At 64.1% G+C, this 60505-nt stretch overlaps 10 protein-coding genes across 20 annotated transcripts; all 10 read left to right on the forward strand.

Moving 5' to 3' along the window:
• The first annotated feature begins 188 nt into the window (after positions 1-188).
• EML3 (EMAP like 3) lies at positions 189-7871 on the forward strand. The gene is given in 25 exon segments (XM_080609178.1): positions 189-351; positions 843-1002; positions 1226-1242; positions 1245-1388; positions 1390-1508; positions 1851-1958; positions 2270-2298; positions 2393-2419; positions 2539-2662; positions 3266-3415; positions 3497-3566; positions 3695-3805; positions 4325-4420; positions 4494-4628; positions 4743-4872; positions 4974-5125; positions 5358-5483; positions 5579-5710; positions 5810-5877; positions 5997-6085; positions 6201-6298; positions 6394-6481; positions 6579-6677; positions 6763-6893; positions 7600-7871. Coding segments are annotated over 25 exon segments (2697 nt in total). The 5' UTR covers positions 189-243; the 3' UTR covers positions 7786-7871.
• A 581-nt stretch (positions 7872-8452) lies between these two features.
• On the forward strand, positions 8453-15177 carry MTA2 (metastasis associated 1 family member 2). 2 transcript variants are annotated; one of them, XM_080609181.1, is made up of 18 exons: positions 8453-8626; positions 9743-9810; positions 9925-10018; positions 10455-10572; positions 10692-10755; positions 10914-10992; positions 11083-11185; positions 11305-11404; positions 11521-11709; positions 11821-11895; positions 12004-12062; positions 12172-12269; positions 12481-12620; positions 12710-12938; positions 13028-13117; positions 14044-14189; positions 14549-14697; positions 14798-15177. In XM_080609181.1, exons 1-18 carry the CDS (start codon positions 8599-8601, stop codon positions 14964-14966), a joined length of 1998 nt encoding a protein of 665 aa, XP_080465307.1. In that variant the 5' UTR covers positions 8453-8598; the 3' UTR covers positions 14967-15177. The 2 variants fall into 2 exon arrangements, with proteins under 2 accessions (XP_080465307.1, XP_080465306.1); XM_080609180.1 differs by having other exon boundaries at positions 8454-8626; positions 10875-10992.
• Positions 15178-15312: 135 nt separating this feature from the next.
• TUT1 (terminal uridylyl transferase 1, U6 snRNA-specific) lies at positions 15313-18628 on the forward strand. The gene is made up of 9 exons (XM_080609179.1): positions 15313-15567; positions 15659-15849; positions 15928-16131; positions 16308-16422; positions 16504-16849; positions 16942-17051; positions 17136-17258; positions 17326-17418; positions 17503-18628. Exons 1-9 carry the CDS (start codon positions 15417-15419, stop codon positions 18561-18563), a joined length of 2394 nt encoding a protein of 797 aa, XP_080465305.1. The 5' UTR covers positions 15313-15416; the 3' UTR covers positions 18564-18628.
• A 423-nt stretch (positions 18629-19051) lies between these two features.
• TAF6L (TATA-box binding protein associated factor 6 like) lies at positions 19052-21893 on the forward strand. Its single transcript, XM_080609182.1, has 10 exons — positions 19052-19283; positions 19391-19477; positions 19584-19734; positions 19832-19882; positions 19976-20070; positions 20162-20236; positions 20319-20539; positions 20633-20765; positions 20856-20984; positions 21071-21893. Exons 1-10 carry the CDS (start codon positions 19137-19139, stop codon positions 21782-21784), a joined length of 1803 nt encoding a protein of 600 aa, XP_080465308.1. The 5' UTR covers positions 19052-19136; the 3' UTR covers positions 21785-21893.
• A 238-nt stretch (positions 21894-22131) lies between these two features.
• Positions 22132-23711, forward strand: TMEM179B (transmembrane protein 179B). Of its 2 annotated transcripts, none has more exons than XM_080609184.1 (5): positions 22132-22286; positions 22628-22806; positions 22878-23012; positions 23127-23210; positions 23318-23711. In XM_080609184.1, the coding sequence occupies exons 1-5, from the start codon at positions 22191-22193 to the stop codon at positions 23355-23357; spliced, it is 534 nt and encodes a 177-aa protein (XP_080465310.1). In that variant the 5' UTR covers positions 22132-22190; the 3' UTR covers positions 23358-23711. The 2 variants fall into 2 exon arrangements, with proteins under 2 accessions (XP_080465310.1, XP_080465309.1); XM_080609183.1 differs by having other exon boundaries at positions 22139-22286; positions 23127-23202.
• A 704-nt stretch (positions 23712-24415) lies between these two features.
• LOC308187033 (uncharacterized protein) lies at positions 24416-27302 on the forward strand. 4 transcript variants are annotated; one of them, XM_080609186.1, is made up of 10 exons: positions 24537-24587; positions 25045-25078; positions 25422-25464; positions 25836-25877; positions 26006-26040; positions 26223-26249; positions 26482-26522; positions 26719-26778; positions 26969-27003; positions 27182-27302. In XM_080609186.1, exons 1-10 carry the CDS (start codon positions 24552-24554, stop codon positions 27210-27212), a joined length of 384 nt encoding a protein of 127 aa, XP_080465312.1. In that variant the 5' UTR covers positions 24537-24551; the 3' UTR covers positions 27213-27302. The 4 variants fall into 4 exon arrangements, 3 of the variants coding, with proteins under 3 accessions (XP_080465312.1, XP_080465313.1, XP_080465311.1); XM_080609187.1 differs by having other exon boundaries at positions 25839-25877; XR_013944421.1 differs by lacking the exon at positions 25836-25877 and having other exon boundaries at positions 24416-24587; positions 25928-26040; positions 26134-26249.
• Positions 27303-27596: 294 nt separating this feature from the next.
• Positions 27597-30354, forward strand: WDR74 (WD repeat domain 74). Its single transcript, XM_080609177.1, has 11 exons — positions 27597-27755; positions 28085-28191; positions 28279-28400; positions 28487-28550; positions 28642-28785; positions 28880-28981; positions 29057-29157; positions 29256-29311; positions 29719-29861; positions 29936-29992; positions 30083-30354. The coding sequence occupies exons 1-11, from the start codon at positions 27695-27697 to the stop codon at positions 30233-30235; spliced, it is 1110 nt and encodes a 369-aa protein (XP_080465303.1). The 5' UTR covers positions 27597-27694; the 3' UTR covers positions 30236-30354.
• Positions 30355-30949: 595 nt separating this feature from the next.
• On the forward strand, positions 30950-34853 carry STX5 (syntaxin 5). Of its 5 annotated transcripts, none has more exons than XM_080609190.1 (11): positions 30950-31052; positions 31263-31504; positions 32834-32907; positions 33022-33077; positions 33182-33252; positions 33330-33446; positions 33548-33604; positions 33707-33788; positions 33889-33989; positions 34099-34220; positions 34306-34853. In XM_080609190.1, the coding sequence occupies exons 2-11, from the start codon at positions 31274-31276 to the stop codon at positions 34463-34465; spliced, it is 1071 nt and encodes a 356-aa protein (XP_080465316.1). In that variant the 5' UTR covers positions 30950-31052; positions 31263-31273; the 3' UTR covers positions 34466-34853. The 5 variants fall into 5 exon arrangements, with proteins under 5 accessions (XP_080465316.1, XP_080465319.1, XP_080465315.1 ...); XM_080609193.1 differs by having other exon boundaries at positions 31263-31471; positions 32837-32907; XM_080609189.1 differs by having other exon boundaries at positions 30965-31052; positions 31257-31504.
• Positions 34854-34924: 71 nt separating this feature from the next.
• Positions 34925-40382, forward strand: NXF1 (nuclear RNA export factor 1). Its single transcript, XM_080609188.1, has 21 exons — positions 34925-35051; positions 35217-35412; positions 35505-35649; positions 35974-36057; positions 36180-36284; positions 36395-36475; positions 36559-36628; positions 36740-36828; positions 36904-37011; positions 37088-37197; positions 38477-38513; positions 38634-38702; positions 38797-38852; positions 38937-39044; positions 39135-39193; positions 39281-39396; positions 39472-39514; positions 39598-39670; positions 39756-39938; positions 40032-40092; positions 40231-40382. The coding sequence occupies exons 1-21, from the start codon at positions 35021-35023 to the stop codon at positions 40267-40269; spliced, it is 1863 nt and encodes a 620-aa protein (XP_080465314.1). The 5' UTR covers positions 34925-35020; the 3' UTR covers positions 40270-40382.
• A 26-nt stretch (positions 40383-40408) lies between these two features.
• On the forward strand, positions 40409-43771 carry TMEM223 (transmembrane protein 223). Of its 2 annotated transcripts, XM_080609195.1 has the most exons (4): positions 40410-40784; positions 41500-41787; positions 41891-42033; positions 42657-42778. In XM_080609195.1, the coding sequence occupies exons 1-4, from the start codon at positions 40448-40450 to the stop codon at positions 42657-42659; spliced, it is 771 nt and encodes a 256-aa protein (XP_080465321.1). In that variant the 5' UTR covers positions 40410-40447; the 3' UTR covers positions 42660-42778. The 2 variants fall into 2 exon arrangements, with proteins under 2 accessions (XP_080465320.1, XP_080465321.1); XM_080609194.1 differs by having other exon boundaries at positions 40409-40784; positions 41891-43771.
• The last annotated feature ends 16734 nt before the right edge of the window (positions 43772-60505 follow it).

The raw sequence follows: 60505 nt of genomic DNA on the forward strand, positions 1-60505 counted from the left end.
GGGGGGGCACCCTGTGCTAACACCACCATTCCCCCCCCCGAAAAAAAAAAAAACACCCCAAAAAGATGAGGGGGGGGGGGGGGCACACGGGGGTCTTCAGCCCCGCGTCGGGGCGGCTCCGGGGGATCGGGGATTTTGGGGCTGGGGGGGGGGGGAAAAGTGGGGTGTGCCCCCCCCCCCCGCCGCCGCCCACAAGGTTTTTTTTGGGGGGGGGCAGGATCAGGCCCCAGCGGCGGAGGGGAAATGACTCGGCGCCGCCACGGCGCTTCCTGGGCCGGCGGAGGAGCCGCAGGCCGCGGCCGAGGCCTGGCGTGGGCCCGGCGGCCGCCATGGAGCCCGAGCCGGAGCGTGGTGAGGGGGGGGGGGGCGGTGGGAAAGGGGGGGGGGGGGGCACTCTGTGGGGGGGGGGGCACCAGCACAGGGCCCAGGAAAGGGCCCCCCCCCCCGCATAAAATGTGTCAGCCGCCCTCGTTAGCGCTGCTGCTAATGAGCCGCGGGGGCTCGGCTGGGCCTGGGGCCCTAAGGGAGGCGCGGGGAGGGGGGGGGGGCACACCTGAGGGGGGGGGCACTATGGGGGGGGGGGCACTATTGGGAGGGGGCACACCTGAGGGGGGGGGGCACTATGGGGGGGGGGGCACACCTGGGGGGGGGGGGGGGGGCGCATATTTAGGGAGCACCCAGGTACCTGGGGGGGGGGGGGGGCACGCTGCGCACCTAGGGGTGCTGCCACACCTGGGCCCATAGGATACCACGGTGGGGGGGGGAGGAAGGAAGGAAGCCCCCCCCCCCCCCCCAAATTTTGGGTGCTGTCTCACCCCGTGTCCCCGTCCCCCCCCCCCCAGGTGACCCGGCCCCCCCCCGGCCCCCCCGGCCCCCTGGAGCCCCGGCTGCGGCGGCTCGAGGAGGAGCTGGCGCTGGTGAAGGCGGCGCTGGGGGACGCGCTGCGGCGCCTCGGCCTCTACGAGCAGCACCTGCCCCGCCTGCTGCGGCACCTGCCCCACGGTGAGACCCCCCCCCGGGACCCCCCCGGCACCCGGGACCCCCCCCCCGGTACACAGTACACCCCCAGCACTTGGGTATGACCCCCCCCCCCCCCCCCCGCCCCCCCCGCAGCACCCACGTCCCCCTCTGGACCCCCTGGGGGTCTGCGGGGGGCTGCGTGGTGGAGGGGGGGGGGGGTCCCAAACTCTGACCCCTTTCCCCCCCCCCCTCCTCGACCCCACAGCCAACGGTGCCATTCCCGGAGCCCTTCGTGCCGCCGGCCGCCGCCGGGCCCCCCCCGGCCCCCCCTTGCCGCCCCCCATGGCGTCAGCGTGGGGACGCAGACGGACGAGGGGTCCCCCGTGGCGCCTGGAGGCGGCGGGGACCGGGGGGGACCCCAAGAGCCGCCCCCCCCCGGGGTCCCCCCCTTGCCCCCCGGCGCCGTCCCCGGCCTCCCCGGAGCCACCGGCCCCCGAATCCCCCCCGGCAGCCCCCAGCCCGGCCCCCCAGGGTGCCCGCAAAGAGCTGTGAGGATGGGGGGGCCGGAGGGGGCTGCGGGGAGGGGGCTCAGGGCTGCGGGGGGGGGGAGGGGGGAAGGCCTGGGGTCTGGGGGGGGGGCATCGGGGCTGGAATTCAGGGGTTGAGGGGGGGGGGATTTGGGGAGGGGGAGGAAATTGGGGGTTCGACCCCTCGCTGATGGTGTGTCCCCCCTTCCCCTTGCCCCCCCCCCTCTGTCCTGTGTCCCCCCGCATCCCTGTGTCACCCGACATCCCCGTTTCCCCCCCCCGTGTCCCCATTTTCCCCCGTGTCGTCCCGTGTCCCCCCCCACCCCCCCCCCACCCCACGTCCCCCCCCACCCCGGACCCCAGCCTGCGCAGGCACAGCTCCTCCTCCGGCAGCTCCAGCCCCCGGCGCCGCCTGAGTAGGAAAGCGGCCTCGTCCGCCAACCTCTTGCTGCCCGTGGGGAGCCCCGAGAGGTGGGGGGCCCCCCTGCACCCCGACCCCCCCCCTCCACCCTCTCACCCCCCCCCCCGCGCCTTCACATCCCTCCCCACGCCCCCATTTCCCCCCTGAGCCCCCCCCGCACACCCAGAACCCCGCACTGCGCCCCCCCCCGCACCCCTAAACCCGTGCACCTCCCACATCCCCTCCTGCAGCTCCCCCCCCCATATCCCCAACCCCCCCCCGCACCTCTAAACTTCCCCCGCACCCCCTCCTCCACCCCACACCTCCACGCCCCCCCCCACCCCCCAAACCCCCCCCCGTTGACGCTGCCTCTCCCTCGCAGCCGCCCCAAGGAGCCCGTCATGAGCCCAGGTGGGTGCTGGGGGGGGGGGGAACAGACACAAAATTTGGGGGTTTTGGGGTTTTTATTTTGGGGCCGTAACCCTTTTCCCCCCCCCCCCCCCAGGGTCACGCCGTGCGAACTACAACCTGGGTGAGGCCGGGGGGCATCCATCCGTGCCCCCCCCCCCTCCTGCCAGCTGTGGGGCAGGGCTGGGGGACGCGGTGGGGGTGGGCCGGGGGGGGGCTGACCCCCGGCGTCCTGCCCCACAGAGGGGGTGTCGGTGAAGATGTTCCTGCGGGGCCGCCCCATCACCATGTACGTGCCCTCGGGGCTGGGCCCCTACGTGGGGCTGCGCGCCGAGCTGCCCCCCGAGCGCCTGCAGCTCGACTGGGTGTATCCTACCTGGGGAGGGGCACCCCGCTGGGGGGGTCCCCGACCCCGCACAGGGGGTCCCCGACCCCACCTGGGGGTCCCCAACCCTACCTGGGGGTCCCCGACCCTACCCGGGGGTCCCTGTCCGCGTCCCTGTCTCCCTCTCCAGGTCTCCGTCCTCCTCCTCCGGGTCCCCGTGCCTGGCTGGAGGTCCCTGACCCCACCTGGGGACCCCCACCCCGTCCCCATTCCTTTCTGGGGGTCCCTGTCCCCATCCCGTCCTTGTCCCCAACCCCTTCTGGTCGTCCCTGTGCCTCCCTGGGCGTCCCCATCCCCACTCTGCCCATCCCCAACCCCACCTCGTTGTCCCCGTGCCCTTTTGGGGGGGGGTCCCCGTCCCCATCCCGTCCCCGTCCCGTCCCCGTCCCCATCCTGTCCCCGTCCCCATCCCGTCCCCGTCCCCATCCCGTCCTTGTCCCCAACCCCTTCTGCTTGTCCCCATCCCCTTTCGGGGTCCTCCATTCCCTCCCCGTCCCCATCCCGTCCCCACCTGAGGGTCCCCCTCTGGGGGGGCAGTGTGTGGGGGGGTCCCATCCCCGTCGCCCCCCCTTAACTCGGCTCCAGCTACGGGTACCGGGGCCGGGACAGCCGCTCCAACCTCCACGTGCTGGCGTCGGGCGAGCTGGTTTACTTCATCGCCTGCGTCGTCGTCCTGCTGCACGTCCCCCACCGCCGCCAGCGCCACTACCTGCGCCACAGCGACTGCGTGCGCTGGTGAAGCCCCGGGCGCGGGGGGGGGCGGGGGTCCCCATCCCCTTAATTCCCCCCCCCCCTCACCGCCCCGCTTCCCCGCAGCCTGGCCGTGCACCCCGACCGCCTCCGCGTCGCCACGGGGCAGGCGGCCGGCGTCGACAAGGACGGCAAGGTAACGGGGCTGGGGCTACGCGTGTCCCCAGCCCCGGGACCCCGTGCCCGTCCCCGTTTCCTTCTCCCCCCCCCCCCCATTTTTATCCCCCCCCCCCCGCCCCCACAACCGTGCCCTGGTCCCCGCAGCCGCTGCAGCCCGTGGTGCACATCTGGGACTCGGCCACGCTGCTGACGCTGCAGCAGATCGGCCTCGGCAGCTTCGAGCGCGGCGTGGGCTCCCTCGCCTTCTCCACGGCCGTGAGTGCGCAGCCCCCTGGCCCCCCGTCCTTCTGTCCCCGTCCTTCTGTCCCCCTTTCCCCCCGTCCTTCTGTCCCCGTCCTTCTGTCCCCCCGTCCCCTCATCCCCCTGTCTTTCTGTCCCTCAATCCCGCTGCCTCCCAGTCCTTGCCCCTTCGGTCCCCGTACTGCCCCCTTGTCCTTCTGTCCCCCCATCCTCGTCCCCCTGTCCCTCCCACCTCCCTGTCCCTCTGTCCTTCCATTCCCCCGTCCCCCCGTCCCTCATCCCCCCCATCCTCATCCCCCTGTCCCCCCAGCCCTTCAACCCTTGTCCTCGTCTCCCTGTCCCTCCATTCCCCCATCCCCCTGTCCCCTTGTCCCTCCATCCCTCCGTCCCTCCATCCCCCCGTCCCCCCATCCTTCCACCCCCCAGTCCCCCCCGTCCCCCGTCCTCCCGTCCCCGTCTCCCCATCCCCCCGTCCCCCCCCCTCCGTCCCCCCGTCCCCCCGTCCCCCCCCGACCCCTCGCGTCGCCCCCCCAGGACCAGGGCGCCCACCTCTGCGTGGTGGACGACTCCAACGAGCACATGATGTCGGTGTGGGACTGCGCCCGCGGCACCAAGCTGGCAGAAGTCAAGGTGAGGAGGGGGGGCCGGGGGGGGGGTCAGGACATAAAGGGGCACCCTCACAGCCCCCCCCCAAACCCCGCAGAGCACCAACGAGTCGGTGCTGTCGGTGGAGTTCAACCCGCAGGACAGCGGCAGCATCATCACCAGCGGCAAGTCCCACGTCTACTTTTGGACCTGGAGCGGGGCCGCGCTCACCAAGAAGCAGGGCATTTTTGGGGTGAGGGGGGCACCCGGGGGGGGCTGGGGGGCTGGGGGGGGGGGGGGGCAGGCTCGCACCCCCCCCCACCGTCTGCTCCCTTTTGTCCCCTTTTTCCGCCCCCCCCCCCCCCAGAAATACAAGAAGCCCAAATTCATCCAGTGCTTCGTCTTCGACGCCGCCGGCGACGTGCTGACCGGCGACTCCGAGGGCAACATCCTGACCTGGACCCGCGCCGCCGGGCCGGCGGGGAAAGGAGGCAAAGGTTTGGGGTCGGGGAGGACACGGGGGGGGCATGGGGGAGCTGTGTGTGTGTCTGGGGGGGCTCCACGAGGCTGACCCCCCCCCACGCCCCCCCCCCAGCAGAGACGTACCAGATCGGGCAGCAGACGCGGGCGCACGAGGGCAGCGTCTTCGCCCTGTGCCGCCGGCGGGACGGGACGGTGCTGAGCGGCGGCGGCAAGGACCGGCGGGTGCTGAGCTGGAGCCCCGCGCTCGCCCTGCTGCAGGAGGCCGAGGTTGGGGGGGGGGCTCGGGACCCTCGGGACCCTCGGGACCCGGAAACCTGCCCCGGGACCCCGCGACGCGCCCCCCCCCCAGACCCCGGAGCGGTTCGGGACTGGGAAGGGGGGCTCGGGGTGACGCCCTCACACCCCCCCCCCCCCGTCCCACCCCGTCCCCTCCTGTCCTCGCCATCCCATCCCGGTCCCTCCTGACCTCCCCGCTGTCCCCCCCCCGTCCCCCCCCCAGCTCCCCGAGCGGTTCGGCGCCGTGCGCACCATCGCCGAGGGCCCGGGCGAGGAGCTGCTGGTGGGGACCACGCGCAATGCGCTGCTGCGGGGCACGCTGGCCGACGGCTTCACCCCCATCGTGCAGGTGGGCCCGGGGGGGTAGGGCAGGAGCCGGGGGGGGGTCTCCCTTCTTCTGGAAGCTCTCACGGTGACCCCCCCCCGCGTTGTTCCCCCCCCCAGGGGCACACGGACGAGGTTTGGGGCCTCGCCACCCACCCCTCGCGCTGCCTCTTCCTCACCTGCGGCCACGACCGGCAGCTCTGCCTGTGGGACGGGCACGAGCACGCCCTGGCCTGGAGCCTGGCCTTGGAGGTAAATTTTTGGGGCGGGGGGGGGGGGTTAAATAGGGGCTGGGGGGGGGGCCACAAAGGGCCCTGATGTCCTGTGTGTCCCCCCCCCCCCCCCCCCCAGGACACGGGGCTCTGCGCCGACTTCCACCCCGGGGGCCAGGTGGTGGCCGTGGGGCTGCTGACGGGGCGGTGAGTGACGGGGATTTTTTTGGGGGGGGGGGGGGCGGGAACGGGACGAGGCACGGGGAGCCCCCCCCGACCCCGTGTGTCCCCCCCCCCGCCCGTGGTGTCCCCCCCCCCCCCCGCAGGTGGCTGGTGCTGGACACGGAGACGCAGCAGCCGCTGGCCGGGGGCTCGGACGGCAACGAGCAGCTCTCGGTGGTGCGCTTCTCCCCCGGTGAGCCCCGGCCCCATCCCCTCGGGGGGGGGGGGGGTCACCCTGTGTGTCCCCCCCCCCCAGCCCTAAACGCCCCCCCCCCAGCCCTAAAAAACCCCCGTTGGGGTCCCCGCAGACGGCTCCTTCCTGGCCATCGGCTCCCACGACAACGTCATCTACATCTACAGCGTCGCCGAGGGCGGCCGCAAGTACACCCGCTTCGGGCGCTGCACGGTGAGGGGGGGGGGGCTTTTTTTTACGTGGGGGGGGTGGGAAACGGACTCCCCCCCCCTTTGCTGTCCTCAACGCCCCCTCCTGCCCCCCCCCAGGGGCACTCCAGCTTCATCACCCACTTGGACTGGTCCAAGGACGGCCACTTCGTCATGTCCAACTCGGGGGACTACGAGATCCTCTACTGTAAGCAGGCAACGGGGTGGGGGGGGGGCAAAAAATTGGAGGGGGGGCACGAGGGGGGGGGTCTCGCTCAACCCTATCCCCCCCCCCCCCCCCGCAGGGGACGTCGCCGGGGGCTGCAAACTCCTCCGGAACCGCTTCGAGAGCCGGGACCGCGAGTGGGCGTCCTACACCTGCGTCCTGGGCTTCCACGTCTTCGGTGAGGGGATTTCGGGGGGGGGTCCGGGGATTTTGGGGGGGCGGGGGGGCTCACCTAGCTGTCTCCCCCCCCCCCCCCCCCCAAGGTGTCTGGCCCGACGGCTCGGACGGCACCGACATCAACTCCCTGTGCCGCTCGCACCACGAGCGCGTGGTGGCCGTGGCCGACGACTTCTGCAAGGTGCACCTCTTCCAGTACCCCTGCGCCCGGCCCAAGGTGGGGGGGGGTGTGTGTGTGTGTGAGTGCGCGTGCAACGCGTGTGCAAGGGCGGGGGGGCGGGGTGTGCACGTGGAGGGGCGGCGGGGAAGGGGTGGGTTTGGGGGCAGGGTGGTGCTGGGGGTGTGCTTAGGACGGGGACGCGCGCGTGCGCCCCAGGGAGCGGGCCGGTCGCGTGGCGCGCGCACACGCGTGTGCCGGGCTGTGCACGTGCACCCACGTGTGTGTGCACGCACGCTCATAGACACCTACGCGTGCTCATACGTGTGCGCGCACGCGTATGTAGGCGTCCCCCTCTGCGTGTGCACGCTCACGCGCATGCGCGCGCTCCTACGTGCAGCTACACGCTCAGCCACGCATGTACACGCATGCACGCGCTCCTGCGTGTGTGTGCACGCTCCTACATCCACGTGCACGCTCCCACATACGTGTGCATGCTCGTGCATGTGCGTGCATGCTCGTACGTCCCTGCACACGCTCCCACACGTGTGTTCGTGCTCCCGCATCTGTGTGCATGCTCCCACGCGCGTGCGCATGCTCCCACGCGCGTGTGCACGCTCCTATGCGCGTGTGCATGCTCCCACGCGCACGTGCACGCTTCCACACGTTCTCACATGCGTGTGCACGCTCCCACGTGCTCCTACGTGCACGCGCACGCCCCCGCACACGTGTGCACGCTCCCACACGCCCCCCTCCCGGCCCACAGGCACCGAGCCACGTCTACGGGGGCCACGGCAGCCACGTCACCAACGTGCGCTTCACCCACGACGACGGGCACCTGGTGTCGCTGGGGGGCAAGGACACCAGCGTCTTCCAGTGGCGGGTGCTGGGGGGGCCCCCGGTGCCCGCCCGCTGCCCCGAGCCCCCCGGGGGGGCCGCGGAGCCCCGCTGAGCCGGGCCCGGGGCCGCCCCCGTTACCCCCCGACGCGGGACCAGGGGGGGCCCCGCCCCCCCCCTCAAATAAAGCCTTGGAGCAGGCGCCCGGCTCCCCGCCTGCTTCCTGCCGCCGTTACCGGGCCCCGCTTCCGGTCCATGCCCGGAAGCGGCCGCCCGTTTCCCGGAAGCGGCGGGAGATGGAACGGCTCCGTGCCGGAAGCGCTCGGGGGGCGGGGGGGGGGGGGTCGGTTCCGGAAAGGCCCGAAGGCGGCCCGAAGGTGTTCCGGAGATACCCGAACCGCGGTCCGGAAGCGCTCGGGGCTCCGGCGGAACTTACCGAGGCCCTTCCGGAAGAACCCGAAGGCGAGCCGAGACCGCTCCGGAGGCTCCCGAACTCTTCCCGAGCTCCCTCCGAAGATTTCCGAGGCCTCTCCGAAAGCTCCCGAGGCGGCCGCGGAGCCGTTCCGAAAAGAGCCGAGTGTGTCCGGAAACTCCCGAGGCCGTAGCGAGGCCGTGCCGAAAACAGCCGAGCCTTTCCGAAAGCTCCCGAGGCTGTAGCGAAGCGGTTCCGGAAGCAGCCGAGCGTCTCCGGAAGCTCCCGAGGCCGTAGCGAGGCCGTGCCGAAAACAGCCGAGCCTCTCCGCGAGCTCCCGAAGCCTCTCCGGAAGCAGCCGAGCCTCTCCGGAAACCCCCGAAGGCCTTCCGGAAAGAGCCGAGCGGCTCCGGAGGCGCCCGAAGGGCTCGTGCCGGTGCGGAGGCGGCGGGAGCGGGAGGCGATGAAGCGCGGCCGGGGCCCGGCCCGGGGGTAGCGCGGCCGAGCCGAGCGGCCATGGCGGCCAACATGTACCGCGTCGGCGGTGAGCGGCGGGGCCGGGCCGGGGGGGCGGCGGGGGGGGGCCGGGGCCGGGGCCGGGGGGAGGGGGGGAGGGGAGCGGAGGGGGAGGGGGAGGGGAGGGGAGGGGGTGGGGGGGGTAAAAAGGGGAGGGGGCAACAGCGGGGGGGGGGCAGAAAGGGGAGGGGGGGGCTCTGAGAAAGGGGGGGGGGGGGCTCCGAGAAAGGGGGGGACACCCCAAAATGGAGGGGGGGGGGTCCCCGGGAAGGGGTGTCCCCAAAAAGGGGAGGGGGGGCCGAAAAGGGGAGGGGGGGGGAAAGGGGGGGGGGGTCCTCGGGGAGGGGGGGGCTCCGTGAAAGGGGGGGGGGGACCCCGAAAACGAGAGGGGGAGGTCCCCAAGAAGGGGGGGGGGGCACGAAGGGAGGGGGGGGGCAAAAAGGAGAAGGGGGGGGCCGAAGGAGGGGGGGGTCCTAAGAAGGAGGGGGGTCCCAAAAAGGAGGGGGGGGGGTCCTCGGGGAGGGGAGATCCCCAAAAAGGGGGGCCCCTTATAGGGGAGGGGGGGGGGCCAAGAGGGAGGGGGGTCCCAAAAAAAGGAGGGGGGGGCAAAAGGGGGGAGCCCCCAAGAAGGAGAGGGGTCCTGGAAAAGGGGGGGGGGGGCTTAAGAAGGAGAAGAGGGGTCCCCAGGAAGGGGAGGAGGGGTCCCCAAAATGGGGGGGGTCCCCAAAATGGGGGGGGGTCCCCAAAAACGGATGGGGTCCCAAATAGGGAGGGGTCCCCGGGAAGGGGGGGGGCGGGGGGTCCCCAAAACTGGGGGGGCCTCAAGAAGGGAAGGGGGGGGGCCCTAAAAAAGGGGGGGGTCCCAAAAAGGGGACGGGGGGGGCCTGTTTTTTTTTTGAGGGGGGGCAAAGGGGATTTTGGGGGGGGGGTGTCCTGGGGGAGGGCACGGCTGGGGGGGCACCCAGGAGCTCCCCCCCCGTGCCCCCGAGCAGCGAAGGGGCTGCAAAGGGACCCCCCCCCCCTTGTGTGCGAGGGGGAAAAAAAAGGGGGGGTGCTTAAAAGGTGTGGGGGGGGCACTTAGAACAAAGAGGGGGGGGCTCCTCGCGCCCCCCCCCCCTCACCGCCCCCCCGTTCCCCCCCCCAGACTACGTCTACTTCGAGAACTCCTCCAGCAACCCCTACCTCGTCCGCCGCATTGAGGAGCTCAACAAGGCGAGCAGCAGCCCCCCCAGCGCCCCCCCCCCCCCGTACTTCTTTTTTCGGGGTGGGGGGGGGGGTCCCTAAATTAATTTTGTGCGCCCCCCCCCCCCTTTTTTCCCCCCCCAGACTGCCAACGGCAATGTGGAGGCCAAGGTGGTGTGCCTCTTCCGCCGCCGCGACATCTCCAGCAGCCTCAACAGCTTGGCCGACAGCAACGCCCGTGAGTTTTTTTTTGGGGGGGGGGGGGTCACGGGGAGGGGGGAGGCCGTGGTTCTGCCCCCCCCCCTTTTTTTTTTTTGCCCCCCCCTGGGGCTGGGGGGCGGCGGGGGCAGAGCCTGGCTCGCTGCTCCCCCTGGGGGCTGCTCTTGGCTCCCCGTCCCAGAGCCCTGATGGTGGGGGGGGGGGGGGGGGGGTCTCCAACCCTCCTGGGGGGGCTGCCGGGGGATCTGTGCCCCCCCCCGGGGGTTTTGCTGCGTGAAACGAGCTGGGCTGTGCCCCCCCCCCCCTTTTTTTTTTATTCCCCCTCCGGGACCCTGAGGCTGCCAAAATCCGAGGGAGGGGGCACCGGGAGAACAATGCTTTGCCTGGGGGGGGGGCGGGTTGGCACTGGGGGGGGGGGCTCTGACCTCCCCCATCCCTTTTTTCCCCCCCCCGAGGCGAGTTCGAGGAGGAGTCGAAGCAGCCCCCCATGACGGAGCAGCAGCGGCACCAGCTGAAGCACCGCGAGCTCTTCCTCTCCCGGCAGTTCGAGTCGCTGCCGGCCACCCACATACGGTGCGGGGCTGCCGGGGGGGGCTCCTGGGGTGGGGGGGGGCCCTTTGCTCTGCCTGGGGGGTCGTGCCCCCCCCCCCACCTTTTTAACTCCTCCTTCTTTTTGTGCCGCCCCCCCCCAGGGGGAAGTGCAGCGTGACGCTGCTCAACGAGACCGACATCCTGGGCCAGTACCTGGAGAAGGAGGTGAGCCCTTCGCGGTCCCTGGGGGAGGGGGTGGGGATTAAAACCGTGCCCCCAGCACGCAGCTGAGCTCCCTGCCTTTTTTTTCACCCCCCTCCGCCCCCCCCACGCCCCCCCCCCAGGACTGTTTTTTCTACTCGCTGGTTTTCGACCCCGTCCAGAAAACCCTCCTGGCCGACCAGGGCGAGATCCGGGTGGGCTGCAAGTACCAAGCGGAGATCCCCGACCGGCTGGCCGAAGGTGGGGGGGCTCCACGCCCTGGGGGGGGGCTTCTCTGCCCGCCCGGCCCCCCCCCGAAAAAAAAACCACACCTTCCCGCCCTTCCCCAAGGCGAGTCGGACAACAGGAACCAGCAGAAGATGGAGATGAAGGTGTGGGACCCCGACAACCCCCTGACGGACCGGCAGATCGACCAGTTCCTGGTGGTGGCGCGGTGAGCGGGGCCGCGACGGGGGAAAGGGGGGGGGCACAGGGAGATGGGGGGGGCACAGGGAGATGGGGGGGCACGGGGGGGTCCCCGCTGACCCCCCCCATTTCCCCCCCCCCCTCCAGGGCCGTCGGGACCTTCGCCCGTGCCCTGGACTGCAGCAGCTCCATCCGGCAGCCCAGCCTGCACATGAGCGCGGCCGCGGCCTCGCGGGACATCACGCTGGTGAGGCGCGGGGAGGGGGGGTCCCACGTTCCCCCCCCCCCCGGCTCCGGGGGATCCCCTTGAGATTTTTGGGGGGGCTCCCCGGTGATTTCTCGTGCCCCTTCCCCCCCCCCCAGTTCCACGCCATGGACACGCTGCAGCGCAACGGCTACGACCTGGCCAAGGCCATGTCGACGCTGGTGCCGCAGGGGGGGCCGGTGCTGTGCCGCGACGAGATGGAGGAGTGGTCGGCCTCCGAGGCCATGCTCTTCGAGGAGGCGCTCGAGAAGTACGGCAAGGACTTCAACGACATCCGGCAGGACTTCGTGAGCCGCGGGAGGGCCCCCCGGGGCGGTTTGGGGGGGGCGGATTTAGGGCCGGGAGCTTCCCCCCGCCCCCCTCAGGCACGAAACCCCGCTCCGTTCCTCTCCCCGCAGCTGCCGTGGAAATCCTTGGCCAGCATCGTGCAGTTCTACTACATGTGGAAGACCACCGACCGCTACATCCAGCAGGTGAGGACGTGCCCCCCCCCGCCCCCCCCAGCCTCTGGGGTTTTGGGGGGGGCGACTGCACCTCCCCGTCCCCCCACCCCCCGGTTTTAATTCTTTATCTGTTCGCAGAAGAGGCTGAAGGCGGCGGAGGCGGACAGCAAACTGAAGCAAGTGTACATCCCCACCTAGTGAGTTGGGGGGGGGGCGGCAGGGGCCTTTCTGAAGGCATGAGGAAGAGGAGAGGCCCCCCTGGCACCCCCTGACCCCCCCCTTTTCACCTCCCACCCCCCCCCCCAGCACGAAGCCGAACCCCAACCAGATCATCTCGGTGGGCTCCAAACCCGGCATGAACGGGGCCGGCTTCCAGAAGGGGCTGACCTGCGAGAGCTGCCACAGTCAGTTTGGGCCTGGGGGGGGGGGGGATTTCGGGGGGGTCGGAAGGGTTCGGAGGGGGGATTGGAGCGGGTGTTGGGGCTGGGGGGGGCAGCAGGGGGGCTGTGGGGCAGGGCTTGGGGGGCTGGGGGTGGTTTGGGGCCAGCAGCAGAGCTTGAGGGGGGGGTCCTGCTGCCCGAGGGGGTTTCTTCATGCTTTTTTCCCCCCCCCCAGCCACCCAGTCGGCCCAGTGGTACGCCTGGGGCCCCCCCAACATGCAGTGCCGCCTCTGCGCCTCGTGCTGGATCTACTGGAAGAAGTACGGGGGGCTGAAGACCCCGACGCAGCTGGAGGGGGCGGCGCGCAGCGCCTCGGTGAGCCCCGGCGGGGGGTACCCGGCGCTGGGGGGGGGATTCCCGCCGCGCCCCCCCCCCCCCAACCCCGTTTGTCCCCCCTCCCCCAGGAGCCTCACTCCCGCGGGCACCTGTCTCGCCCCGAGGCGCAGAGCCTCTCGCCCTACACCACGAGCGCCAGCCGGGCCAAGCTGCTGGCCAAGAACCGGCAGACGTTCCTGCTGCAGACCACCCGCCTCACCCGCCTGGCGCGCCGCCTCTGCCGCGACGTCCTGCAGCCGCGCCGCGCCGCCCGCCGCCCCTACGCCCCCATCAACGCCAACGCCATCAAGGCCGAGTGTAGGCTTCGGGGGGGGGTTGTGGGGTTGTTTCGGGGCGGGGGGCGCCCCGTCTTTGGGGTTCACGCCCCTCCCCGTGCCTCCCCCCAGGCTCCATCCGGCTCCCCAAGGCCGCCAAGGCGCCCCTCAAGATCCACCCGCTGGCGCGGCTGCCCCTCGCCGCCATCGTCAAGGAGCTGGGTGAGCGGCTGGGGGGGGCGCGGGGGCCCCCTTCTGTGCCCCAAGGGATTTTTGGGGCCCCCTTCTGTGCCCCGAGGGGTTTTTGGGGCCCCCTTCTGTGCCCCGAGGAGGGTTTGGGGGCCCCCTTCTGTCCCCCGAGGGATTTTTGGGGGCCCCTTCTGTGTCCCGAGGGGGGTTTGGGGGTCCCCTTCTGTGCCCCGAGGGATTTTTGGGGGCCCCTTCTGTCCCCCGAGGGGGGTTTGGGGGCCCCCTTCTGTCCCCCGAGGGATTTTTGGGGGCCCCTTCTGTCCCCCGAGGGGGGTTTGGGGGTCCCCTTCTGTCCCCCGAGGGATTTTTGGGGGCCCCTTCTGTCCCCCGAGGGGGGTTTGGGGGTCCCCTTCGGTGTCCTGAGGGGTTGGAGGGGTTTGGGGTCCCCTTTCTGTGCCGCAAGGGGGGTTTTTGGGGCCCCCTTCTGTCCCCTGAGGGGCTTGGAGAGGGTTTGGGGCCCTCTTCCGTGTCCTGAGAGATTTTTGGGGGCCCCCTTCTGTGCCCCAAGGAGGCTGGGGGGCCCCCTTCTGCCCCCCATGGGATTTTTGGGGCCCCCTTCTGTGCTTTTAGGGGGTTAGAGGAGTTTGGGGGCCCCCTTCTGTGCCCCGAGGGGGGGCTTGGGGCGTCCCCTTCTACGCCCCATGGGGTTTGGAGGGGGTTTGGGGGCCCCCTTTTGTGCCCCGAGCGGGATTTGGGGGCCCCCTTCTGCCCCCCAAGGGATTAGGGGCTTGGCCCGGAGGCCCTGGGGACTTACAGAAGGATTTGGGGGGGCTGTAGGGCAGGGGGCTGGCTGCGTCCTGCGGGGCTGGGACCTTGGGGGGGGGGTCCGTACCTTGTGTTGGGGGGGGGGGCAGCACCCCCTGACCCCCCCCCACCCCCCCCTTCCCTTCTCCCCCCAGCGGCGCAGGCCCCCCTGAAGCCGAAGACGCCGCGGGGCACCAAGACCCCCATCAACCGCAACCAGCTGAGCCAGAGCCGGGGGCTGGCGGGGCTCGTGGGCAAGCGGGGCTACGAGGGGGCCGCCGAGGGCCACCGCCCCCCCCGGGTACAAGGGGCGGGGCCTGAGGGGGGCGGGGCCTGAGGGGGGGCGGGGCCTGAGGGGGGGCGGGGCCTGGGTGTGATTGACAGGGGTGGGGCTACGGGAACCGGGCTGGGGGGCGGGGCTTGGGGTAATTGGCAGGGGGCGGGGCCTGTGGGAAGGGGATGGGGCATGATGGGGGGTGTTCGGGAGTAGGCGTGGCCTGCGGGTGATTGACACGTGGGAGTGATTGACAGGTCCTGGAGTTGATTGATGTTCTGCAGGTGGGCAGGCCGGGAGAGGGAGGGCGGCTCGCGATTGGCGGAGGCCAAAGCGGGTGGGCAGGGCCTGATGGGAGCTCCACCCCCCTCTCCCCCCCCCCGCAGGTAGGGGCCTCGGGGGTCCCCTTCTCGGCCAATGGGCGGCCCCTGGCGGGGGGGCTGCGGGCTGGGCCCCCCCCCGCCAGCAAGCGCCAGAAGCTGAACCCCGCCGACGCCCCGAACCCCGTCGTCTTCGTGGCCACCAAGGACACCAGGTAGGGCCGGGGGGGGGGGCGCGGAGGAGCATGGGGGGGCTCCCCCCCCCCAAGACACAAAAACACACTTTCTCACCCCATTTCCCCCCCCCGCCCCCAGGGCCCTGCGGAAGGCGCTGACCCACCTGGAGCTGCGCCGTGCCGCCCGCCGCCCCAACCTGCCCCTCAAGGTGAAGCCGGGGCTGCCCCTGCGGCCCGGGGGGGCCCTGGCGCCTCCCGCGCCCCCCCACCCCGCCAGCACCTCGGAGCCGATCGTCCTCGAGGACTGACCCCCCCCTCCTCCCTCGCCGCGTCCCTTTTGTATTTTTTTTATTTCCATAGAAACCGCGCGGTTTTGGGGCGGGGGGGGGAACGCTGCCCTCCCCCCCCCCTCCTCCTCCCCGCGGGACCCTTTTGTACGTGGAGCGACGCCCCCGGTTTTGTATCTCGGGCTGTCCCGGTTCTGTAGCGACAGGAAATAAACCGACGGCTTTTCTTCAATGCGCCTGGCCCCCCCTTCCCCCCCCCCGTCCCCCCTCCCCGTCCTCCCTCGCCGCCGGTACCGGGAGGGGCAGAACCTCCGGGGCGGAACCTTTGTGCTGGGGGGGGAGGGGTCTGGTTTCCGGGGGAGATGAAGGCGGACGGACCGCTGCAGGGGGGATTCCGGCGGTGCGGACCGGAAGTGCCCTGGAAACCGACCGGAAGTGCCTTTGGGGGAAGCCGCGGGCTGTCTCTCCGCCATGGACGGGGGCAGCGGCCCGGGCCCGGAGCCGGTAACGGCGGCGGGGCCCAGCCCGGCCCCGGAGCTGCCCCCGGAGGCGGACCCGGACGTGGAGCCGCTGCCGCGGGGCGGGTTCCGCTGCCGCTTGTGCCAGGTGGCGGCGGCCAACCGTGAGTGAGGGGGCACCGGGGGGGGGGGGGGGGGGGCAGCGGACGTACGGGGCCGCACCGGGGCCGCACCGGGTTAACGGCACCGCGCCAGGGCCGAGCCTGGCCGAGCACCTCCGGGGGAAGAAGCACCAGCGGCTGCGGAGCCTCCGGGCCGAGCGGCGGGCGCAGGAGCAGCGGAGCCTCTTCGTCAGCGGCTTCGCCCGGGGCACGGCGGCCGAGGAGCTCGCCGCCTACTTCGGGGCCTTTGGGGAGGTGGCGGCCGTGGTGATGGACAAGGAGAAGGTACCGGGAACCGGAGGGGGCACCGGGAACCGGGAGGGAGCCCCGGGGGGGGGCTGACGGTTCTCCCCCCCCCCGTAGGGCGCCTACGCCATCGTGGAGCTGCGGGAGGCGGCGAGCCGGGAGCGGGCGTTGGCGCAGCCCCAGCACGCTTTGGCCGGTCGGAGCCTCCGCGTCCGGCCCCGGGAGCAAAAAGATTTCGCCCGCCCTTCGCCGGGACGCGGCGCCCGCCGGGAGCCCCTCGGTGCTGGGCAGCTGGAGCAGGCGTTGTGCCAGGCCGCAGATGTGAGCGGGGCCGGGGGCGCTCGGGATCCTTCGTGGGAGGTCCCCGCAGGGGATTTGGGGTCCCTCAAGGAGCGAGGGGGGTCCCTTGGGGAACGGGGAGGGATGTCCGAGGGCCAGCGGGGTTTTTTGGGGCGTGCGGGGTCTCCGCGGGCCGGTGACGAGGCTTTTCCCCGCAGGTGGACGCCCAGATGGAGCAGCTGGTGGGGCTGCTGGAGCTGAGCGAGGGCGAGCGTCGCCTGCGGCACCTCCTGGTCACGCTCTTCCAGGAGGTTTTCTCCGAATTCTTCCCCGGTGAGTCCCCGTTTCCTGCCCGGCGTGCGAGCGCGTGGTGCGGCCGTCGTGCGACCACGGGCACCGTCTCCTCCTGCCCAGGCTGCGCCGTGCTGCCCTTCGGCTCCTCCGTCAATGGCTTCGATGCCCACGGCTGCGACCTGGACCTGCTCCTCGACTTGGAGCCCACCAAATCCCTCCAGACGTCAGCGCGGGGAGCCCCCGGGGCCGGATCCTCCGGCGATCCCGGGGCAGAGGAATCCATCCTGAGCGACATCGACCTGGCGTCGGCCTCGCCGCCGGAGGTGCTGGAGCTGGTGGCGGCCGTGCTGCGCCGCTGCGTGCCAGGCGTGCGCCGCGTCCGGGCCGTCCCCACCGCCCGCCGCCCCGTCGTTAAATTCAGCCACAAGCAGTCGGGTTTGGCGGGTGACATCTCCATCGACAACAGGTTTTGGGGGCGCGCGGGGGTGGCGGAGGCTCCGTCGTTCCCCTCCCGGGGACGCGCCTGGCCCCCATTTTGTGACACCCCCGTCCCCACAGGCTGGCGCTGCACAACACGCAGTTCCTGCGGCTCTGTGGCGAGGCGGACAAGCGCGTGCGGCCGCTGGTCTACGCGGTGCGGCTGTGGGCCAAGCAGCAGGGCCTGGCGGGTGAGCGTGGCCGGGGGCTCAGCAGGGACTTTGGCAGGTGGGGGGCACGCGTGGGGCTGCTCTGACGCTGTCCCCCCCCCTCAGGAAACCCTGCCGGGGGCGGCCCCCTTCTCACCAACTACGCGCTGACGCTGCTGGTGCTGTTCTTCCTGCAGACGCGCAGCCCCCTGGTGCTGCCCACGGTCGCTCGGCTGCGTGAGCTGGCAGGTAAGGCTCTCCATCTGTCCGTCTGTCCGTCCGGCAGGGCTGTTTTTTTAGGACTGCTTTGATTTAGGGGACGAGGACCGCGTCGTGGTGGCCGGCTGGGACTGCAGCTTCCCCCGGGATGCGGCGTTGCTGGAACCCAGCGCCAACAGCGAGAGCCCCAGTGAGCTTTCGGGAACGGGGCCGGGGGAAGGCGGTGGGGCTGAGGACCCAGGCGCTGCCCTCACTGCTTGCCTCCCTCCCCCAGGCTCGCTGCTGGCCGAATTCTTCCGCGTCTTCGGGGACTTCGACTTCTCAGGGCAAGTGGTGTCGCTGCGGGAGGGCCGGGCGCTGCCCCTGCCGGAGGTTGGTGAGCCCTTCAAGCTGGGGTCCCTCAACCTGCAGGACCCTTTCGAGCTGAGCCACAACGTGGCGGCCAACGTCAACGAGAAGACGGCGTCGCGCTTGGGGCGCTGCTGCCGCGCCGCCGCCAAGTACTGCCGCAGCCTGCAGTACTGCCGCAAGTCCACCAAGGGCCGGGGCTGGGGCCTGGCGCGGCTCTTCCAGCCGGGCGCCGTGGAGCCGGGGGCAGGCGCCGGTTCTTTCCTCATCTCCATCCCTCTGGCTGCCACCCGTCCCCCTGAGCAGCTCTGCGAGGAGCCCGGCGGCTGCGGGTTCAAGGAGATCTGCGCCGCCATCGCCTTCGTGCTGCGCGACGTCCTCCAGTGCGGCTGCGCCCCGGGGAAGCCGCAGAAGCAGGTGGGAGGCTCTGGAGCGGAGCAAAGCCTCCCCGAGGACCCCGCGCTGGGTGAGGAGCCACGCGGCGATGCCGCGGGACTGGAGGAGGAACCCCTGCAGCCGCCGGTGGGCTCCAAGCGGCCCCAGCCTGACGGGACGGACAGCGCTGCGCTGCCCGGCGCCAAGAGGCCGCGGGTGAACGGCCCTGAGGAGGAGGAGGTGGCGGCGAGCTGGAGCTGCGCCGTCTGGCACCGCGTGTGGACGGGCCGCCGCCGGCTGCGCCGGCAGCTGCTGCACGGGGCCAGCCCCGAGGAGCCCGACGGGGACCCGCTGGAGCTGGAGCAGAAGGTGTCGGAGGCCATCGTGCAGCACGAGGGAGCCGCGCGGCCGCCCGAGCCGCTGCTCCGCTTCGAGGCCAGCGCCCGGCTGGCGGGAGGGACGCAGCGGGAGCCGCGGGTGCTGCTTCGCCTCGCCCCGAGCCCGGCCCCGGGGCCGCTCTTCAGGGACTTCTTCCATTTCCTGCAGGCCTTCCTGCCCTCTGCCCTGCGGCGGCACCTGGGCTGGGGGCCGGGCGCAGCCCCCCAGAGCTGAGGGGCGCGGATTTCTTAGGTTATTTTTTTTACGCTTTGTACAATAAAGGCCCCCTTTGGAGCAGCGATGGTGATGAAGCGAGAGCGTGTGAGTGGGATCTGGGCAGCTCCGGTAATATTTTAATGACGTCGCCAGCACCGAAGCGACCCCCGAGTAACAGCAGGGACACCGGAAAGGGTTATAGTTCCCCGGCACGGCCTCATCGCGTACCCCCACTGCTGCACTCACGACGAGGCCGCCTGGCCTGTTCAGCCCATGCCTTCCCCGTGTTCTCCGCCCCTTGCACCGTGTCCCAACGCCTCCGTTTCCCGGTCTCCCTCCGTTCCCGCCCCGCCGAGCCCCGTTTCCCTGGCGGCGGGGCTCCCGTCAGCCCCTTTCGAGAAGGGCGCGCGTCCTTAATTAACATAACCCCGCCCCCTTTCCCCCGGCCGCCGCCGTCTATTTGCATATCCCGCCCCATTGGCTCGCCCGCCTCCGGACGCCCCCGCCCCCTTGGGGGCCCGCCCTCGGCTCTCATTTGCATAGCCCCGCCCCGCGGTGGGCGGGGCCAGGCGGGGCGGGCGCGCCGGCGCCATGGCGGAGCGGGAGGAGCGGCGCTTCGTGGAGCTGCCCCGGGAGTCGGTGCGGCTGATGGCGGAGAGCGCCGGCGTGGAGCTCAGCGACGAGGTGGCGGCGCTGCTGGCCGAGGACGTCTGCTACCGGCTGCGGGAGGCCACGCAGGTACGGCCGGGCCCTTCCCCTGCCGCTGGAACCGGTGTCGGTGCTGGCGCCGTTACCGTTACCGGAGCCGGTACCGGGCACGCTGACAGATCGCCCCCCCTCTGCAGAACAGCTCGCAGTTCATGAAGCACACGAGGCGGCGCAAGCTCACCGTGGAGGATTTCAACCGGGCGCTGCGCTGGAGCAACGTGGAGGTGTGGGTGCTGCGGGTCCCGCTCGGCCCCCCGGGGGGGGGGTCCCGTTACCGGGCCCGTTACCGGAGGGGGGATCTCGTTGCCCCACCACCGCCTGTCCCCGCAGGCCGTGTGTGGCTACGGCTCCCAGGACGCGCTGCCTTTCCGGGCCATCAAGGAGGGCGAGCTGTACTTCCAGGAGGACCGGGAGGTCAACCTGGTGGAGCTGGCCCTGGCCACCAACATCCCCAAGGGCTGCGCCGAGACGGCTGTGCGAGGTGAGGGCCCCCCCCCGGTGCCCCTCCCGGTGCTCCCCCTGGCTCCGCTGCCTGGCGTGGGCTGAGCGCTCGGGGCCGCCGCCACGCTCCTTTGCAGTGCACGTGTCCTACCTGGATGGCAAAGGCAACCTGGAGCCGCAGGGAGCCGGTAAGGAGCAGGGGGGAGGCGGGGGGGCTCGTGGCCCCCCACGGCACCGGGGGGCGGACGGGCCCCCCCCCCCGTGACGCCGTTCCCCGGCAGTGCCCAGCGCCGTCTCCACGCTGACCGACGACTTGCTCAAGTACTACCAGCACGTCACACGGGCTGTGCTGGGGGATGAGCCCCAGCTAATGAAGGTGAGCTTTGAGGGGGGGGGTGGGGTAGGGGGTCTCCAGAGGGTGCCCCCCACCCGCCGGGAGCAGGGCTGACCCCTCGGCTTCCTTGCAGGTGGCCCTGCAGGACCTCCAGAGCAACTCCAAGATCGCTGCCCTTCTGCCCTACTTTGTCTACGTGGTCAGCGGGGTGAGCGCGTCGGGACAGGATTCTTATTTGGGGGGGGGTGCAGCTGCACGCTGAGCCCCCCCACGCCCCCCCCTTCCCCCAGGTGAAGTCGGTGAGCCACGACCTGGAGCAGCTGAACCGGCTGCTGCACATCGCCCGCAGCCTGATCCAGAACCCCTACCTCTGCCTGGGCTCCTACGTCCGCAGCCTCATCAGCAGCGTCATGTACTGCACCCTGGAGCCCCTGGCCGCCTCCATCAACCCCCTCAACGACCACTGGACGCTGCGCGACTACGCCGCCATGCTGCTCAGCCGCATTTTCTGGTGAGGGGGGTGCCCTCGCCGGGTCCCCCAGGGGGCTGGCGCCGTCCCCAGGGGCGACTGGGGACTGGAGCGGGTCCGCCCTGTCACCCGCAGGACCCACGGCGATCTGGTGAGCGGCCTCTACCACCAGATTCTCCTCTCCCTCCAGAAAGTGCTGGCCGACCCCGTGCGCCCTCTCTGCTCCCACTACGGCGCCGTGGTGGGGCTGCACGCCCTGGGCTGGAAGGTGAGCGGGGTCCGGGGGGGGGGGCGCAGCGCTGCCCCTCCGTGGCCCCTGCCCCTCGAACGCACCCCCCGACTGCCCCTGTCCCTGCAGGCAGTGGAGCGTGTCCTCTACCCGCACCTCTCCACCTACTGGGCCAACCTGCAGGCCGTGCTGGATGATTACTCGGTCTCCAACGCCCAGGTGAAGGCGGACGGGCACAAAGTTTACGGTGCCATCTTGGTGAGTGGCCCGGGGGCACTCGGGAACCGCCCTTCGGTGACAAGGGGGTTCCCCCCTCGTGCACGCGGCGCTGCTTCCCTCCCCAGGTGGCTGTCGAGCGGCTGCTGAAGATGAAGGCCCAGCAGGCGGCCGGCCAGCAGCTGGAGGGCTCCCCGCGGCACAGCCCCAGGCCGGACCCCCCGGCCGAGGCGGGTTTGGGCCTGGGCCGGCCCCTGCTGCAGCTGGGGGGCGGCGGTGGCCCCTCGGCGGCCCTCACGCCGCCAGCCCTCTCTTTGCACGACATGTACCGCGAGCTCTACGACTTCTTCGGCGACAGCCTGGCTGCCCGCTTCGGCACGGGGCTGCGGCCCCCCGCCCCACTGCCACCGCCCCCCGGCACCCCCGAGAAGGAGCCGCTGGCGTTTGGGGGCGAGGGGGCGGCCCGAAAGATGCCGCAGCTGACGGCCAGCGCCGCCGCCAGCCCGCCTGAGGAGGAGAGCCCCCGGCCGGCGCTGCACCGCTCCACCAGCCTGCCCCGTGCCCGCGGCACGGCACGGCAGCCCGGCCACCGGCCAGGGGCCCGCGACGTCTTCCAGAAATGCCGTTTCGCCCCCCGCGGTGCCCCCCGCTTCAGCTTCGTCATTGCGGGGCGCCAGGCGGGTCGGCGCTGCCGGGGCCGCCTCTTCCAGACCAGCTTCCCCCAGCACCACGGCCCGGGCCACGTCTCCCGCTACGCCCAGAAGCTGCCCATGATCGGCCGCACCGCCCGGCCAGCGCGGCGCTGGGCTCGCGCCGAGTACTCCCTCCATCTCCTCCTCTGAGACGAGCCCGCGGTGGGTGCCCTGGGCGCTGCGGGGATGCTGCAGGACGCGGCCGGTCGCTGCGGTGCCAGCCGGGCAGTTAATAAAGCAGCGGGTGCTCTTCAGCGTGGAGGGTTTGTGGCCTTGGTGGGGTGATGGGGTGCTGCCGCCCCCTGTCCCGGTGAAATCGGTCGCTCTTTGGTGTCCCGTGGCCGGACGCTGCTCCGTCGCCCACCCCACGTGTGCATTTACCCCATCGCTGCGCTGCGGACGGCGGGTGGGTGTTCTGCCTTCACCCCTGGGCGAAGTCCCGCAAACAGGCTGGGAGCTGCCGGAGCCCCGCGGCACTGGGGAGCCGCCAAAGCCCGGCCCCGAGCCGGCAGAGCAGGGGTGGGGCGGAGGAGGCAGGGCTGAGCGGGCTGGGAAGATGGCGGTGTCTGTCCCGTGGCTGCTGGGGCTGGCCCTCCATGGGGCCGTGTTCCTCTGCGGCATCGTCTGCGCTTCGGCTCTCACCGTGGCGCAGGTACCGGGGGGGGTGGGACGGGGCTCAATGCCCCCTGGGGAGCTGTGGGGCTGCCGTGGGGGGGGCTCCGTCCCTGCCCCGTCTCAGCCGGGTCCCGTAGGGAGCTGTTTGTGGTTGCAGTGCAGGGGCGTGGGGGGAAGCTGGGACGTGTGGGGATGCTGAGCACCCCCAGCCCTTCCTGTTCCTTCCATATGTCACACAAGTATGAGACCGAACGGGCGGTTTGGGCGTCCTTCCTTCCTCCCTCCTCCTCCTCCTCCTCGCTGCTCTGTGCCGCTGGGTCCCCGCAGCCCCCAGGGTCACCGCGAGGCACCCCCCCCCCAACACCCTCCCATCCGCAGGGAGAGTTCGGGGGCCAGTGCCTACTCTACGGCGCCGTGAGCTGGAACGGGACTGCGCTGGTGCCCAGGTCCTTCAGCCGCGTCTCCCTCTGCTACTTCGTCTCGGCTGTCTCCGTCGTGGTAGCCCTGTGCTGCTTCGCGGTGCTCCTCTACAGCTGCTGCGCAGATGAGCCTCATCGGTGAGCGGGGCGTGGGGCTGGGGCACCCCACAGTGTCCCTGCCCCGCTGACGCTGCTCCCAAATCCTGCAGGAGCCGTGCGTGCCGCACCTTCACCCTGGTCATGGCTGCTGTCATCCTCCTCTTCCTCCTCGTCTCAGCCTGCATCCTCCGCGCAGGAATGGACGTTCTCTGTGCCTCCATCGTGCACACCAAGCAGCTGGCCAGGTAGGGGCAGCTCTGCCCGGGGAAACCCCTGCAGGATCGGGCTGGGGGTGGTGTTGCAGCTGCCCCCGTGCGTCCCCCCCCCCCCTTTCTCATGCCTGCTCTCGATTCCTGCAGCTGTCAGGAGGCTGAGCACAAGCCATGGGTGTCCTACAGCCCAAGCCGCTTCTACAGCAACCTCTACAGTGCGCAGGTGAGCAGGTACGATGGGGTGGGCAGCCACCGAAGCCCTCCCTGCCGCGGGAAGCCAAGGAGTCAGTGTGGGGGGGGCATGTTGCGCATCTCCCCCCCCGTGCCTCATCCCACAGGCATCAGCCTGGGTCAACGTGTTCCTCTGGTGCCTGCTGACGGCCTGGCTGGTCATCCAGCAGCGGAGGGAAGCCCCCATCCCGCTGCTGCGCCGCCAGGACCCCGAGTGGAGTGCTGAGACAGAAGCCATCCTAGGGGGGCATCCGAGACGGAGCTGAAGGAAGGGTCAGCGCGCCTGGCGCACCACGAGCAGGGTGGGAGGAGGCACAGGTGGCGTCGGCCCAGACACCTCATTAGCCCTGCAGGCGGCCATGAGGCCGGCGGTACAAAAGGACGCAGCCTTACGCCCCGTGCTGGCGTAGGGGCGTTGTGTGGCACGAAGCCCACAGCCCTCAGTCACGGGGCTCTTTTGGGCACCGAGCTTCGTTATTAAAGACGAAGGTTTTCAGCGGAGGAGCGTGTGCGTGCGTGCAGCAGGGCGGTTGTGCGCCGCGGGGGCGGCGGTGCCGTCACAGGCCGGAGCACAGCGGCTGCTGCCGCACGGGGCTGCTCCGCGGGGCAGGGACGGAGGCTCTGGGCGGCGAGCAGGGGCAATTGTAACAACCAGAAGAGGGGAAAATGAGGCAGGAGCCCTTTCACCACGCACGGCTGAACAGACCGACCACAAAAGAACCACCGGGTCCCCCCCCCCCCCCGCACGCCGTATGACGTAACTACGTCACTACTATTCTTTAACCAGCCCCTGTTGAAAGGGGCAAACCTTTCATGGCCTTTTCCAGCAGAACGCCATCACGACCCCCACACATCGATATCACGGTGGAATTTCACTATCCCCTTTATCTCTCTCTCCTCTTTTTTCCCACTATATCGATCCACTTCTTTGAGTTTTTAATGCGTTTTCGAGACGAAGTTCCGAAATATTACAGCGAAGCTCTCCCGGCAGCCCATTCGGCTGCGTAGAATCTTTATTAGCATATCCCCGCCCCTCCTCCTCCCCAGACGCTGCCCCGCCCCGCTTCCCATGAGCCTCCTGTCCATCTCTGCGCGCTGATTGGATTTCTTCCTCCTTCTATTTGCATGAGCACCGCCCCCTTGCCTCTCCGCCCCTCCCACCGGCCTGATTTACATACACCATGGCAACGCCCACCTCATTGGTCAGAGTCCCGCCCAGGCGGCCCCTCCCACCGCCTCTCCCCCTCAGCGCTGTGCGCATGCGCTGTCCCTTTCCCGCCCTTTTCCCAGGGCCGGGGGGCCGCAGTGCGCAGGCTCGATCTCTTGGCGCGCGCTCCCAGCATGACCCGCGGCCTATTTAAGCGCGCGAGGGGGGTCACGACGGCCATTTTGTTGGCGGCGGCGGCGGAGCGGGAGGGGGTTGAGGTGCGCGCTCCGATTTTATTTCCGCCAGGGTGGCTCGGGGCATTTTCTTCAGGAGCTGGACGGTTTCTGATACCGCGTCCTTAATTTACGTACCCGTGGGCAGCTTCTGGCTCGCTGGGCAGCGAGAGCTCCGCCCGGGGGCCGCCATTTCGTGGCGCCGCGCTGGCAGGCCCCGTTACCGGGGGCGGGCACGAGGCAGGGCCGCGGCGCGGGGCCCGCTCTGTGATGAACTCGTTCACAGACCTGAGCTGACCGCGGTGTGAAGGCTTAGAGCACCTCTGAGGAGAGCGGGCGCGCCCTGCCCTGGCTCCTTACCCTGGGGGGAGGCCGTGGTATTCCCCGCTCTTTGCTAAAGGCCTTTTGTTTGTCTTAATTGTTCCTAATATCGCGGTTTTTTCTCTTTTTTTAAAGGTTCAGCCGTCCATATGGCTTTGCTGAAAGAGGTGAGTTTGCCTTTAACGCTGAGCCTGAATGCTTTGCTCTGTTAAAAAGACCGCGAATTAAACGTGTGCTCGCTGCTCAGCGGCGCTGTGTTAGAGCACGGCTGTGCTCCGCTTTGTGGTGGGGGCGAAGTGCTGCAAAGATGAGATTCCTGAACTCTCTCTTTCTGATGGTGAAGTGGAGAAGCTTTTCACAAGGTTCTGAGTGGCACTGGTGTGTCCCGGCGCGTGTCTTTGTTGCACCGTGGACGTGAAATGTTCTTCATGTGCCCTTGGATGGGGGCGTTTGATGTCTTACTCCTGTTGTGCATGCAGTACGGCTTAGTGTCCCTTTTATTTTTTTAAGGTGTGGAATTCATCAGCCATGTGCGCACGTGGTCCCTTTTCAGGTGAGCTATGTTTGCTTTGTTTTTTTTTTTTTGTAAGAGATTTTTCAAGGGTAGGGGTGTGGAATTTTTCCCTTGGGAGGGCAGAGGCAGTGTAACTTCAGCCTGAGGCAGAGGAGCAGATCCAGCCTGCTCCGGGGGAGTTTTCTCTGCCCCTTTGTTGGGCCGCGTGGGTGCCCCTGGGGTCTGGGTGCTGGTGGGCAGCCAGGGATCGCTGCTCCTGCCCTGTTCGGTGACGAACCACAGGACAAGCATATGGCTGAGTGTCCCTGATGCCAGATCGGTGCTGAGAACTGTGGGGCAGGAGGGGCCCTGTGGGGAAGGGGCTGTGTGGGGCTGTGCAGAACTGTTACTAATTAATTTACCTATTCCAGCAGCACCTCTCGTGCCTCCAGAAGCGGGATCTCCTCCTGCAGGTGCGTACAGGCGATAGGCTGTGCCTCACCTCAGGCATTTGAATTCTCAGGAATTCAGTGGAATTCCAGTTCCAGCGGTGGCAGCATCCCTCCTGCCGGCTGCCTCATGGCTGCTTTCCTTCCCGCAGGCTGAGCTCTCGGGAGCGGGGACGCCCCGGCCCAGGTAAGCGTGTGCCTCCCCTGCTGCGCGCGGGCCTGGCTGGTGCCAGTCCGAAGGGATGACACGCTGAGCTGGACGACACGAGTCTCATGGCAGATCCGAGTTACCAAAGCCCTGATCGGACGGCAGCGGGCAGCCCGGGCTGCGCTGCTGCCTTCAGCGCTGACCCCTCCTTCCCTCCACAGCCGCCTGGCCCGGACTGAGGGCCAATGGTGAGTTTCCAGCTCTTTTTATGATCAAATTCTGCTCTTTGTCCCCGATGAGGAAAACCTCACGCGTCTTACTGCCCGTCTGGCGCCAGAACCTGCAAAGGTTGAACCCACTGGTGCCGGCGGCCGGAGAGGAGGACGGCTCGTTCTGTGGGAACGGTCTGAGGGGATGCGGGGCTGGGGTGCTGGGGGTGACCGTGGTGTGGTGCTGAGCTAACGGGGGCGTTTCTTCCAGGATTGGAGCTGAGCTGGAGCTGCCCTGGTGCTGCTGTGCAGGTGAGGGGCCGGGGGGGTGCAGGGACCCCGCAGCCCGTCCCTGCTGCCGTGATGAATTCCTCAGGAATCTCGTTCGGCTGAACGCTGCTGTTGAGGACTCGGACTCTGATCCCTGCTGGGACGGGCACGGGGGGGGGGGAATGCTGGGTGTCTGGGCCAGGGGGTGATCCCGACTCGTCCCTTTCTGTCCCCGCAGGGTGACAGCAGGGGGCTGAGGAGCCCCCAGATGCGGTGCGGGGGGAGCTCGGGGGTTGAGGTGAGTGTTTGGGGGGTGCTGCTGTGGGGCTGGGATTGCTCCCCACGGTTTTAATGATGAGCCCACCTAGCTCACTTTGAACCCCCCCTGAAAAAAATCCTACAAACACCTGAAAAACTGCGGGGCTGTCACAGCCCCGGGGGTCCTGCAGGGCTGGTGAGACCCTGACCCCCCCCCCCTGCTTTTCCAGGCCCCCCACCCGAGGATCTCCAAGGCTGTGTCCTGGTGAGTGGGGTTCTAGGGGGGGCACAGGATGCTTGTGGGTGGGTCCTGCTGCCGAGGATGAGACGATACCGCCCCAGGCTGATCCCCCTGATTGAGTGGTTCCCCCTGAGGCAGTTTTGGGGGGATTTTGGGGAATTTTGGGGGTGCTTCCACGCTGCTCACTGCACCCTCCCCCCAGCTCCAGGACGTGGCCACCCGTCAGCCTGTGAAGAAGACGACGGCGCCCTGAAGCTCGCTTGGTGCTGATGGTTTCTGAAATAATCAATAAAGACAAATAACTTTTGAGCAAAAACCCCAAATCTGTTGAATTTTGAGTCTGTTTAAATTCATGGAGGTGGGGGGTGGGGGGTGTTGCTGGCCCCACCCGCGGCCCTGCTTGGAATCTGGGGGATTTCGTCCCCTTGTGGTGGCCACGGGGAGGGGGGGTTGGGGTGGGCAGGGGCATGGGAGGGGGGGACACCGGGGGTGGGGGGCACCGGTGCTACGGGGACCCGCTGTGGGCCCGCCCGAGGGGCGGAACGTTTGTGCGCGGCTCGGGGGGGGAGGGGGAGCGCGTTCAGTGCTGCGCTTCCTGCTGGTGCGCAGCGCTCAGGGGTCCGGTGCTGGGGGGGGGAACCTTAACGTCCCCGGAACCAAAGAGCGCGGGCGGCGGTTCCGCGGGGCAGCGGAGCCGGGGACGGACCGCGGCAGGATGGCGGCCCCCGCGCGGTGGAGCCACGTGTGGGTGGGGGCCGAGACCGGAGCGCTTAAAGGTGGTGGGGGGAGGGAACCGGGGGGGGCTCCGGGGTTGGGGTGAGGAGACGGGGGGGGGGGAGTCCCCAGTACCGGGGGGGGCTCCACGGGGGCGTCCCCGGGACCGGAGGGGCTCCGGGATGGGGGAGAGGAGCAGGGGGGCCGTGGGGGGAGTCCCCAATACCGGGGGGGCCCCATGGGGGCGTCCCCGGGACCGGAGGGGCTCCGGGATGGGGGAGAGGAGCAGGGGGGTCGTGGGGGGAGTCCCCGGGACCGGGGGACGCTCCGGGAAGGGGTCCCCGGTACCGGGGGGCCCCTTTAACACCTCCCCCCCGGCGGCTCCCCCCAGGCGTGAACCTGCAGAAGAAGCAGGCCACCAACTACACCGGCGGCGGGGCGCTGAGCCGCGGGGAGGGCGTCTGCGCCCTTTGCTGGGGGGACGCCGCCGAGACCGAGGTGAGCTGGGGGGTGTCCCGGAGGGGTGTCGGGGGGGGTCGGGGGGGGTCGGCGGCACCCCCACGGCCCTGCGGTTCCCTCTCCCAGGTCCTGGTGGGGTGCCTGGACCGCTCGGTGAAGCTGTTCAGCACTGAGAAGGGGAAGTTCACCGAGACCCGGCTGTGCCCCGGCGGGGACGGCGCCTTCTGCGGCCTGGCGGCTCATGGCAGGTAGGGGGTCACGGTGAGGGGGGGGGGGGGGGTGTCCCAAAGCCCCCCCCCCTCGAACCCCCTTTGTGATAACAGCACTTCCTCAGCACCCTGATCACCTGCGTCGAGTCGGGGCTCCTCAAGGTGTGGCGTGACGACGCGGCGGAGAATGTGAGTGTTTTGGGGCGCGAGGGCGGGGAGCGCCGTGCTCGGTGTGCGTCCCACCCCCCCCCCCCATGGTGACCCCCCCCCCCCGTGCCAGCTGGAGCTGCAGGCGGGCGCGGGGCTGTGCCGCATGCGCCAGGATCCGGCCCGGCCTCACCGCGTGGGCACCGGCGGGAAGGAGAACGCCCTCAAAGTCTGGGACCTGCATCGCCCGGAGGAGCCCGTCTTCCGTGCCAAGAACGTGGGTGGCCCCCCACGCGTCCCCCCCCCCACCCCGCCGTGTCCCTTCTGCGCCCTGTTTTGTCTCACCCCCCCGCCCCGTTTCCCCGCCGCAGGTCAGGAATGACTGGCTCGACCTCCGCGTCCCCGTCTGGGACCGCGACCTCCAGTTCCTGCCGGGATCCGACAAGGTGGTTACGTGCACCGCGCACCGCCAGGTGGGACCCTGGGGCTTTGAGGGGGGGGGGACACGGGGGGGCACTGGCTGTGCCATCACCGCCTGGCGTCCCCAGGTGCGGCTCTACGACCCCAGCACCCCACAGCGGCGTCCGGTGCTGGAGACCACCTTCAGCGAGTCCCCGCTTACCGCGCTCTCCCTCGCACCTGGAGCCACGTGAGTGCGGCCTGGGGCTGGGGGGGGGGGGGGGGGGAGCGCTTGGGGTGTCCCCGGGGTGAAGGAGCCAAATTCTTCCTTCCTTTTACTCCCCCCAGCTCCGTCGTGGTGGGCAGCGCTCGTGGGGAGGTGGCTGTCATTGATCTGCGCCAAGGTGAGCTTCAGGCATCTCGGGGGGGAAGGCAGTGGAGCTGCCCCCCCCCCCCCCCCCGCCGCTCCTTTTAAGAAAAAAATGCGTGTTTTTGGAGCAAAATGTGGTTTTGCAGCAGAAAATTTTACTTGCATATTTGAAAGTGATTGTGCGGGCAGAGCAGCGGGGAGGATGTTAAGCAGATAAGGGGATGGTCTTCCTGTCCCAATATAAGGAGAAAAATGGGATGAAATCAGTAAAAACAAAAGTTACAGGTCCTGTACTCATGAGAGAAATTTAAAAAAAAAGAAGGAAAAGGGGAAATTAATGGTTGGTCAAATAAAATTGGACATAAATGGTACAGTAATAACTACGAGTTTGTGACCCTCGATGATTTTCTCAGCTCCCCCTCAGCTGTTTTTGTCCCCCAGGGCGGGTGCTGAAGTGCCTGAAGGGCTTCGCGGGCAGCGTGCGGGGGCTGCAGTGCCACCCGTCCCTCCCCCTCGTGGCCTCCTGCGGCCTCGACCGTTTCCTTCGTGTCCATGACCTGGACGACAAGCAGCTGCGCCACAAGGTGAGGTGGGGGCTCCCCGGGACCCTGCTGTCCCCCCCCCCCCGGCCCCCTTCCGAGCCGTGTCGTCCCTCCAGGTCTATCTGAAATCCCGCCTGAACTGCCTGCTGCTGAGCAGCCACCAGGACTGGGAGGTGAGAGCCTTTGGGGCTGCTTTTGGGGTGCGGGTTTGCTTTTTTCCTGCTCATACAATTCCTGTTCCCCCCCCCTCGACCCCCTGGCAGGCCCAGGAAGCGCCGGCCGCGCCAGCTGAAGTGAAGGAGGAAGAGGAGGGCGACGCGCTCTGGGATTCGATGGAGACCGTCCCCACGCAGCCGCCGGACCCCGAGGCCGGCCGGGGCAAACGTGCCAAGAAGCGGAAGAGCTCTGGGCCGTGACCCCCCCAAAACCTGACCCCAAACGGGACTGTGCCCCCTCGCTGAGGGGCGAGGAGGGGCTGCCCCCGCCTCGGCTGTGGGTTTGCTGCTGTGCAGCACATAAAGACGCGCTCGCCGCACGGCTTCGCTCCCGTCTTGTCGTTTTTGGGGGGGGGGTTTGAGCCATTTTGGGGGGGCGCTGTGCTGCCCGGGGGGGGCGGCTTCAACCCCAACGAGGCCCCCAGATGAGGCTGTGGGGGCTGAAGTGCCCTTGGAGGGGGGGTGTGGGGCGGTGAAGCAGCTGGGGGAGGGCTCGGGGGGGGCCTTTGGGGGGCTCTGAGGGGTCTTTGGGGGGGTTTGGGGAGCTCAGAGGTGTCTTTGGGGGGTTTCAGGAGGCTTGGGGGGGGGTTGGGGAGGTTTTTGGGGCTTTGGGGTCTCGGAGGGGGCTTTGGAGGGGTTTGGGGGGGGTCTCGGAGGGGGCTTGGGGGGGGCTGGGGGACCTTTGGGTGGGTTTGGGGGGCTTTGGGGGACTCAGAGGGGTCTTTGAGGGGGTTTTGGGGGGCTCTGGAGGGTGTGGGGGGGCTTTGAGGGGTTTGGGGGCGTTTTTGGGGGGGTTTGGGGGCGTTTCGGGGGGGGTTTGGGGTGCCGGGGGGGGGTCGTTCCGCGGCTCCTCCCCGCCGCCAGGGGGCGCTGCCGCATCCGGGCCTCCTCGGGATGGGCGGGGCGGGGCTCGGAGGCGCGCCGCGTGACGTCACGGGAAGGGGGGACGTGGCAGTGACGTCAGCGCGTCGCCGGGGGGCCGCGGAGCCGAGCGGCGCCGAACCGAGCGCGAGGCCCGGTGAGCGCGGGAGGGGGCGGGGCTTCCGCTTGGCCACGCCCCCTGCCCCCCCTCACGCTCCCCCCTCCCCTCCGGGCCCGAGCTGGGGGGGGGGGGGAGGAGGATTTTGGGGTCTCCCTGGGCTTTTTGGGTGGAATCCCCTGGATTTTGGGTACCTCCCGGTATTGGGGGGGGGGTCCCGGGCCGGTGCTGACCCCCCCGCAGCCGCAGGTGATGCCCCGATGAACGCGCGGCGCCGCCACGGCTCGAGGAACACGGAGCAGGGCGTTTACCTGGGGCCCCCCCAGACGCAGGCCGTGCCCCCCCCGCCGCCGCCGCTCCGGGCCGCCCCCTCCCCCCCCCCAGGCGCCGACGTCATGTCGTGTCGCGACAGGACCCAGGAGTTTCTGTCCGCCTGCAAGTCGCTGCAGGGCCGGCAGGTGGAGATGGGGGGTGCTGGGGGGGACTGGGAGGTACTGGGAGCTGCTGGGAGTACTGGTGGGGGTGTTGGGGGGGGACTGGGAGGTGCTGGGAGTACTGGTGGGGGTGCTGGGGGGGACTGGGAGGTACTGGGAGGTGCTGGGAGTACTGGTGGGAGTGCTGGGGGGGGACTGGGAGGTGCTGGGAGTGCTGGTGGGGGTGCTGGGGGGGACTGGGAGGTGCTGGGAGTACTGGTGGGGGTGCTGGGGGGGGACTGGGAGGTGCTGGGAGTACCGGTGGGGGTGCTGGGGGGGACTGGGAGGTACTGGGAGGTGCTGGGAGTACTGGTGGGAGTGCTGGGGGGGGACTGGGAAGTGCTGGGAGTACCGGTGGGGGTGCTGGGGGGGGACTGGAAGGTGCTGGGAGTGCCGGTGGGGGTGGTGGTGGGGACTGGGAGGTGCTGGGAGTACTGGTGGGGGTGCTGGGGGGGACTGGGAGGTGCTGGGAGTGCTGGTGGGGGTGCTGGGGGGGACTGGGAGGTGCTGGGAATACTGGTGGGGGTGCTGGGGGGGACCGGGAGGTGCTGGGAATACTGGTGGGGGTGCTGGGGGGGACTGGGAGGTGCTGGGAATACTGGTGGGGGTGCTGGGGGGGGACTGGGAGGTGCTGGGAATACTGGTGGGGGTGCTGGGGGGGACTGGGAGGTGCTGGGAGTGCTGGTGGGGGTGCTGGTGGGGACTGGGAGGTGCTGGGAGAACCGGTGGGGGTGCTGGGGGGGACTGGGAGGTGCTGGGAGTGCTGGTGAGGGTGCTGGGGGGGACTGGGAGGTGCTGGGAGTACTGGTGGGGGTGCTGGGGGGGACTGGGAGGTGCTGGGAGTGCTGGTGGGGGTGGTGGTGGGGACTGGGAGGTGCTGGGAGTGCTGGTGGGGGTGGTGGTGGGGACTGGGAGGTGCTGGGAGTGCTGGTGGGGGTGCTGGGAGTACCGGTGGGGGTGGTGGTGGGGACTGGGAGGTGCTGGGAGTACTGGTGGGGGTGCTGGGGGGGACTGGGAGGTGCTGGGAGTGCTGGTGGGGGTGCTGGGGGGGACTGGGGGGCTGCTGGTGGGGACTGGGAGGTGCTGGTGGGGTGCTGGGATCGACTGGTGGAGCGCTGGGAGGTGCTGGGGGGCTACTGGGGGGTGCTGGTGGGGTGCTGGGAGGTACTGGGGTGGTGGTGGTGGGGACTGGGGAGTGCTAGGAGCACTGGGGGACTGCTGGTGGGGACTGGGAGGTGCTGGGGGGGACCGGGGGGTGCCGGGAGGTGCTGGGGGGCGCTGAAGGGTGCAGGGGGTGCTGGGGGGGTGCTCTCAGCGCCCTGACCCCCCCCCCCGTGCCCCCCCCAGCAGAACGGGCTGCAGCCCAGCAGAGCGGCCGCAGGAGCCGCCCGGCAGCGCAGCGAGTTCAGCCTCATGGCCAAGTGAGTGGGGCCCCCCGCTTGGGGTTTTTTTTTTGGGGGGGGGGACACACGCGAAGGGTGCCCCGGCTGCGATGCAACCCCTTGTCCCCCCTCCTTTTTACCCCCCCCCAACAGGCGCATCGGGAAGGATCTCAGCAACACCTTCGCCAAGCTGGAGAAGCTGACCATCTGTGAGTGGGGGGGGGCTGCCCCTGAGGGGGGGGGGCTCAGATTTTTGGAGGGGGGGGGGAGCGAGGGTCCTGAGCCCGGCTCTGTGTCCCCCCCACGCTGGCAGTGGCCAAGAGGAAATCCCTCTTTGACGACAAGGCGGTGGAGATCGAGGAGCTCACCTACATCATCAAGCAGGTACGGGGGGTGCCGTGGGGCTGGGGGGGGGGCTGTATTTTTTGGGCCCCCCCCCACCCCGTCGTCCCCTCCTGCAGGACATCAACAGCCTGAACAAGCAGATCGCGCAGCTGCAGGACGTGGTGCGGGCGCGGGGCAGCCAGAGCGGGCGCCACGTCCAGACGCACTCCAACACCGTCGTCGTGTCCCTGCAGGTGGGACGGGGCCGCAGCTTGGGGGGGGGGGGGAAAGGACGCGCACAAACAGCCCCCCCCCCACGCAGCAGCGGCTGATCTCCCCCCTTTTCCCTTCCCAGTCCAAGCTGGCCTCCATGTCCAACGACTTCAAATCGGTGCTGGAGGTGCGGACGGAGGTGAGCGTTGGCCGCCGGCCCCCCCCCGTCCCGGTGCCCCCTCGCCCCGCCATTTTCCACCGCCGCCGTTTTCCGCCCCCATTTCACCCCCCCCCCCCGCAGAACCTGAAGCAGCAGCGAAGCCGCCGCGAGCACTTCTCCCGTGCCCCCGTCTCCGCCTTGCCCCTGGCCGCTGGCAATTTGGGTGAGCGTTGGGATTGAGGGGGGGTGGTTTGTTTTTTTTTTTTTGGGGGGGGGGGAAGGGGGGGGTTGTCCCCTCTGCTCAGGCCCTGCTGCGCCCGCAGGCGGCTCGGCAATGCTGCAGGACGAGCCACAGCGCGCCGGGGACGTCGCCATTGAGATGGACGCGCGGACGAGCCAGCAGCTGCAGCTGATCGATGAGCAGGTAGGGGGTGGGAGCCCGAGGGGGGGCCCCGAAAGCCTTTGGGGTGCCGGTGTTGGGGGCGGGAGCCCGACGGCGCCTGCCCCGCTCCACCTCCCCTCTCGCCCCGCAGGATTCGTACATCCAGAGCCGGGCGGACACGATGCAGAACATCGAGTCCACCATCGTGGAGCTGGGCTCCATCTTCCAGCAGCTGGCGCACATGGTGAAGGAGCAGGAGGAGACGATCCAGAGGTACCGCTGCCCTGCTCCCCCCCCCCCCACCTTGTCCGTGTGTCCGTCCGCCCCCTGAGCGTGTGTGTCCCCCCCCGCCCCGCAGGATCGACGCCAGCGTGGAGGACGCGCAGCTGAACGTGGAGGCAGCGCACGGGGAGATCCTCAAGTACTTCCAGTCGGTCACCTCCAACCGCTGGCTGATGGTCAAGATCTTCCTCATCCTCATCGTCTTCTTCATCGTCTTCGTCGTCTTCCTGGCCTGAGCATCCCCCGCTCTGGCCCCCCCCTTTGTCCCTCCGGCCGGGACAGACGGACACGGCCGTGCTGTGACCGCGGGGCTCTGATGGACAGCGGGGGACGGGGTTAGGGATACGCCGGGGACTGGCGGTGCCGGTGGCGGACCTCGGGCAGCCTCGGAGCCCCCCCCGCCCCCCGGGGAGCAGCGCGCCGGGCCCCCCCTTCGCCACGGCTCCCGCAGCCTACGCCGAGGCCGGTCCCGGGGGGCCGCCTGGTCATGGTGGCTGTGACCTCCTGCGGTCTGCCGGCCCGCAGCCCCCTGCCAGGGCCCGCTGCGGGCCTCGTTAAGGCCGTGGGGACCCCCTGAGGCCCGCGGAGGCGGGCCGGGGGCTGCATTAAAATGACGGGACCTCCTCTCGCTTCTTCTTCCCGGGCCGGGATTCGAACCCGCGGCGCTGCGCGCGGCCTCCGGGGCGCCAGGGGGCGCTAGAGGGAGCGCGGTGGTGGGGGGGCGGAAGTGACGTCAGGAGGGGGCGCGGCGTGCGGCGGCGGTGCCGCGGTCGGTACCGGGAGCGGCGGAGATGGCGGAGGAGGGCAAGGGGGGGTACAGCGGTGAGTGGGGGCGGCGCTGGGGGCGGCGGGGCCGGGGGCGGCGGGGAACCGGGCCCGGGACCCGGCGGGGCCTGGCGGGGGGCCGCGCGGCCGCAGGCCCCGCCGGTAAGCGGGGCCCCGCGGGTGCTGCCCGGTGCTGACGGGCGGCGCTGCCCCCGGGGGCAGAGCACGATGACCGCGTGGGCGGCAGAGGCTTCTCGGGCCGCAGGAAGAAAGGCCGGGGCCCGTTCCGGGGGAAGATGTACAGCGAGGTGAACCACCGCTCCCGCAACCGGGGCGGCCCCGGGCTCCGGGCGCGGCTGGACGAGGACGACGGCGACGTCCCCATGAGCGAGGCCCACGACGGGCCCCGGAACCGATAGTGAGTGCGTGGGCGGGCGGCCCCGCCGCGGGGCGGGGGGGGGTCGGCCGGGCCGGCTTCCCCTCGTTCTCCTCCCCCTTCTCGCCTTCCAGCTTACCCTACGGGCCCAGGCCCAACCGCACGGCCAACATCCACATCACGGTGCGGCGCGACCTCCCCGCCCCGGAGCGCGGCGGCGGCGGCGGCAGCGGCGGCGGGAGCCGAGACGGCGGCCGTAGGAACTGGTTCAAGATCACCGTGAGTGGGGCGGGAGCTGTGGGGACGGGGCGTCACGGCCGCCGGCAACCCCTTGTTTGGGGGGCTGCAGCTACCCTCAGGACGTTCGTGGTGCTGGGAACGGGGGGGGGGGGCAGCTCCCCTCTTCCTGTGCTGTGGCGTGGCCGTTGTCACCTTCGTCCCCCTGGGGCAGATGCAGAAGGCGGCTGTGTCCTGCCGGGATGCACCATGCCTGACCCAGGCGCGGCGTTGGTGACTCCCCGTGCCCCCTAAAGCAGCCGCGCGCCGTTGCCGCCCTCGCTTGCATCCTGATTGCGCAGTAGCGCTGCCCGAATTTCCTCCTAGATCCCGTATGGGAAGAAGTATGACAAGACGTGGCTGCTGAGCTCCATCCAGAACCTCTGCAGCGTTCCCTTCACTCCTGTTGAGGTGAGCGGGGGGGTCTGCCTTTGGTTTCGCTTCCTGTTGCGGGCGGCTCCGAGGGTGGAAGTGGGTCTGGCAGACCCTCCAGGGGTTGGCTGCACGCTGAGCCCGCTGCCCTCCTTTCTAAGTTCCACTACGACCACAACCGAGCCCAGTTCTACGTGGAGGATGCCACCACCGCCAGCGCGCTCAAGCAGGTCTCTCGCAAGATCACGGACAGGGACAACTACAAGGTGCGTGCCTCAATCTGCGCGGGAGCAGCTCTGCAGGGCGGCCGTTCTTGTTCCACGTAGCCGCGTTTCTCACCAGGACGCCGTCTCATAGACCGCTCTGTATTCGTTAGGTGGTGATAATTATCAACTCGTCGGCTCCGCCTCAGTCCCTGCAGAACGAACTGAAGCCGGAGGAGATTGAGCAGCTGAAGGTGAGCGGAGCGGGCGCTGGGCTGGGGCAGGGGAATGGGGCGGGGGCCGCCTGCTTGCCCTCACTTCTCTTGCGCTGTTGCAGCTCTGCATGAGTAAAAGGTACGACGGCTCACAGCGGGCATTGGACCTCAAGAGCCTCCGTGTCGATCCCGGTGAGCGCTGCTCCCCACCCAGGGGACGTGGAGGGCAGGACGGGACTGTGGCAGGCGGTGCCTTACGCCCTTTGCGTCTCCCTTTTCCTCTCTCTCTCCCACCCCCCCCAGACTTGGTGTCGCAGAGCATCGACGTGGTGCTGAACCAGCGGAGCTGCATGCTGGTTGTGCTGCGCATCATCGAGGAAAACATCCCCGAGGTGAGAACGGGGGAGGCTTCTCCTGAGGGAGCGTTACCTGTGGGGCTGCCCCGACGCTTGTCTCTGTTCTTGCAGCTGCAGTCTCTGAACCTGAGCAGCAACAAGCTCTACCGCCTCGACGACCTGTCCGAGCTGGCGCAGAAAGCCGCCGGCCTCAAAATCCTCGACCTTTCTCGCAACGAGGTGGGTGCCGCCCCTGACCCTCTGCGCACGCCACCTCTTCGCGCCCTCACGGCCCCTCTTCCCTCCCCCGCTGCAGCTGAAGTCGGAACGGGAGCTGGACAAAGTGAAGGGGCTCAAGCTGGAAGAGCTTTGGCTGGACGGCAACCCGCTGTGCGACACTTTCCGGGACCAGTCTACTTACGTCAGGTCAGTGTTAGCCTTGGGGCGGCCCTAGGGGCCCATGGGCCGCCCCTGCTCTGCGGGGGGCAGAACGGCAGGATGAAGAGAGGCCGCCCCCCCCCCGTGCCTTCCGCTTGCCGGTGCCCAGACCCCCCCCCCTCAAGGCTTCCCGACAGCCCCTGGTCGTGGCGCAGGGCCGTGAAGGGCTGTTGCTTGCCCGCCGCAGGACGGCGCAGCGTTTGTTTCAGCTGGTCGGAGACTTGCTTCCTCCCTGCTTCCTCCTCCTCCCTCTTCTCCTCCCCCGTCCTCGTCTCCAGGGCATGCAGCCTCTTCTCTGGAGCGCCCCGCTGCCCACCCGCTGCTCCCACCCCTCTGCCGTGCAGACGGGGCTCTCGATGCTCCTCCACCCTTCCGTGGGACTTTCGGGGGCCGTGGGACGTGGCCCGGGGCGTGGCGTTGCTGCCCCTGTCCCCCCCCCCGCGGAGCTGCCGCCCCCCGCGCCCGCGCTTGGCCCTCGATGATGGCTGGCTAGCCAGAGACGGGTAAGATTCCTCACGGGAGGAACAACCTAAGACAGGCACAGCCGTGCAGTGGCCAAACGCTGCCGCCCTGCTGCGGCCAGTGCGGGGAGGCCGTCCCAGGCCTGGCGCAGGCCCCCAGTCCGCTGCGGGCAGAGCCCCCCGCCCCGGGTGCACCGGTGCTGGCCCCCGGTGCTGGCAGGGGCCTTGGCTCTGGATGCGGCCGTGCCCGTAGCCTGGCACGTTCTTGGGTCTGGGAGGGAGCGGCACAAAGGAGAAGAGGCTCTGCCCAGGGCTGCCTGCCCCTCTGTCCCCTCACCCGCTTCATCCTCTTCTGCTGAATTGGGGTCACCCTGCCGAGGGGCCCCCCCCCAGCTGTAAACAGGCGGCTCGTGCCCGTGGCCGTGCCACGACCAGTGGGATCTTGTCTCCCCTCCCTTTTCCCCTCCTCTCTGGGCGCCCGCACTCAGGTGAGTACGAGCCAGGTAAGTCCTGAGCTGGCTGGGGGGGCCCGGGGTTCCTCGTCAGCCCAAGACCCCTCCGGGGACAGGGGCAGTCCCCTGGTATGGCACCCCCAGGAAGAGGGGGGAGCGACAGCGGGGAGAGGGGAGGCAGCCGCGTGGGGCGGCCCCGTTGTGTGCCCCATGGCTCCGGGGAGGGCGGCCGGGTAGGGCAGGTGAGGGGGGGGGGGAGTGTTTTTTTTTTTGGGAGGGTGGGCGGCCTTTCCTGCTGCCCCTGGCCCCAGCGGGCAGCCCGGCCGCCACGCTGACTGCTCTCCCTCTCGGCAGCTCCGTCAGAGAGCGCTTCCCGAAGCTGCTGCGCCTGGTGAGTGCGTGAGGGAGGGGGCTGACCCCTGCCGAAGCTTTGGGGGGGGGGACACTCAGTCCTCCTGGGGCAGGCAGGAGGGAGCCGGCCCCCTCACCCCCTTCTCTGCCTCTCCCCTAGGACGGCCACGAGCTCCCGCCACCCATCGCCTTTGACGTGGAGGCACCCACGACGCTGCCCCCATGCAAGGTGGGGCCGTGGTGGGGGCCCCTACAGCCCCGGTTAGGCCTGGGGGGGCCCCGCTGTCCCGCAGGGAGGGACTGCTGCTCCGTTCTCTTTCCAGGGCAGCTACTTCGGCTCCGATGACCTGAAGGCGCTGGTGCTGCGGTTCTTGCAGCAGTAAGCGTGGGCCGGGCCCTGAGGCAGGCGGGGGGCGGTGTTGTGTGTGCTCCCCCCCGCCCATCCCTGTCCTCCCCCCCGTAGGTACTACTCCATCTACGACTCGAGTGACAGGCAGGGGCTGCTCGATGCCTACCACGATGGCGCCTGCTGCTCGCTCAGCATCCCCTTCGGGCCCCAAAACCCCCCGAGGTATGTCCCCCTGAGCCCCCCCCCGATGCGGGACGGGGCAGCTGCACTGCATCTCGTCGTCCTGTCCCTCACGGCCGCTTGTCCCCGCAGGAACAGCCTGAACGAGTACTTCAAGGACAGCAGGAACGTGAAGAAGCTGAAGGATCCCAGTAAGCCCCTGCTGCGCCCCCCCACCCTGCGCTGGACCACCCCAGGCCCACGTGGAGGGGGGGCTCAGCGCTCTTCTCGCCCCCCAGCCATGCGCTTCAAGCTGCTCAAGCACACGCGCCTCAATGTGGTGGCCTTCCTCAACGAGCTCCCCAAGACCCAGCACGACGTCAACTCCTTCGTGGTGGATGTCTGCGCCCAGACGGTGAGCGGGGGCCACGGCGCTTGCGGCCGCCCCTGAGCTGGGCTCTGCCTCACTCGCCACCCTCTTCTCTTGCAGAACACGCTGCTGTGCTTTGCCGTCCACGGGATCTTCAAGGAAGGTGAGGCCGGGCTGCGTCCCCTCCTCGCTGTAAAGCCTTTTCGCCTGTGCCCCGGCCTCCACCATCTCCTTTACTCTCCGCAGTGGACGGCAAATCCCGAGACTCGGTGCGTGCCTTCACCCGCATGTTCATCGCTGTGCCGGCTGGCAACACCGGGTAAGGGGTGAGGGAAGAGAGGCTGGTGGCACGCCCCTGGCCTCCTGCCCCGTGCTTATTCCCCCCCCACTCCCCTCCTTCTCAGCCTCTGCATCGTCAACGACGAGCTCTTTGTCCGCAACGCCACCACAGAGGAGATCCGCAAGGCCTTTGTCATGCCGGCACCCACCCCTTCCTCCAGCCCCGTCCCCACGCTCTCTGCGGAGCAGCAGGAGATGCTGGCAGCCTTTTCCATGCAGTCAGGCATGAACCTCGAGTGGTCCCAGAAGTGAGTGTGCCCCCCCCGTGTCCCCTCAGAGGCAGCCTGGCCTCCCGCACCCCGCATCCCTCCTAAGTCCCCCCCCCCCTCCTTCCACCCCAGGTGCCTGCAGGACAATGACTGGGACTACGGCCGGGCTGGGCAGGTCTTCACTCAGCTGAAGGTGGGCTTGGGGAGCAGGTGCCCCCCTGCTAGGACCCCCAGGGGGTGGCGGGAGCATGCCTATGGTCCCCCCCCCCCCAGGACCCCTCTTGCAGGGCCTGCGCGGACCCCCGCTGAGCCCCTCTCCTTCTCTTTGCAGCTGGAAGGCAAAATCCCCGAGGTGGCGTTTCTCAAGTGAGCGGTGCCCCCTCGGCTCCTGCTGTTTTGTTCGCGGTGTTTTATTCCTCCCCCCCCCCCTCTCCCCCCGTTCTTCTCTCCGTTTTTGTAAATAAATAAATAAATTCGTTTCAACGCCGGAGCCTCGGTGCGCAGCTGGCGGCCGGAAGCGTTGGCGCGGCCGCCCCGGAAGGGGTGGCATGGCGGCGGCGGCGGCGGCACGGGCAGCGGCTCTGGAGCTGGAGGCGGCGGTGCCCAGGGACGTGACGCTCTTCCGCCACGAGCGCGGTCCCTTCTTCCGCCTGGTCGGGCTCTTCTGCGTGGGGCAGGGGTGCTTCTGGGCTGGCTTGGCCCACTTCGCCTTCACGGCACTGCGCCCTGCGCCCGCTCCCAGTCCTGCTCCCAGTCCTGGTCCCGCTCCCGATCCTGATCCCGGTCCCGCTCCCGGTCCCGCTCCCGGTCCCGGTGCCGATGACCCCCTCCGGCCCCGGGACCACAAGTGGCGCCTCGGCTTCACCGCTTCCTGCCTCACCCTCGGTACTGGCTGGACCTGGACCCGGGCCGGTGGCGGGTGGTGGGGGCTTGGGGGGCTGGGGGGGAGGGAGAGGGGGGAGCTGAGGGGGAGGGGGAAGGGGGGGAGGGAGGGGGGGGATGGGGGCGAGGGGGAAGGGGTGGGAGGGGGAGGGTGGGGGGGAGAGGGGGGAGAGGGGGAAGGGGGGGAGGGAGGGAGGGGTGGGGGGGGAGAGGGGGGAGAGGGAGAAGGGGGGCTGGGGGGAGGGAGAAGGGGGGAGGGGGGTGAGGGCTGGGGGGGAGGGGGAAGGGGGGCACGGGGGGGCACGGGGGGCTGGGGGTGGCTTGGAGCAAGGTGGGGGGGGCTGTGGGACCCGACTGGGGGGAAGGGGGGCACAAGGGGCTGGGGGGGAGGGGGAAGGGGGGCACAAGGGGGCTGGGGGTGGCTCGGAGCAAGGTGGGGGGGGGCTGGGGGGGAGGGGGAAGGGGGTGAGGGAGGGGGGCGAGGGCTGGGGGGGAGGGGGAAGGGGGGCACAGGGGGCTGGGGGTGGCTCGGAGCAAGGTGTGGGGGGGCTGTGGGACCCGACTGGGGGGAAGGAAGGGGTGCAGGGGTTCTGCTCAGACAAGGTGGGCAGCATGGGGCTGGCCGGGGTCTTGGGAGGTTTGGGGGGTGGGGGGGTGGGGTGGGGGGCTCGAGAGGCTGCGCTGACCCCCCCCCCCCCCCCCCCCCCCGCTCCCCCAGGCTCGCTGATCGTGGCAGCGGGCTGCGTGTTCCCGCTGCGCGCCGTGCGGCAGGTGACGCTGCTGCGGGGGGGGGCGGCCGTGGCCATCAGCACCCACGGGCCGCTGGGGCTGGGCCGCGGGCCCTCCTTCACCGTGCCGCTGCGCCACGTCTCGTGCCGAGCCCACCGCTCCGAGGTGCCTGCCATGATCCCCCTCAAGGTGAAGGGGCGCCCCTTCTTCTTCCTGCTGGACAAGCGGGGCCAGCTCTACAACGCCCGGCTCTTTGACATCACTGTCGGTGCTTACCGTAAGCTGTAGGAAGCAGCGGGCTCCCGGTGTCCTCTTGTTCGCTCTGTCCTCGCCCAATAAACCCTGAGCCGCCTATTTGTTCTGCTGTCTGCTTTGTGTAGGGGCACGAGGGGCTGGCTGGCATGGGCCACCTGGAGAACCCTGCCCCGCAGCACCTCCATCGCTTACCTCCTCACCGCCTCAGGTTCTTCCGGGGCATCGCTGCGGCTGCAGTGCTGCTTCTGCGACTCCTCAGGGCCACCGTGGAGCTGCAGGCAGTGCTGGCAGACAGGGGGGCCACCTGTGGTCCCTCTGGCCTCCACCATGATGCAGGGCCTGAGGCTGTTGGCAAGAGGAACGCTTGGCGCCTGCGTCACCTCCACACCCATTGCGGCGGCCATCCTCGCCCTTGTCCGCCTCCATGCTCGTGCTCCCCTGAGCCAGGTCTCTGCCTGCAGCCACAATAGGGAGCTGAAGCCGCGGAAAGGGTGGTCTCTGTACCCCTTGCACCTCTGAAGGCCTCCTTGGCCCTACAGAATTGATCTGCACTGTGCTGGATGTGCTGATCCTCTGCCAGAGCACAGCTTTTATGGACATGCCCCTTTGCGTGCCAGCAGAGCTGTGCTGGGTTAACCAGCCTCCTCACCGCTGGCTGAGGTACAAACATTCAGAGTAATACAGGATGTTATTAACAGATGGTAGACAAATCTAATTAGAAGTACGGACAGGTGTTAATAGGTAATTAGTAATAGCTAATGAAGTATGGCTAGGCATAAATACATTATTTTGCAAAGATCCTACTAGAGAAAGGTTTAATAGCTGCTATAGATAGATAATTCTGTGATTAGATTCTAATAGGTCATTGTATTAATTGCTAACAGACGCTAATAATTAATAACATCTTAATAAGTAATCCTAATATTAGATTGCAATGTAATTTTATATACATAATATATATATAATTATATCTTGTGTATATAGTTATAGATCCTCCACAGGTATACCAGAGCCACCCAGTGCCCTCTAGGTGCCCCTGAAAGCCTCCTGGTGACCCCCCCCCAGTTTCCTCTAGGATGCCATAGTGGCCTCCCAGGGAAGAGCAAGGCATTCTAGGGTGCCCTACGAACCTCCTCTTGCACCCTAGAGGCAAAATAAGACACTTCCTGGAATCTAGTGGCATCCTGAGGCCTTGCAGGGCTCTCTCGGGCACACTGCAGGCCTCCTGTGGTCCTCTCCCACACTCTAGATCCGCCGCAGGTCTACAAGGGCCACTCAGTGCCAGCTAGCTCCCCTGGAAAGCCTCCCATTGACCTCCAGTGTCTGCTAGGATGCCCTAGAGGCCTCTCAGGGCACTCCAGGGTGCCCTACAAGCCTCCTCTTGCAAGCTAGAGGCAAAATAAGGACTCTTCCTGGAATCTCATGGCCCCCAGCGGCCTCAAGGGTTAGGGTTAGTGATGGCTTAGGGGTTAGGGTTACAGTTACGGTTAGCTCTACAGCGTCAGCTCCACAGTTAGCTAAGGACGTTTAGGGTTAGGTGTTGTCCTGGTTTCAGTTAGGACAGAGTTAACTTTCCTCCTAGTAGCTGGTAGGGTGCTATGTTTTGGATTAGGATGGGAAAAGCGCTGATAACATGCTGATGTTTTAATTGTTGCAGAGCAGTGCTTACACCAAGCCAAGGACTTTTCAGCTTCTCGCGCTGTCCTGCCAGCGGGCAGGCTGGGGGTGCAGCAGGAGCTGGGAGGGGACAGACCCAGGACAGCTGACCCAAACTGGCAAAAGGGGTATTCCATACCATCTGGCGTCATGCTAAACAATATATAGGGGTGGCTGGCCCAGGTGGGCGGCCGGCTGCTCAGGGATAGGCTGGGCATCGCTCAGCGGGTGGTGAGCAATTGCATTGTGCATGATCTGTTTCATACACATTATTAACAATATTTTCATTAAAACTATTATTATTATTGTTATTATTATTTTCCTGTATTAATAAAATGTCTTTATCTCAACTCAGAGGCTTCACTTTCCAGTTTCTCTGCCCCTATTACAGAGAAGGAGGGGAGAGGGTTAGTGAACGGCTGTGTGGTGTTTGGCTACCAGCTGGGTTAAATCACAAAAATGTTTTTTCGGGCCTACCTAGGGTTCAGCTTCTTGTTGCGGTTAGGGTTATGTTTAGGGTTGTTAGGAAAGAGTGAAGACGCAGAGTCCTGTTGAGTGTGGGGTTGCGTAAAGGCTCCCCCAGGGAGTTCAGGTGTACCCAAAGGCTTCCGCTGAGAGCACTTTTTGATGGCAGAAAGTGGCACCGTACGTGTTTTTTCGGGTCTAACTCGGGTTGAGCTTCTTGTTGCGGTTAGGGTTATGTTTAGGGTTGTTAGGAAAGAGTGAAGACGCAGAGTCCTGTTGAGTGTGGGGTTGCGTAAAGGCTCCCCCAGGGAGTTCAGGTGTACCCAAAGGCTTCCGCTGAGAGCACTTTTTGATGGCAGAAAGTGGCACCGTACGTGTTTTTTCGGGTCTAACTCGGGTTGAGCTTCTTGTTGCGGTTAGGGTTATGTTTAGGGTTGTTAGGAAAGAGTGAAGACGCAGAGTCCTGTTGAGTGTGGGGTTGCGTAAAGGCTCCCCCAGGGAGTTCAGGTGTACCCAAAGGCTTCCGCTGAGAGCACTTTTGGATGGCAGAAAGTGGCACCGTACGTGTTTTTTCGGGTCTAACTCGGGTTCAGCTTCTTGTTGCGGTTAGGGTTATGTTTAGGGTTGTTAGGAAAGAGTGAAGACGCAGAGTCCTGTTGAGTGTGGGGTTGCATAAAGGCTCCCCCAGGGAGTTCAGGTGTACCCAAAGGCTTCCGCTGAGAGCACTTTTTGATGGCAGAAAGTGGCACCGTACGTGTTTTTTCGGGTCTAACTCGGGTTGAGCTTCTTGTTGCGGTTAGGGTTATGTTTAGGGTTGTTAGGAAAGAGTGAAGACGCAGAGTCCTGTTGAGTGTGGGGTTGCGTAAAGGCTCCCCCAGGGAGTTCAGGTGTACCCAAAGGCTTCCGCTGAGAGCACTTTTTGATGGCAGAAAGTGGCACCGTACGTGTTTTTTCGGGTCTAACTCGGGTTCAGCTTCTTGTTGCGGTTAGGGTTATGTTTAGGGTTGTTAGGAAAGAGTGAAGACGCAGAGTCCTGTTGAGTGTGGGGTTGCATAAAGGCTCCCCCAGGGAGTTCAGGTGTACCCAAAGGCTTCCGCTGAGAGCACTTTTTGATGGCAGAAAGTGGCACCGTACGTGTTTTTTCGGGTCTAACTCGGGTTGAGCTTCTTGTTGCGGTTAGGGTTATGTTTAGGGTTGTTAGGAAAGAGTGAAGACGCAGAGTCCTGTTGAGTGTGGGGTTGCGTAAAGGCTCCCCCAGGGAGTTCAGGTGTACCCAAAGGCTTCCGCTGAGAGCACTTTTTGATGGCAGAAAGTGGCACCGTACGTGTTTTTTCGGGTCTAACTCGGGTTCAGCTTCTTGTTGCGGTTAGGGTTATGTTTAGGGTTGTTAGGAAAGAGTGAAGACGCAGAGTCCTGTTGAGTGTGGGGTTGCATAAAGGCTCCCCCAGGGAGTTCAGGTGTACCCAAAGGCTTCCGCTGAGAGCACTTTTTGATGGCAGAAAGTGGCACCGTACGTGTTTTTTCGGGTCTAACTCGGGTTCAGCTTCTTGTTGCGGTTAGGGTTATGTTTAGGGTTGTTAGGAAAGAGTGAAGACGCAGAGTCCTGTTGAGTGTGGGGTTGCGTAAAGGCTCCCCCAGGGAGTTCAGGTGTACCCAAAGGCTTCCGCTGAGAGCACTTTTTGATGGCAGAAAGTGGCACCGTACGTGTTTTTTCGGGTCTAACTCGGGTTCAGCTTCTTGTTGCGGTTAGGGTTATGTTTAGGGTTGTTAGGAAAGAGTGAAGACGCAGAGTCCTGTTGAGTGTGGGGTTGCGTAAAGGCTCCCCCAGGGAGTTCAGGTGTACCCAAAGGCTTCCGCTGAGAGCACTTTTTGATGGCAGAAAGTGGCACCGTACGTGTTTTTTCGGGTCTAACTCGGGTTGAGCTTCTTGTTGCGGTTAGGGTTATGTTTAGGGTTGTTAGGAAAGAGTGAAGACGCAGAGTCCTGTTGAGTGTGGGGTTGCGTCAAGGCTCCCCCAGGGAGTTCAGGTGTACCCAAAGGCTTCCGCTGAGAGCACTTTTTGATGGCAGAAAGTGGCACCGTACGTGGTTTTTCAGGTCTAACTCGGGTTCAGCTTCTTGTTGCGGTTAGGGTTATGTTTAAGGTTGTTAGGAAAGAGTGAAGACGCAGAGTCCTGTTGAGTGTGGGGTTGCATAAAGGCTCCCCCAGGGAGTTCAGGTGTTCCCAAAGGCTTCCGCTGAGAGCACTTTTTGATGGCAGAAAGTGGCACCGTACGTGTTTTTTCGGGTCTAACTCGGGTTGAGCTTCTTGTTGCGGTTAGGGTTATGTTTAGGGTTGTTAGGAAAGAGTGAAGACGCAGAGTCCTGTTGAGTGTGGGGTTGCGTAAAGGCTCCCCCAGGGAGTTCACGTGTACCCAAAGGCTTCCGCTGAGAGCACTTTTTGATGGCAGAAAGTGGCACCGTACGTGTTTTTTCGGGTCTAACTCGGGTTCAGCTTCTTGTTGCGGTTAGGGTTATGTTTAGGGTTGTTAGGAAAGAGTGAAGACGCAGAGTCCTGTTGAGTGTGGGGTTGCGTAAAGGCTCCCCCAGGGAGTTCAGGTGTACCCAAAGGCTTCCGCTGAGAGCACTTTTTGATGGCAGAAAGTGGCACCGTACGTGTTTTTTCGGGTCTAACTCGGGTTCAGCTTCTTGTTGCGGTTAGGGTTATGTTTAGGGTTGTTAGGAAAGAGTGAAGACGCAGAGTCCTGTTGAGTGTGGGGTTGCGTAAAGGCTCCCCCAGGGAGTTCAGGTGTACCCAAAGGCTTCCGCTGAGAGCACTTTTTGATGGCAGAAAGTGGCACCGTACGTGTTTTTTCGGGTCTAACTCGGGTTGAGCTTCTTGTTGCGGTTAGGGTTATGTTTAGGGTTGTTAGGAAAGAGTGAAGACGCAGAGTCCTGTTGAGTGTGGGGTTGCGTCAAGGCTCCCCCAGGGAGTTCAGGTGTACCCAAAGGCTTCCGCTGAGAGCACTTTTTGATGGCAGAAAGTGGCACCGTACGTGTTTTTTCGGGTCTAACTCGGGTTCAGCTTCTTGTTGCGGTTAGGGTTATGTTTAGGGTTGTTAGGAAAGAGTGAAGACGCAGAGTCCTGTTGAGTGTGGGGTTGCGTAAAGGCTCCCCCAGGGAGTTCAGGTGTACCCAAAGGCTTCCGCTGAGAGCACCTTTTGATGGCATAAAGTGGCACCGTACGTGTTTTTTCGGGTCTAACTCGGGTTCAGCTTCTTGTTGCGGTTAGGGTTATGTTTAGGGTTGTTAGGAAAGAGTGAAGACGCAGAGTCCTGTTGAGTGTGGGGTTGCGTAAAGGCTCCCCCAGGGAGTTCAGGTGTACCCAAAGGCTTCCGCTGAGAGCACTTTTTGATGGCAGAAAGTGGCACCGTACGTGTTTTTTCGGGTCTAACTCGGGTTCAGCTTCTTGTTGCGGTTAGGGTTATGTTTAGGGTTGTTAGGAAAGAGTGAAGACGCAGAGTCCTGTTGAGTGTGGGGTTGCGTAAAGGCTCCCCCAGGGAGTTCAGGTGTACCCAAAGGCTTCCGCTGAGAGCACTTTTTGATGGCAGAAAGTGGCACCGTACGTGTTTTTTCGGGTCTAACTCGGGTTGAGCTTCTTGTTGCGGTTAGGGTTATGTTTAGGGTTGTTAGGAAAGAGTGAAGACGCAGAGTCCTGTTGAGTGTGGGGTTGCGTAAAGGCTCCCCCAGGGAGTTCAGGTGTACCCAAAGGCTTCCGCTGAGAGCACTTTTTGATGGCAGAAAGTGGCACCGTACGTGTTTTTTCGGGTCTAACTCGGGTTCAGCTTCTTGTTGCGGTTAGGGTTATGTTTAGGGTTGTTAGGAAAGAGTGAAGACGCAGAGTCCTGTTGAGTGTGGGGTTGCGTAAAGGCTCCCCCAGGGAGTTCAGGTGTACCCAAAGGCTTCCGCTGAGAGCACTTTTTGATGGCAGAAAGTGGCACCGTACGTGTTTTTTCGGGTCTAACTCGGGTTGAGCTTCTTGTTGCGGTTAGGGTTATGTTTAGGGTTGTTAGGAAAGAGTGAAGACGCAGAGTCCTGTTGAGTGTGGGGTTGCGTAAAGGCTCCCCCAGGGAGTTCAGGTGTACCCAAAGGCTTCCGCTGAGAGCACTTTTTGATGGCAGAAAGTGGCACCGTACGTGTTTTTTCGGGTCTAACTCGGGTTCAGCTTCTTGTTGCGGTTAGGGTTATGTTTAGGGTTGTTAGGAAAGAGTGAAGACGCAGAGTCCTGTTGAGTGTGGGGTTGCGTAAAGGCTCCCCCAGGGAGTTCAGGTGTACCCAAAGGCTTCCGCTGAGAGCACTTTTTGATGGCAGAAAGTGGCACCGTACGTGGTTTTTCAGGTCTAACTCGGGTTCAGCTTCTTGTTGCGGTTAGGGTTATGTTTAGGGTTGTTAGGAAAGAGTGAAGATGCAGAGTCCTGTTGAGTGTGGGGTTGCGTAAAGGCTCCCCCAGGGAGTTCAGGTGTACCCAAAGGCTTCCGCTGAGAGCACTTTTTGATGGCAGAAAGTGGCACCGTACGTGTTTTTTCGGGTCTAACTCGGGTTCAGCTTCTTGTTGCGGTTAGGGTTATGTTTAGGGTTGTTAGGAAAGAGTGAAGACGCAGAGTCCTGTTGAGTGTGGGGTTGCGTAAAGGCTCCCCCAGGGAGTTCAGGTGTACCCAAAGGCTTCCGCTTAGAGCATTTTTGATGGCAGAAAGTGGCACCGTACGTGTTTTTTCGGGTCTAACTCGGGTTCAGCTTCTTGTTGCGGTTAGGGTTATGTTTAGGGTTGTTAGGAAAGAGTGAAGACGCAGAGTCCTGTTGAGTGTGGGGTTGCGTAAAGGCTCCCCCAGGGAGTTCAGGTGTACCCAAAGGCTTCCGCTGAGAGCACTTTTGGATGGCAGAAAGTGGCACCGTACGTGTTTTTTCGGGTCTAACTCGGGTTCAGCTTCTTGTTGCGGTTAGGGTTATGTTTAAGGTTGTTAGGAAAGAGTGAAGACGCAGAGTCCTGTTGAGTGTGGGGTTGCATAAAGGCTCCCCCAGGGAGTTCAGGTGTTCCCAAAGGCTTCCGCTGAGAGCACTTTTTGATGGCAGAAAGTGGCACCGTACGTGTTTTTTCGGGTCTAACTCGGGTTGAGCTTCTTTTGCGGTTAGGGTTATGTTTAGGGTTGTTAGGAAAGAGTGAAGACGCAGAGTCCTGTTGAGTGTGGGGTTGCGTAAAGGCTCCCCCAGGGAGTTCAGGTGTACCCAAAGGCTTCCGCTGAGAGCACTTTTTGATGGCAGAAAGTGGCACCGTACGTGTTTTTTCGGGTCTAACTCGGGTTGAGCTTCTTGTTGCGGTTAGGGTTATGTTTAGGGTTGTTAGGAAAGAGTGAAGACGCAGAGTCCTGTTGAGTGTGGGGTTGCGTAAAGGCTCCCCCAGGGAGTTCAGGTGTACCCAAAGGCTTCCGCTGAGAGCACTTTTTGATGGCAGAAAGTGGCACCGTACGTGTTTTTTCGGGTCTAACTCGGGTTCAGCTTCTTGTTGCGGTTAGGGTTATGTTTAGGGTTGTTAGGAAAGAGTGAAGACGCAGAGTCCTGTTGAGTGTGGGGTTGCGTCAAGGCTCCCCCAGGGAGTTAAGGTGTACCCAAAGGCTTCCGCTGAGAGCACTTTTTGATGGCAGAAAGTGGCACCGTACGTGTTTTTTCGGGTCTAACTCGGGTTCAGCTTCTTGTTGCGGTTAGGGTTATGTTTAGGGTTGTTAGGAAAGAGTGAAGACGCAGAGTCCTGTTGAGTGTGGGGTTGCGTAAAGGCTCCCCCAGGGAGTTCAGGTGTACCCAAAGGCTTCCGCTGAGAGCACTTTTTGATGGCAGAAAGTGGCACCGTACGTGTTTTTTCGGGTCTAACTCGGGTTCAGCTTCTTGTTGCGGTTAGGGTTATGTTTAGGGTTGTTAGGAAAGAGTGAAGACGCAGAGTCCTGTTGAGTGTGGGGTTGCGTAAAGGCTCCCCCAGGGAGTTCAGGTGTACCCAAAGGCTTCCGCTGAGAGCACTTTTTGATGGCAGAAAGTGGCACCGTACGTGTTTTTTCGGGTCTAACTCGGGTTGAGCTTCTTGTTGCGGTTAGGGTTATGTTTAGGGTTGTTAGGAAAGAGTGAAGACGCAGAGTCCTGTTGAGTGTGGGGTTGCGTAAAGGCTCCCCCAGGGAGTTCAGGTGTACCCAAAGGCTTCCGCTGAGAGCACTTTTTGATGGCAGAAAGTGGCACCGTACGTGGTTTTTCGGGTCTAACTCGGGTTGAGCTTCTTGTTGCGGTTAGGGTTATGTTTAGGGTTGTTAGGAAAGTGTGAAGACGCAGAGTCCTGTTGAGTGTGGGGTTGCGTAAAGGCTCCCCCAGGGAGTTCAGGTGTACCCAAAGGCTTCCGCTGAGAGCACTTTTTGATGGCATAAAGTGGCACCGTACGTGTTTTTTCGGGTCTAACTCGGGTTCAGCTTCTTGTTGCGGTTAGGGTTATGTTTAGGGTTGTTAGGAAAGAGTGAAGACGCAGAGTCCTGTTGAGTGTGGGGTTGCGTAAAGGCTCCCCCAGGGAGTTCAGGTGTACCCAAAGGCTTCTGCTGAGAGCACTTTTTGATGGCAGAAAGTGGCACCGTACGTGTTTTTTCGGGTCTAACTCGGGTTGAGCTTCTTGTTGCGGTTAGGGTTATGTTTAGGGTTGTTAGGAAAGAGTGAAGACGCAGAGTCCTGTTGAGTGTGGGGTTGCGTAAAGGCTCCCCCAGGGAGTTCAGGTGTACCCAAAGGCTTCCGCTGAGAGCACTTTTTGATGGCAGAAAGTGGCACCGTACGTGTTTTTTCGGGTCTAACTCGGGTTGAGCTTCTTGTTGCGGTTAGGGTTATGTTTAGGGTTGTTAGGAAAGAGTGAAGACGCAGAGTCCTGTTGAGTGTGGGGTTGCGTAAAGGCTCCCCCAGGGAGTTCAGGTGTACCCAAAGGCTTCCGCTGAGAGCACTTTTTGATGGCAGAAAGTGGCACCGTACGTGTTTTTTCGGGTCTAACTCGGGTTGAGCTTCTTGTTGCGGTTAGGGTTATGTTTAGGGTTGTTAGGAAAGAGTGAAGACGCAGAGTCCTGTTGAGTGTGGGGTTGCGTAAAGGCTCCCGCAGGGAGTTCAGGTGTACCCAAAGGCTTCCGCTGAGAGCACTTTTTGATGGCAGAAAGTGGCACCGTACGTGTTTTTTCGGGTCTAACTCGGGTTCAGCTTCTTGTTGCGGTTAGGGTTATGTTTAGGGTTGTTAGGAAAGAGTGAAGACGCAGAGTCCTGTTGAGTGTGGGGTTGCGTAAAGGCTCCCGCAGGGAGTTCAGGTGTACCCAAAGGCTTCCGCTGAGAGCACTTTTTGATGGCAGAAAGTGGCACCGTACGTGGTTTTTCGGGTCTAACTCGGGTTGAGCTTCTTGTTGCGGTTAGGGTTATGTTTAGGGTTGTTAGGAAAGTGTGAAGACGCAGAGTCCTGTTGAGTGTGGGGTTGCGTAAAGGCTCCCCCAGGGAGTTCAGGTGTACCCAAAGGCTTCCGCTGAGAGCACTTTTTGATGGCATAAAGTGGCACCGTACGTGTTTTTTCGGGTCTAACTCGGGTTCAGCTTCTTGTTGCGGTTAGGGTTATGTTTAGGGTTGTTAGGAAAGAGTGAAGACGCAGAGTCCTGTTGAGTGTGGGGTTGCGTAAAGGCTCCCGCAGGGAGTTCAGGTGTACCCAAAGGCTTCCGCTGAGAGCACTTTTTGATGGCAGAAAGTGGCACCGTACGTGTTCTTTCGGGTCTAACTCGGGTTCAGCTTCTTGTTGCGGGTAGGGTTATGTTTAGGGTTGTTAGGAAAGAGTGAAGACGCAGAGTCCTGTTGAGTGTGGGGTTGCGTAAAGGCTCCCCCAGGGAGTTCAGGTGTACCCAAAGGCTTCCGCTGAGAGCACCTTTTGATGGCAGAAAGTGGCACCGTACGTGTTTTTTCGGGTCTAACTCGGGTTCAGGTTCTTGTTGCGGTTAGGGTTATGTTTAGGGTTGTTAGGAAAGAGTGAAGACGCAGAGTCCTGTTGAGTGTGGGGTTGCGTAAAGGCTCCCCCAGGGAGTTCAGGTGTACCCAAAGGCTTCCGCTGAGAGCACTTTTTGATGGCAGAAAGTGGCACCGTACGTGTTTTTTCGGGTCTAACTCGGGTTGAGCTTCTTGTTGCGGTTAGGGTTATGTTTAGGGTTGTTAGGAAAGAGTGAAGACGCAGAGTCCTGTTGAGTGTGGGGTTGCGTAAAGGCTCCCCCAGGGAGTTCAGGTGTACCCAAAGGCTTCCGCTGAGAGCACTTTTTGATGGCAGAAAGTGGCACCGTACGTGTTTTTTCGGGTCTAACTCGGGTTCAGCTTCTTGTTGCGGTTAGGGTTATGTTTAGGGTTGTTAGGAAAGAGTGAAGACGCAGAGTCCTGTTGAGTGTGGGGTTGCGTAAAGGCTCCCCCAGGGAGTTCAGGTGTACCCAAAGGCTTCCGCTGAGAGCACTTTTTGATGGCAGAAAGTGGCACCGTACGTGTTTTTTCGGGTCTAACTCGGGTTCAGCTTCTTGTTCCGGTTAGGGTTATGTTTAAGGTTGTTAGGAAAGAGTGAAGACGCAGAGTCCTGTTGAGTGTGGGGTTGCATAAAGGCTCCCCCAGGGAGTTCAGGTGTTCCCAAAGGCTTCCGCTGAGAGCACTTTTTGATGGCAGAAAGTGGCACCGTACGTGTTTTTTCGGGTCTAACTCGGGTTCAGCTTCTTGTTGCGGTTAGGGTTATGTTTAGGGTTGTTAGGAAAGAGTGAAGACGCAGAGTCCTGCTGAGTGTGGGGTTGCGTAAAGGCTCCCCCAGGGAGTTCAGGTGTACCCAAAGGCTTCCGCTGAGAGCACTTTTTGATGGCAGAAAGTGGCACCGTACGTGTTTTTTCGGGTCTAACTCGGGTTCAGCTTCTTGTTGCGGTTAGGGTTATGTTTAGGGTTGTTAGGAAAGAGTGAAGACGCAGAGTCCTGTTGAGTGTGGGGTTGCGTAAAGGCTCCCCCAGGGAGTTCAGGTGTACCCAAAGGCTTCCGCTGAGAGCACTTTTGGATGGCAGAAAGTGGCACCGTACGTGTTTTTTCGGGTCTAACTCGGGTTGAGCTTCTTGTTGCGGTTAGGGTTATGTTTAGGGTTGTTAGGAAAGAGTGAAGACGCAGAGTCCTGTTGAGTGTGGGGTTGCGTCAAGGCTCCCCCAGGGAGTTCAGGTGTACCCAAAGGCTTCCGCTGAGAGCACTTTTTGATGGCAGAAAGTGGCACCGTACGTGTTTTTTCGGGTCTAACTCGGGTTCAGCTTCTTGTTGCGGTTAGGGTTATGTTTAGGGTTGTTAGGAAAGAGTGAAGACGCAGAGTCCTGTTGAGTGTGGGGTTGCGTAAAGGCTCCCCCAGGGAGTTCAGGTGTACCCAAAGGCTTCCGCTGAGAGCACCTTTTGATGGCATAAAGTGGCACCGTACGTGTTTTTTCGGGTCTAACTCGGGTTCAGCTTCTTGTTGCGGTTAGGGTTATGTTTAGGGTTGTTAGGAAAGAGTGAAGACGCAGAGTCCTGTTGAGTGTGGGGTTGCGTAAAGGCTCCCCCAGGGAGTTCAGGTGTACCCAAAGGCTTCCGCTGAGAGCACTTTTTGATGGCAGAAAGTGGCACCGTACGTGTTTTTTCGGGTCTAACTCGGGTTGAGCTTCTTGTTGCGGTTAGGGTTATGTTTAGGGTTGTTAGGAAAGAGTGAAGACGCAGAGTCCTGTTGAGTGTGGGGTTGCGTAAAGGCTCCCCCAGGGAGTTCAGGTGTACCCAAAGGCTTCCGCTGAGAGCACTTTTTGATGGCAGAAAGTGGCACCGTACGTGTTTTTTCGGGTCTAACTCGGGTTCAGCTTCTTGTTGCGGTTAGGGTTATGTTTAGGGTTGTTAGGAAAGAGTGAAGACGCAGAGTCCTGTTGAGTGTGGGGTTGCGTAAAGGCTCCCCCAGGGAGTTCAGGTGTACCCAAAGGCTTCCGCTGAGAGCACTTTTGGATGGCAGAAAGTGGCACCGTACGTGTTTTTTCGGGTCTAACTCGGGTTCAGCTTCTTGTTGCGGTTAGGGTTATGTTTAGGGTTGTTAGGAAAGAGTGAAGACGCAGAGTCCTGTTGAGTGTGGGGTTGCGTAAAGGCTCCCCCAGGGAGTTCAGGTGTACCCAAAGGCTTCCGCTGAGAGCACTTTTTGATGGCAGAAAGTGGCACCGTACGTGTTTTTTCGGGTCTAACTCGGGTTCAGCTTCTTGTTGCGGTTAGGGTTATGTTTAGGGTTGTTAGGAAAGAGTGAAGACGCAGAGTCCTGTTGAGTGTGGGGTTGCGTAAAGGCTCCCCCAGGGAGTTCAGGTGTACCCAAAGGCTTCCGCTGAGAGCACTTTTTGATGGCAGAAAGTGGCACCGTACGTGTTTTTTCGGGTCTAACTCGGGTTCAGCTTCTTGTTGCGGTTAGGGTTATGTTTAGGGTTGTTAGGAAAGAGTGAAGACGCAGAGTCCTGTTGAGTGTGGGGTTGCGTAAAGGCTCCCCCAGGGAGTTCAGGTGTACCCAAAGGCTTCCGCTGAGAGCACTTTTTGATGGCAGAAAGTGGCACCGTACGTGGTTTTTCAGGTCTAACTCGGGTTCAGCTTCTTGTTGCGGTTAGGGTTATGTTTAGGGTTGTTAGGAAAGAGTGAAGATGCAGAGTCCTGTTGAGTGTGGGGTTGCGTAAAGGCTCCCCCAGGGAGTTCAGGTGTACCCAAAGGCTTCCGCTGAGAGCACTTTTTGATGGCAGAAAGTGGCACCGTACGTGTTTTTTCGGGTCTAACTCGGGTTCAGCTTCTTGTTGCGGTTAGGGTTATGTTTAGGGTTGTTAGGAAAGAGTGAAGACGCAGAGTCCTGTTGAGTGTGGGGTTGCGTAAAGGCTCCCCCAGGGAGTTCAGGTGTACCCAAAGGCTTCCGCTTAGAGCATTTTTGATGGCAGAAAGTGGCACCGTACGTGTTTTTTCGGGTCTAACTCGGGTTCAGCTTCTTGTTGCGGTTAGGGTTATGTTTAGGGTTGTTAGGAAAGAGTGAAGACGCAGAGTCCTGTTGAGTGTGGGGTTGCGTAAAGGCTCCCCCAGGGAGTTCAGGTGTACCCAAAGGCTTCCGCTGAGAGCACTTTTTGATGGCAGAAAGTGGCACCGTACGTGTTTTTTCGGGTCTAACTCGGGTTCAGCTTCTTGTTGTGGTTAGGGTTATGTTTAAGGTTGTTAGGAAAGAGTGAAGACGCAGAGTCCTGTTGAGTGTGGGGTTGCATAAAGGCTCCCCCAGGGAGTTCAGGTGTTCCCAAAGGCTTCCGCTGAGAGCACTTTTTGATGGCAGAAAGTGGCACCGTACGTGTTTTTTCGGGTCTAACTCGGGTTGAGCTTCTTTTGCGGTTAGGGTTATGTTTAGGGTTGTTAGGAAAGAGTGAAGACGCAGAGTCCTGTTGAGTGTGGGGTTGCGTAAAGGCTCCCCCAGGGAGTTCAGGTGTACCCAAAGGCTTCCGCTGAGAGCACTTTTTGATGGCAGAAAGTGGCACCGTACGTGTTTTTTCGGGTCTAACTCGGGTTCAGCTTCTTGTTGCGGTTAGGGTTATGTTTAGGGTTGTTAGGAAAGAGTGAAGACGCAGAGTCCTGTTGAGTGTGGGGTTGCGTAAAGGCTCCCCCAGGGAGTTCAGGTGTACCCAAAGGCTTCCGCTGAGAGCACTTTTTGATGGCAGAAAGTGGCACCGTACGTGTTTTTTCGGGTCTAACTCGGGTTGAGCTTCTTGTTGCGGTTAGGGTTATGTTTAGGGTTGTTAGGAAAGAGTGAAGACGCAGAGTCCTGTTGAGTGTGGGGTTGCGTCAAGGCTCCCCCAGGGAGTTAAGGTGTACCCAAAGGCTTCCGCTGAGAGCACTTTTTGATGGCAGAAAGTGGCACCGTACGTGTTTTTTCGGGTCTAACTCGGGTTCAGCTTCTTGTTGCGGTTAGGGTTATGTTTAGGGTTGTTAGGAAAGAGTGAAGACGCAGAGTCCTGTTGAGTGTGGGGTTGCGTAAAGGCTCCCCCAGGGAGTTCAGGTGTACCCAAAGGCTTCCGCTGAGAGCACTTTTTGATGGCAGAAAGTGGCACCGTACGTGTTTTTTCGGGTCTAACTCGGGTTCAGCTTCTTGTTGCGGTTAGGGTTATGTTTAGGGTTGTTAGGAAAGAGTGAAGACGCAGAGTCCTGTTGAGTGTGGGGTTGCGTAAAGGCTCCCCCAGGGAGTTCAGGTGTACCCAAAGGCTTCCGCTGAGAGCACTTTTTGATGGCAGAAAGTGGCACCGTACGTGTTTTTTCGGGTCTAACTCGGGTTGAGCTTCTTGTTGCGGTTAGGGTTATGTTTAGGGTTGTTAGGAAAGAGTGAAGACGCAGAGTCCTGTTGAGTGTGGGGTTGCGTAAAGGCTCCCCCAGGGAGTTCAGGTGTACCCAAAGGCTTCCGCTGAGAGCACTTTTTGATGGCAGAAAGTGGCACCGTACGTGGTTTTTCGGGTCTAACTCGGGTTGAGCTTCTTGTTGCGGTTAGGGTTATGTTTAGGGTTGTTAGGAAAGTGTGAAGACGCAGAGTCCTGTTGAGTGTGGGGTTGCGTAAAGGCTCCCCCAGGGAGTTCAGGTGTACCCAAAGGCTTCCGCTGAGAGCACTTTTTGATGGCATAAAGTGGCACCGTACGTGTTTTTTCGGGTCTAACTCGGGTTCAGCTTCTTGTTGCGGTTAGGGTTATGTTTAGGGTTGTTAGGAAAGAGTGAAGACGCAGAGTCCTGTTGAGTGTGGGGTTGCGTAAAGGCTCCCCCAGGGAGTTCAGGTGTACCCAAAGGCTTCTGCTGAGAGCACTTTTTGATGGCAGAAAGTGGCACCGTACGTGTTCTTTCGGGTCTAACTCGGGTTCAGCTTCTTGTTGCGGTTAGGGTTATGTTTAGGGTTGTTAGGAAAGAGTGAAGACGCAGAGTCCTGTTGAGTGTGGGGTTGCGTAAAGGCTCCCCCAGGGAGTTCAGGTGTACCCAAAGGCTTCCGCTGAGAGCACTTTTTGATGGCAGAAAGTGGCACCGTACGTGTTTTTTCGGGTCTAACTCGGGTTGAGCTTCTTGTTGCGGTTAGGGTTATGTTTAGGGTTGTTAGGAAAGAGTGAAGACGCAGAGTCCTGTTGAGTGTGGGGTTGCGTAAAGGCTCCCCCAGGGAGTTCACGTGTACCCAAAGGCTTCCGCTGAGAGCACTTTTTGATGGCAGAAAGTGGCACCGTACGTGTTTTTTCGGGTCTAACTCGGGTTGAGCTTCTTGTTGCGGTTAGGGTTATGTTTAGGGTTGTTAGGAAAGAGTGAAGACGCAGAGTCCTGTTGAGTGTGGGGTTGCGTAAAGGCTCCCCCAGGGAGTTCAGGTGTACCCAAAGGCTTCCGCTGAGAGCACTTTTTGATGGCAGAAAGTGGCACCGTACGTGTTTTTTCGGGTCTAACTCGGGTTCAGCTTCTTGTTGCGGTTAGGGTTATGTTTAGGGTTGTTAGGAAAGAGTGAAGACGCAGAGTCCTGTTGAGTGTGGGGTTGCGTAAAGGCTCCCGCAGGGAGTTCAGGTGTACCCAAAGGCTTCCGCTGAGAGCACTTTTTGATGGCAGAAAGTGGCACCGTACGTGGTTTTTCGGGTCTAACTCGGGTTGAGCTTCTTGTTGCGGTTAGGGTTATGTTTAGGGTTGTTAGGAAAGTGTGAAGACGCAGAGTCCTGTTGAGTGTGGGGTTGCGTAAAGGCTCCCCCAGGGAGTTCAGGTGTACCCAAAGGCTTCCGCTGAGAGCACTTTTTGATGGCATAAAGTGGCACCGTACGTGTTTTTTCGGGTCTAACTCGGGTTCAGCTTCTTGTTGCGGTTAGGGTTATGTTTAGGGTTGTTAGGAAAGAGTGAAGACGCAGAGTCCTGTTGAGTGTGGGGTTGCGTAAAGGCTCCCGCAGGGAGTTCAGGTGTACCCAAAGGCTTCCGCTGAGAGCACTTTTGGATGGCAGAAAGTGGCACCGTACGTGTTCTTTCGGGTCTAACTCGGGTTCAGCTTCTTGTTGCGGGTAGGGTTATGTTTAGGGTTGTTAGGAAAGAGTGAAGACGCAGAGTCCTGTTGAGTGTGGGGTTGCGTAAAGGCTCCCCCAGGGAGTTCAGGTGTACCCAAAGGCTTCCGCTGAGAGCACCTTTTGATGGCAGAAAGTGGCACCGTACGTGTTTTTTCGGGTCTAACTCGGGTTCAGCTTCTTGTTGCGGTTAGGGTTATGTTTAGGGTTGTTAGGAAAGAGTGAAGACGCAGAGTCCTGTTGAGTGTGGGGTTGCGTAAAGGCTCCCCCAGGGAGTTCAGGTGTACCCAAAGGCTTCCGCTGAGAGCACTTTTTGATGGCAGAAAGTGGCACCGTACGTGTTTTTTCGGGTCTAACTCGGGTTGAGCTTCTTGTTGCGGTTAGGGTTATGTTTAGGGTTGTTAGGAAAGAGTGAAGACGCAGAGTCCTGTTGAGTGTGGGGTTGCGTAAAGGCTCCCCCAGGGAGTTCAGGTGTACCCAAAGGCTTCCGCTGAGAGCACTTTTTGATGGCAGAAAGTGGCACCGTACGTGTTTTTTCGGGTCTAACTCGGGTTCAGCTTCTTGTTGCGGTTAGGGTTATGTTTAGGGTTGTTAGGAAAGAGTGAAGACGCAGAGTCCTGTTGAGTGTGGGGTTGCGTAAAGGCTCCCCCAGGGAGTTCAGGTGTACCCAAAGGCTTCCGCTGAGAGCACTTTTTGATGGCAGAAAGTGGCACCGTACGTGTTTTTTCGGGTCTAACTCGGGTTCAGCTTCTTGTTCCGGTTAGGGTTATGTTTAAGGTTGTTAGGAAAGAGTGAAGACGCAGAGTCCTGTTGAGTGTGGGGTTGCATAAAGGCTCCCCCAGGGAGTTCAGGTGTTCCCAAAGGCTTCCACTGAGAGCACTTTTTGATGGCAGAAAGTGGCACCGTACGTGTTTTTTCGGGTCTAACTCGGGTTCAGCTTCTTGTTGCGGTTAGGGTTATGTTTAGGGTTGTTAGGAAAGAGTGAAGACGCAGAGTCCTGCTGAGTGTGGGGTTGCGTAAAGGCTCCCCCAGGGAGTTCAGGTGTACCCAAAGGCTTCCGCTGAGAGCACTTTTTGATGGCAGAAAGTGGCACCGTACGTGTTTTTTCGGGTCTAACTCGGGTTCAGCTTCTTGTTGCGGTTAGGGTTATGTTTAGGGTTGTTAGGAAAGAGTGAAGACGCAGAGTCCTGTTGAGTGTGGGGTTGCGTAAAGGCTCCCCCAGGGAGTTCAGGTGTACCCAAAGGCTTCCGCTGAGAGCACTTTTTGATGGCAGAAAGTGGCACCGTACGTGTTTTTTCGGGTCTAACTCGGGTTCAGCTTCTTGTTGCGGTTAGGGTTATGTTTAGGGTTGTTAGGAAAGAGTGAAGACGCAGAGTCCTGTTGAGTGTGGGGTTGCGTAAAGGCTCCCCCAGGGAGTTCAGGTGTACCCAAAGGCTTCCGCTGAGAGCACTTTTTGATGGCAGAAAGTGGCACCGTACGTGTTTTTTCGGGTCTAACTCGGGTTGAGCTTCTTGTTGCGGTTAGGGTTATGTTTAGGGTTGTTAGGAAAGAGTGAAGACGCAGAGTCCTGTTGAGTGTGGGGTTGCGTAAAGGCTCCCCCAGGGAGTTCAGGTGTACCCAAAGGCTTCCGCTGAGAGCACTTTTTGATGGCAGAAAGTGGCACCGTACGTGTTTTTTCGGGTCTAACTCGGGTTCAGCTTCTTGTTGCGGTTAGGGTTATGTTTAGGGTTGTTAGGAAAGAGTGAAGACGCAGAGTCCTGTTGAGTGTGGGGTTGCGTAAAGGCTCCCCCAGGGAGTTCAGGTGTACCCAAAGGCTTCCGCTGAGAGCACTTTTTGATCGCAGAAAGTGGCACCGTACGTGTTTTTTCGGGTCTAACTCGGGTTCAGCTTCTTGTTGCGGTTAGGGTTATGTTTAGGGTTGTTAGGAAAGAGTGAAGACGCAGAGTCCTGTTGAGTGTGGGGTTGCGTAAAGGCTCCCCCAGGGAGTTCAGGTGTACCCAAAGGCTTCCGCTGAGAGCACTTTTTGATGGCAGAAAGTGGCACCGTACGTGTTTTTTCGGGTCTAACTCGGGTTCAGCTTCTTGTTGCGGTTAGGGTTATGTTTAGGGTTGTTAGGAAAGAGTGAAGACGCAGAGTCCTGTTGAGTGTGGGGTTACGTAAAGGCTCCCCCAGGGAGTTCAGGTGTACCCAAAGGCTTCCGCTGAGAGCACTTTTTGATGGCAGAAAGTGGCACCGTACGTGTTTTTTCGGGTCTAACTCGGGTTCAGCTTCTTGTTGCGGTTAGGGTTATGTTTAGGGTTGTTAGGAAAGAGTGAAGACGCAGAGTCCTGTTGAGTGTGGGGTTGCGTAAAGGCTCCCCCAGGGAGTTCAGGTGTACCCAAAGGCTTCCGCTGAGAGCACTTTTTGATGGCAGAAAGTGGCACCGTACGTGTTTTTTCGGGTCTAACTCGGGTTGAGCTTCTTGTTGCGGTTAGGGTTATGTTCAGGGTTGTTAGGAAAGAGTGAAGACGCAGAGTCCTGTTGAGTG

This window comes from Anser brachyrhynchus (genome assembly GCF_964034855.1).
Source record: "Anser brachyrhynchus genome assembly, contig: SCAFFOLD_328, whole genome shotgun sequence".
In the NCBI taxonomy this organism is placed as follows: Eukaryota; Metazoa; Chordata; class Aves; order Anseriformes; family Anatidae; genus Anser; species Anser brachyrhynchus.

Coding starts and splice junctions, on each gene's coding strand:
- MTA2 (XM_080609180.1), top strand. CDS start 8,599: ATGGCGGCCAACATGTACCGCGTCGGCG. Junction 8,627..9,742: donor CAACATGTACCGCGTCGGCG/GTGAGCGGCGGG, acceptor TCCCCCCCCCAG/ACTACGTCTACTTCGAGAAC. Junction 11,710..11,820: donor ACGACATCCGGCAGGACTTC/GTGAGCCGCGGG, acceptor CTCTCCCCGCAG/CTGCCGTGGAAATCCTTGGC.
- TUT1 (XM_080609179.1), top strand. CDS start 15,417: ATGGACGGGGGCAGCGGCCCGGGCCCGGAGCCGGTAACGGCGGCGGGG. Junction 16,423..16,503: donor TTTCTCCGAATTCTTCCCCG/GTGAGTCCCCGT, acceptor CCTCCTGCCCAG/GCTGCGCCGTGCTGCCCTTC. Junction 17,052..17,135: donor CAAGCAGCAGGGCCTGGCGG/GTGAGCGTGGCC, acceptor CCCCCCCCTCAG/GAAACCCTGCCGGGGGCGGC.
- TAF6L (XM_080609182.1), top strand. CDS start 19,137: ATGGCGGAGCGGGAGGAGCGGCGCTTCGTGGAGCTGCCCCGGGAGTCG. Junction 19,735..19,831: donor CGCCGAGACGGCTGTGCGAG/GTGAGGGCCCCC, acceptor GCTCCTTTGCAG/TGCACGTGTCCTACCTGGAT. Junction 20,766..20,855: donor TGCACGCCCTGGGCTGGAAG/GTGAGCGGGGTC, acceptor CTGTCCCTGCAG/GCAGTGGAGCGTGTCCTCTA.
- TMEM179B (XM_080609183.1), top strand. CDS start 22,191: ATGGCGGTGTCTGTCCCGTGGCTGCTGGGGCTGGCCCTCCATGGGGCC. Junction 22,807..22,877: donor TGCGCAGATGAGCCTCATCG/GTGAGCGGGGCG, acceptor CAAATCCTGCAG/GAGCCGTGCGTGCCGCACCT. Junction 23,203..23,317: donor GCAACCTCTACAGTGCGCAG/GTGAGCAGGTAC, acceptor CTCATCCCACAG/GCATCAGCCTGGGTCAACGT.
- LOC308187033 (XM_080609185.1), top strand. CDS start 24,552: ATGACCCGCGGCCTATTTAAGCGCGCGAGGGGGGTC. Junction 24,588..25,044: donor TTAAGCGCGCGAGGGGGGTC/ACGACGGCCATT, acceptor CTCTTTTTTTAA/AGGTTCAGCCGTCCATATGG. Junction 25,465..25,927: donor CGCACGTGGTCCCTTTTCAG/GTGAGCTATGTT, acceptor TTGAATTCTCAG/GAATTCAGTGGAATTCCAGT.
- WDR74 (XM_080609177.1), top strand. CDS start 27,695: ATGGCGGCCCCCGCGCGGTGGAGCCACGTGTGGGTGGGGGCCGAGACC. Junction 28,401..28,486: donor GGCCTGGCGGCTCATGGCAG/GTAGGGGGTCAC, acceptor GCACTTCCTCAG/CACCCTGATCACCTGCGTCG. Junction 28,786..28,879: donor CCGTCTTCCGTGCCAAGAAC/GTGGGTGGCCCC, acceptor TCCCCGCCGCAG/GTCAGGAATGACTGGCTCGA.
- STX5 (XM_080609190.1), top strand. CDS start 31,274: ATGAACGCGCGGCGCCGCCACGGCTCGAGGAACACGGAGCAGGGCGTT. Junction 33,605..33,706: donor TGCTGGAGGTGCGGACGGAG/GTGAGCGTTGGC, acceptor CCCCCCCCGCAG/AACCTGAAGCAGCAGCGAAG. Junction 33,789..33,888: donor CCTGGCCGCTGGCAATTTGG/GTGAGCGTTGGG, acceptor CTGCGCCCGCAG/GCGGCTCGGCAATGCTGCAG.
- NXF1 (XM_080609188.1), top strand. CDS start 35,021: ATGGCGGAGGAGGGCAAGGGGGGGTACAGCG. Junction 36,829..36,903: donor TCGAGGAAAACATCCCCGAG/GTGAGAACGGGG, acceptor CTGTTCTTGCAG/CTGCAGTCTCTGAACCTGAG. Junction 38,703..38,796: donor CGACGCTGCCCCCATGCAAG/GTGGGGCCGTGG, acceptor TTCTCTTTCCAG/GGCAGCTACTTCGGCTCCGA.
- TMEM223 (XM_080609194.1), top strand. CDS start 40,448: ATGGCGGCGGCGGCGGCGGCACGGGCAGCGGCTCTGGAGCTGGAGGCG. Junction 40,785..41,499: donor CGCTTCCTGCCTCACCCTCG/GTACTGGCTGGA, acceptor CCGCTCCCCCAG/GCTCGCTGATCGTGGCAGCG. Junction 41,788..41,890: donor CATCACTGTCGGTGCTTACC/GTAAGCTGTAGG, acceptor TGCTTTGTGTAG/GGGCACGAGGGGCTGGCTGG.